The sequence below is a fragment of the Helianthus annuus genome, chromosome 12 (genome assembly GCF_002127325.2).
Source record: "Helianthus annuus cultivar XRQ/B chromosome 12, HanXRQr2.0-SUNRISE, whole genome shotgun sequence".
In the NCBI taxonomy this organism is placed as follows: Eukaryota; Viridiplantae; Streptophyta; class Magnoliopsida; order Asterales; family Asteraceae; genus Helianthus; species Helianthus annuus.
Genome location: NC_035444.2, coordinates 78,891,151 through 78,963,239, shown reverse-complemented (window position 1 = coordinate 78,963,239; position 72,089 = coordinate 78,891,151). Strand labels below are relative to the sequence as shown.

Sequence of the window (72,089 nt, the reverse complement as noted above, 5' to 3'; positions counted from 1 at the left end):
CTTCTTATGGCCATCGCTCCACCATTCAGGGTAGCCAACAAATTTGAAGCATTGGTCTTTGGTATGCCTCATCATTCCACAATGGTCACACTTAAGGTTAGTTTTATCGATCATGGGTTTGAAGGAGAAGGCTGAGCGGCACCCCTATCCCCTGGCCGCAAGCCCTAGGGCTTTGTCGCTGTGGTCCGCTCCGATTCCTGATTGAGTTCCGACGATGGTCCCAAAGATGTTTTGGTGTGTGGTTTCCTTCCGGTCCGCCGCATATGCTTCTTCTCCCAAGGGAAGAGGATCTACCCTAAGGATTTCTCTCTTGATAGTATCATATTGTCTGTCAATTGCGTTAAGGAACTGGAACAATTTCTGCTATGTTCTCAATTTATTGTAAGTAGTAATATCTGCTAGGAATGTCGTGGGATTTGGATCTCTTCGATCTATTTCTCCCCAGTTTCCATGCAATACGATCCATAATTCCTCAAGAGGGGTTCCATGTTGTGTAATTCCATTCGCTTTGACATGTAAATCAAAGGTTTGGAGCTTATCTTTACCACTGCTGTCTGTGGTAATGAGAGCGTCCCACAAGGATTTGGCAGTGGGAAACTTGGTCAGGTTGCTCGCAATTATTGGTTCAATATTTTGTATTAGCCATGAAAACACTACGAGGTCGTCTTGTTCCCATCGCTCATACCCGTCTTCGATCGGGTTGGGAGGTACCGGATTTCCTGACAAATGACCGAAAAGAGTATTTGATTTACCTCCAATTGCTACACGGATCATATGAGCCCATAGGGCATAATTTTGATTGTTAAGTTCAAGGCTGATCGTGAGGCTATCAGACAGATTGTGTTTGGTGTTTTAGTTTTAGGAAGATTGAAAACCATTGAGAAGGTATGCTAATTGGATTGAAAGGTCGGTATTATTTTGAACAGTTGGGCCGCCGTCAGAAGACATGGTGGCCTTGGCTCTGGTTGTTTGAAGCGGAAAGCGTATATGATGACAGAACTGCTCTGATACCATATTTCCTAGATCAGAGAAAAATACTTTTATTCTATTGCTTAAGTATTTAGAATAAATAAAACAACGTAAATAAATAGGAATACAAGGCATGATAAATACAGAAATATAAGTTGGATAAAGGATCCAAAAGATCCTAACGGATGCCAACATGATGAAGGAAATCTCAAAAAAAGGACATGATGAATCATTTCTGATCCTATAATTTTATTTTCTAGGATTATTGAATTTTATCACCCCAAACTATCAGCCTTTGACCGTTGCCACCCGCAACTAACACTTTAACACCCGGCACCCCCAACTTGACCTTTTGTTTATGCTGGCACCACCTAGCTCAATCTTCACTAACTGGGTTTGTTTTTTATTTAACGTGGCACAAATTTAATGAGTTGGAACTGATTACGTGACGATGATGTAGGCAAAATTATATCCACGTCAGCAGAACAGATAAACACCTTATATATACAAACTCTCAATTTTCTTAGTTAACCCCGAACAACACTCAAACAACTCAACAACCAGAAAACTTTTTCGAACAGAGTTTTATGCCGTCGCCGGGGACAATCTGACTGTAAAATTGTGTAATGATTTTGCCGGAGATGACTTTTCTGTCCGCCGTTCATCGCGGTGATGTGTTAATCTTCGTAGATTCCGTTCTCACCTAACCTAAAACCCTAGCGAAATTGGAACATTCCCAAAATTTTTATTTATATAAAATATATAAAAACTTATGTTATTAAAAGGATACATCATGGGTAAGTTGACCAATGGAAATATAAGGTATTTTGGGCAATCGTAGGAACCATTTAAAAATTAAATTATAAAAATACATTATATTTGAACCTACTCCATTTTTAATGAAACTTGGTTCAAAATGTAGATAAAATTATTCTCGTTCTAATGACATATTTATTATTTTATAAAACGTCATATTTTAGAAGTTATAAGTGCCAAAAGAGTGAAACAGTTAAACTAATTATAACAATAAAATATTAATAAAACCTAAACTTTATTGCATACGTTGCATATGATTTCAAAAGAAATCAATTAATTTAAAAATTTGACATATGTGTTCACAGAAGGAACCCACGTATGTTAGTAATCATGTCCACTTTTCTTAACCTACAAGACTCTTGAAACTCCTATAAATAGAAAAGGGATCACACTTTCAAAATTTGCTAGCACCTCTTTCTTTCTGTCGCCCTCTCCCCTTTATTGAGGGTTTTAAATTCTATACTTTTAAAATTCTATTTTCACAATAATAATAATAAAGCCCTGCCCCGTTTTAAGTATTTTAACCTTTGATCATTGATGCCCTGTCCGACTGACGTAGGGCCCCGTAACGTATGTAAAGGCTCTGCTAAATATGTTGGGGTTCTGTCTCGTGGCGTAGGGATAAAGTGAAATTGGATTACTATACTTAATGTGAGTGCCCTATATATTTTATTAAATAATCCAGGAGTTTTACCCAAAATATGACAACCCTCCTAAAACATCCCTAACACCCTACACTTCCTAAAATACACCCCGAAATACAATATAGCATTAACAATAAATGAAAAACCAGAAAAAGTAAGTTGAGGCGGGCCGCGTAGACCCACCCCAAACCTTTACGCGGGCGGTATAAGGGCTAGAACCTGATTTCGTTGATTCTTAAGTTCAAACGGGCCTCGTAAGATCCTCGCTTAATTAACGCGGGCCGCGAGAGGTTCAAAAGGTGGCGCCGCCCGGTGCGGCTACGTGGCCCAACACCCGGAAAACCTACTCGATGACTCAGCCCAGCTACGCGTTGACTAGAGTTAACGCGGGCCGCGTAAGGCCTTGCCTTATTTTACGCGGGCCGCGAGAGAGACAGAATTCAGCACTATATATAGAACGCATCGGATTTCATTCGGAATTCGCTCACAATCGTTTCTCCAATCTCAAATTCTGAATAGTAGTCATTATACACGGGTATAATACCCCCCTAATTAGCGAAGCTCTGCCTCGTTGTAAGTATCATAACCCCTGGATACGTATTAGATACTCTGCCCGATTGATCTAGGGTTCCGTAACGGCTGTCGTGGTTCTGCCCGACGTAGTCGTTGGAATGCCGTCTCGGGGAGGGTATTACTAATGTTAAAATGGGTTATTATACAAACGCGTGTGCATTTAATTAGATTATAACCAGGAAGTCACGAAGAAAAGCCCTATAATAGCAATGTGAGTAATCCTTCTTTTTGTATAAACCTTTTTGTGAGTTATCCTCTTTTTATAAACCTATTTTGTGAACTCTTTTACAAAACCTTAAATATTTTTCCATGCGAATAGTAGTTATTGAGTATTTGTAAGGATACAATTAACGATGGTAAATTTGGGGTTTTGTATACAAAATTTGTTACAACCTGGATAGGAGTAACATGACCATAAGTCGAGAACGACAGTACCATGTGGTGGTAATTGATATGACTTGGAAACAAATGTAATTGCGGATGTGCCCTCAATACTGTTCACTATGACTTTTGATTTAAACTTGATTAAACTAGGATTCACTCACCGGTATTTCCTGCTGATAAAATGTTTTAAACACGTGTTTCAGGTAACTTAGTGTGAAGCCAATAAAAGCCAGCTGGATAGCACTGAAGGCTTGGAAAAGTGGCTATAAAGTTACCTAAAATAAAATAGATGTTTTTATTAAATAAAATAGGATTTATTCCTATAAAAATGTGTGTACTGCAAACTTGGGTTTTATCCCATGTTTTTAATATTATGAAAATATGGTGGTTTTACTCTGATAAAATATTTCCTAACTACGGTCCTGATGAAAAATTCCGCTGCCAAATTAGACAATACACGATACCACCGAAACTGGCTCACGGCCGCCCGTTCCTGAGATTGTATAAGGGATCGGGGGTTGTGACAGAAGGTGGTATCAGAGCTATGCCACTGGTTCAAGCTAAAGAAGTGTTCTGCTGACACTTAAAGTTTTAAATTCTATGTTAGGAAATTAATATAACAATTTATGTGTTATTCTGTGTAGATAAATCTTAATATTTATATTATGATTTTTATGTTTTGAGTTCAGAGTATGAGTAACCAATATGACTAGACATACCCATAGGCTACCTAGGCAGATGTATTATACTACACTCTTATACAATTAGTAACTTAAGGTACCACCTTGAGTTAGAACTCTTCTTAAATAAATGAATGTACCGTAAAATATATATATATATATATATATATACTATGTGTATATCAACCTTACTAGGAAATATTAATACACGTTCATTTTGTAAAAATATTCATAGATCATGGGTATAAATTATAGATAATTATGGTAAACTTACAACATTATGTATCCACCTTAAATAAATATAAGTATGTTATTTTAGTTGATTCATAGATGATCTATACCATGATCTATCCTTATGAATGGTGGTATAGAATATGGTAAATTTCTGAATTAACCTTAAATCTAGAAATCGTGTTAATATACAATACTAATTGTATGTAAAATAATATACACGTTGTAGTATAATATACTTATAATAAACATACGTTATAATACACCATTAATAAAATGGGTCTAATGGTTTGTACAATCTGTATAAAAGAGAGTTAATAGTTAATGTTTTTAGAAATAAAAATAAGAGAACCTCATTTCAACCAAATCCCTTAGGATACTCAACAGATACCGAGAAGGGAATTTTTATTCGTAAGTCACAGTCTGAGAAACTATTTACCACTAAAAAGAGAAGTAGGATTATTAGAAAAAAAGTCAAGAGAAAATAAAAAAAAAATAAAGAAGTCATAACCAAAGGAAGTGATAATTAATAAGGAAACAAAGGCACAAACTCAGGAAACAGGCAATAACCTACCATGGGAAGATGAACAATGGGTAATCTCCATATGTTAGCCACTACAACAGTAAATATTAACTTATATTAAATAGTTGAACCACCAAACCAGTACCAGCACCCATACCACCTATGAGCCAGAAATTTTAAAGAAATTTTGCCCATTAAATAAACAACCTAGTAGAAGAAAGAGATAGAATAAAACCATACATAAAAGTATGTTGAGCTTAATACCCCTATAACCTAGATAGACTAAAATAAGTTATGGATGCATGATCACTAGTATATTTCGAACCCCAGTTGTAATTATAGTAAATACATATATATAAATATATATATATATATATATATATATATATATATATATATATATATATATATAAGTCGCAATGTTCGCCGTTTTTAATCAATCTATTTTTATGATTATACCCAAATGTTTGTACTAGAAATTTGTCTGTGATAATTAATACCACCTACTCAAGTAACATTATAATATACACTAAACTGAGTTAGTTATTAACAAAGCAGTCAAGTTTATGATTCTCTTTGAAACCAATCATTTACTTTGATTTAAAATACATATTGAAATATATGGTATAAGGCTTTAAACCTTCGTGGTTTTAACAATATTGTTTCAAAATAATTTATGTTTAAATAAATAAAACCGAAGCTATTAAATTAACCGAAAGGATTTTAAGAATTAATAAAAATTTAAAAATTGCTTTAGTGGATCGAGCCAAAGCAAGTTTTGAAACCTAGGTGTACCAATTTACCACTCCGTTTTATCCCTTCTGGTTTGTAACCAGTTGACCATAAGACTTCATACTTTCATAATTTTATGAAATAACTGATATTGGAATTACTTATTTCTATTAAAATACTTAGCGATAAAATAATTAAATGAATATGATGGATATTCATGATTAAATAAAATCATTTAAAATTCTTTGAGATTTGGGTTGGTTGGACTATGTAGAAAGGCCTAACTAAACGTTGAAAGCATTTTTACAAATCTTTAATATTAAGATATGTCCAGAATAGGTCTTACGCATGGAAATAATTAATATAAGATTACAAGATTAACCAGTCATATTAATTATAGGATTGTGTATCCTAAATTATAAAGAAAAAGTATTCAAATCAGCTGGTTGATGTATAATAGCTAAACAATAAAATATTAGTAAATAGGTTGAGTTGATGAATTGGATGTTAAATTTACTTTAAGTAGTCTCGAAGTTCTCATACTTTAAAAAGATTATAATAAAGATAAAAGCGATGAGATTGAATTGTGATTGGTCAAATAATAGAAAGGGAGATTCTCATAAAATAACTGTAGTAATAAAATACCAGTGATGTAACCATGACACAAATAAAGTCGGTTACGTGAATCTATAAAAGATCTATTTAATTGAATACTTGAATATAGATCTTGAATATATACAAAGTAAAATATTAATCTTAACATAAATCAAAACGCAAAACATATTTTGAATATAAAATAGATATACTTTGATGGTATGAGATAAAGTACGCTACATAAGGTTTGGAAAAAAAAATGTTATGTGTTTTAAGTTTATACTATATATTAATATTTAATCTCATATATATCCGCTATATTGTTATAACTAAAGTTTTCAATTACAGAAAGTAATTTATGTATAATATATATATATATATATATATATACATATATATATATATATATATCTTGGTAACCCATAAATACAATGTCATGGGTCACATATACACATATTCTTCTAAATAATGTCTGTCAATCTTAAATGTATATTATGATTGATTCAAAAGGGAAAAGGTTGGCATGTGATAATTGGAATAGATATATAGATGATTACTTGAGGAGAAATTATTAAGATAATATAAATAGTGAGTCTTGTATAGTTTAACTCATTAGTTAAAAATGAAATTGTTCTTATGAGTTCAGAAAATTTATATTTTGAGTAATTTATTTCCCTAAACTTTTAATTCCAAAATATTGTATTTGACATACTATTTTTATAAAAGCATAAAATAATGTCATGGAAATAAGCTTGATGATTGATACCATCGGATGTATAGTTATTGTTTTATATATGTGTGTATATATTTCGAAAGTTTAAATATTAAACTAGTGATTTGAAAATTTCGTTTGTTTCTAAATAATAAATATACACAAGTATATACAATCTCTTGATGGTATACACAATATAATAATAATATCTTCTGAAGAGAAAATAGCACTGATAATTCTTATAAAGACATGAAGCAATTATAAGAATAAATCATGAAACCTACTATAGTTTAAAATCCCATCTGTCTCAATAAAATAATCCTTGTGATGGAATCTAATAAAGTTAGCTGTAAGCATACTCTTCACATTTAACCAAACCATAGAGTCAATGGAGACAACGACATTTTTGTCAAAACTCCATTTTTCTAAGCAAAAGAAAGCCACAACCATCATAATATCTACTCTTAAATGAAAAAGTTAGGATATTGATATTCACTAGTAACAACCAGGGCAGTATTTAGACTTGAATCTAAGAAAAATGCCTTAGTATAAAGCTTTGAGATAAGCCAATTACTTGCGTAGATAAAGTGTGATGGTTATTGGTATCCCATGAGGATGATGACTAGAACAGTGCCTGTATGATAAATAAGCAATAACACTTGGCCACTGTTATTTCTTGTTTATTAGTACTACTCGGTTCTAGAATATGATCCATCATGAGAATACTAATTTCCTTGTTCCTTGATACAAGCTATGATAAATGATGTACTTTTGAAATCATTATTTGAGAAAATTCTATTTATGGGAAATACAATGATAACTACCTCTCCGGCAAGTCTGGGTATGACGTGGTATACACTCCAGCTTGTCCGGGTGAGATGGGGGTACCTCTCCGGCGAGACCGGGTGAGATGGGGTATATGTTATGATAATGAAATTCCCTAAATAGTAGTACTATGATTTGATGTCTAACCTGTTTTTGGAAATATGAATCTGTTAAATACACTGACCTGATGAATGGTGTGTATATTACAGTATGTGAAATATATGATTATATAGATATGTATATCTATGAGGAAATCCAAAGACCATATTAATTGACAATTAGGGATAAATCACGAACAAGTGTGTCAATGATAATTTGGTTTATTAAGAATCTCCCGTATACGTCTATAATTCCAATATCAAACACTATTTCGTTTGATCATCAGTCTCGAAACTCGTGCGACAAGATGAACGACGGGAACCCTATAAGTTGGGACACCATGGAAAGTATAAGATTTCCCTTTGCGATTATTAATGCATTAGGAAGCCTGTAACCAAAAGTTGTGCTAAGACACAAAACATCTAAAAACTTATAGAGAATCGTTTTACCTTTTGAGAAGATAAGAGTAACCACGACTAGATATACTTACAAGAACTCTTTTTCTCTATAATTCTACTAAGATTTACCATTCGGAACCCTTAAATTTATTTGAAATGACAGGAATACATACCTAACTGATAAATCTTTAGTTATACCTCTTCAAAGTTATAAAGGTAAATGAAGAATTTAAATCCATTTAAAGATCATACAAACTAAAGGTAAGAATCTCAAAGCATAGAGAATAGTTCTGGTCAAAGTAAAGTGGAATTCAAAATAAGGACCAAAATATACCTAGAAACTAAACTAACTAAAAATATTCATCTATATTTCAGGGAATCTCGAGGACGAGATTTAAAACAAGGTGGGGAGGATGTAACATTCCCAAAATTTTTATTTATATAAAATATATAAGAACTTATGTTATTAAAAGGATACATCATGGGTAAGTTGACTAATGGAAATACGAGGTATTTTGGGCAAGCATAGGAACCATTTAAAAATTAAATTATAAAAAATACATTATATTTGAACCTACTCCGTTTTTAATGAAACTTGGTTCAAAATGTAGATAAAATTATTCTCGTTCTAATGACATATTTATTATTTTATAAAACGTCATATTTTAGAAGTTATAAGTGCCAAAAGAGTGAAGCAGTTAAATTAATTATAATAATAAAATATTAATAAAACCTAAACTTTATTGCATACGTTGCATATGATTTCAAAAGAAATCAATTAATTTAAAAATTTTACGTATGTGTTCACAGAAGGAATCCACGTATGTTAGTAATCATGTCCACTTTTCTTAACCTACAAGACTCATGAAACTCCTATAAGTAGAAAGGGGATCACACTTTCAAAATTTGCTAGCAACTCTTTCTTTCTGTCGCCCTCTCCCCTTTATTGAGGGTTTTAAATTCTATACTTTTAAAATTCTATTTTCACAATAATAATAATAATAATAATAATAATAATAATAATAATAATAATAATAATAATAATAATAATAATAATAATAATAATAAAGCCCTGCCCCGTTTTAAGTATTTTAACCTTTGATCACTGATGCCCTGTCCGACTGACGTAGGGCCCCGTAACGTATGTCAAGGCTCTGCTTAAATATGTTGGGGTTCTGTCTCGTGACGTAGGGATAAAGTGAAATTGGATTACTATACTTAATGTGAGTGCACTATATATTTTATTAAATAATCCAGGAGTTTCACCCAAAATATAACAACCCTCTTAAAACATCCCTGACACCCTACACTTCCAAAAATACACCACGAAATACAATATAGCATTAACAATAAATGAAAAACAAGAAAAAGTAAGTTGAGGCGGGCCGCGTAGATTTCTCCAAACCTTTACGCGGGCGGTATAAGGGCTAGAACCTGATTTCGTTGATTCGTAAGTTCAAACGGGCCGCGTAAGATCCTCGCTTAATTAACGCGGGCCGCGAGAGGTTCAAAAGGTGGCGCAGCCCGGTGCGACTACGTGGCCCAACACCCGGCAAACCTACTCGATGACTCAGCCCAGCTACGCGTTGACTAGAGTTAACGCGGGCCGCGTAAGGCCTTGCCTTATTTTACGCGGGTAGCGAGAGAGACAGAATTCAACATTATATATAGAACGCATCGGATTTCATTCGGAATTCGCTCACAATCGTTTCTCAATCTCAAATTCTGAATAGTAGTCATTATACACGGGTATAATACCCCCCTAATTAGCGAAGCTCTGCCTCGTTGTAAGTATCATAACCGGATACGTATTAGATACTCTGCCCGATTTATCTAGGGTTCCGTAACGGCTGTCGTAGTTTTGCCCGACGTCGTCGTTGGAATACCATCTCAGGGAGGGTATTACTAATGTTAAAATGGGTTATTATACTAACGCGTTTGCATTTAATTAGATTATAACCAGGAAGTCACGAAGGAAAGCCCTATAATAGCAATGTGAGTAATCCTTCTTTTTGTATAAACCTTTTTGTGAGTTATCCTCTTTTTGTAAACCTATTTTGTGAACTGTTTTACAAAACCTTAAATATTTTTCCATGCAAATAGCAGTTATTGAGTATTTATAAGGATACAATTATCGATGGTAAATTTGGGGTTTTGTATACAAAATTTGTTACAACCTGGTTAGGAGTAACATGACCATAAGTCGAGAACGACAGTACCATGTGGTGGTCATTGATATGACTTGGAAACAAATGTAATTGTGGATGCGCCCTCAATACTGTTCACTGTGACTTTTGATTTAAACTTGATTAAACTGGGATTCACTCACCAGTATTTCCTGCTGATAAAATGTTTTAAACACGTGTTTCAGGTAACTTAGTGTGAAGCCAATAAAAGCCAGCTAGAGAGCACTGAAGGCTTGGAAAAGTGGCTATAAAGTTACCTAAAATAAAATAGATGTTTTTATTAAATAAAATAGGATTTATTCCTATAAAAATGTGTGTACTACAAACTTGGGTTTTATTCCATGTGTTTAATATTATGAAAATATGGTGGTTTTATTCTGATAAAATATTTCCTAACTACGGTCCTGATGAAAAATTCCGCTGCCAAATTAGACAATACACGATACCACCGAAACTGGCTCACGGCCGCCCGTTCCTGAGATTGTATAAGGGATCGGGGGTGTTGACAGAAATTGAACAAAATTAGCAGAAATTAGAAGTTATTTCATCAATTGTCACACAAATTGATGTTAAATGAACACAAAGAGTATGTTAATGGCTTCAATGACGGAATTAATGGCTGGTGACCATCTTTATTATTCTACAATAAACCTTTCTATATCCATTCAACTCACCACCAACTAAGACACAATCGGAACAGAATGTTTTCAATGCTTATCATGATGAAATTAATGAACTTCATTATGCATAGAATATAAAGGATGGATTGTCACCTCTTCTACCCGTCAACATTATGAAGAAACCCTATACCCCGCGGCACGCTCTTGTTCCAATACCGTTGTAGATGCCGTCGTCGCCGATACCTGGTGTAAACATCATCTCAGGGGTCATATATAACCATCTCGCCGTGCCGCTGAACCACTACTTGGCGTATAAGTAATTGTGGCGATAGTTCGGTTTGGAGAGGTGTACAGGAGGATGGAGAATAAGGCGTATAAGATATTAGTGAGGGCAATTGTTCGGTTTGGACAGATTTATGAGAGAATGGAAAATATGAAGCAATAGGAGATGGTGAAGTTGGAGAAGCAGACGATGGATATTTTTATGGAAACTTAGACTAAGCTTGAGAAGATAATCGCCTTGTCCACATAAGCTAGTCTGTGCCACGTAGGATAAAAAACAAATCCAGTTAGTGAAGATTTAACTGGGTGGTGACAGCACAAACAAAAAGTCAAGTTGAGGGTGTCGGGTGTCAAAGGGTTAGTTGCGGGTGGCAACGGCCAAATGCCGATAGTTGGGGGTGATAAAATCCAATAACCCTATTTTCTATTAGTATACTTACATGTGTGTGTGAGAAATTAGAGATATATATATGTATGTATATATATGTGCGTGAGAGAAACAAAAACAATAACCCTCTCTTCCTGTTATCGATATCGCGGCTGATCACATAACCACCCACATAACATCGGGCGGGGCGGTGTTTTAAGGCGTCATGGGATGTTATAGCTCAATGTGGCGCTATATAACTCCCCCACTATGGATGGCTTTACCAGGTATTCTTTACTGAATTCATAATTAGATTCATTATGTAAGGTCAACCCTAATTTTTTTAATACAGTTGTTAACCTTTTCTTTTCATTTGTTGTAGTAGGTAAGAAAATATAATTGTTAAAGATGTTTGATAGTGATATGTTAACTTAGTACATTAATATTCATCAGCACAGAAAAATAAGAGAAAAATGCTAGGATAGTCCTTGTGGTTTGCTCATTTTTCACCTTAATCCCCAACTTTCTAAAATTACTGCAATAGTCCCCAACTTTTGGAATTTCGTTCCCGGATAGTCCCTGGCGCAGATGAGATTAAGTTTTTGGTGTTAAGTGGATGTGAAATTACAAAATTACCCATACTGTTAAATCAATACCTAAAAAGTTAAAAATAAATATAATTAATATTAAATACTTCATGTGGGACCCGATACCAACCCTACCCACCTCATCTTCCTCACTCTTCACTATCACCACCATCTCCACCTTTCACCACCACCAACATCTACCACCAACATCGGTTTCTTTTTCTTGTGGAGCATGGTTTTGACTTTTGAAACATAAAGGTTACATATTCCTCTTTAATTAAATGATATAGCATCATAGGTGATCTACAGCTTCACATTATTGAAGCACGAAACTTACCTAACATGGATGTAGTCACCGGTCACATCCGCCGTTGCGTAAAGTTCAAGGCTTGCCGGAAGGATAACTCCTCCGGTGGAACCGTCAACACGAAGCTCCGGTCCGGTGGCCGGAAAATAATTACGAAGCTACAGTGGCGCGTACACGCGTGTTGAAGAACTCAAAACACCCTAGGTGGAACGAACAGTTTATTGTGCCATTAGCTCACGAGCTTGCTAACTTGGAGTTTCAAGTGAAGGATGATGACGTGTTCGGTGCTGATGTGTTAGGGACGGTTAAGATTCCAGCGGAGAAGATTGCCGCCGATGACGTGATTTCCAGTTGGTTTCCGATGGAGAATTCGCGTAGGAAGGAGTCGGACCTGCATATCGAATTGAAGTTTATTCCGTGTAAAAAGAATCCGCTTTACCGGCACGGTATTGCCGGTGATCCGGAACATAAAGGTGTTAGGAATACTTATTTTCCAGTGAGGAAAGTTTCTCAGGTGACGTTGTATCAGGATGCATATCGAACATGGTTTTCGACAAGAAAAAGAAACCCATGTTGGTGGTGGTGAAAGGTGGAGATCGTGGTGGTGGTGAAGAGTGGGAAGATGTCACACCCCGACTCGCAGTGAAGCGCACGCGGGGGGCAACAGACTGATGGAACAGACACATTGTTTACAAAGATGTTATATTATACATTTCAACATGTTTCGTTTACATTATTTATCAACACAACGACACGTAAGTGACAACTCGGTTTCTCACAAGTAAACTTGTGCTAGTAGTTATGCATCTATTCACGTACTATCCATTCTCATAACTTGGAACTCCTACAAGTCTATTCCTGCTTTGCTTTGCCTGAAAAACATGTTATAATTTGGAAAAATAAGCTAAACATAGCTTAGTGAGTTTCACTGTTTTAGTTTGTATTAAACAGATGTAATTGTAGTTCAAGTTGGCACATCTTATAGTATGTATATATATATATATATATATATATATATATATATATATATATATATATATATATATATATTCTGAGCCCACAAGTGAAGCCTTGACTGTCACCTCAACCACCGTGGTCCACCACCACGACACTGCCCCCATGTAGTTATGGCTAGTACCCCATAGCCTATGCTCAAACATGTACAATTGCATATGTATCATATGGCGTTCCTGGCCATCGCAATTGGGTTTGTCGGACCAATAGTATTATTTACACATTCACCGGCCTACGGTTAATCACTTGGGTCTGTGGGGACTTTTCATGTACTAGTGTTTACTCAGATAAGTCATGTTATATCATGTATATATGTGCACGTATAAACGTATGTAACATGCATTTCACCCCATGTAAAACAAGAAAATAGTTTGAAAAGGGGGAAGTAAAACTCACAGTGTATGCAGTAGTTTCACCCAGGATGTAAACAAGCAACTGGGTCAACTTCTAGAAGCATATATGCAAATATGGACTTACGTCAGTATCTAAGTCGGTAACACATATAACTTGAATCCTGTCAAGAGTTTTCACTCTAGATTGAGCCTATACAATACTGGTATGGTGATGGAGGTCAGGGTAGTATTAATTTTCAGTTTGGCTTCCGGGCACCGGTTCGTGTGCCAGGCAATGTCAGTAGTTTAACATGTTCAGACAATGGTACATGAATACCAATAATGCCAACATGTTGTTATTTAAGAATGATTAACTTTTCATTAAGGGAGTTTGGGTGTTTGGGAAGTCTAGGTTGCCCAATTTTTAGTTTCCATTCTCGTCGTCGGGGATCCTTTTGAATGGTGGTGGAACACACCCAGAGTGTCCCACTTACCCTGGAACGTCCCAATATACTCCGGGTGTCCCAATTATAGTCAAGATAGGTTTTGGTCCCTTCCCAATTTCGGCAGGTTCGTTGTCCTGTAAACTGTCGAATTTAATTAAAAGAAGCATTTTAAAAGCTGAAAATCCCATTTAATTTACATGTTTCATAAAATTCTGAGAATTTTTGTAGAGATCAGTAAAAATATATAGATTATGAGAAAAATAATTTGGGAATTTATTTCACCAATTTAACTTCTTAAATAAATCAATTGTAAAACAATATTTAACCAAATAATTCACTTTGCTTATCATCCGATGTCCAAAAATTCGCAAAATATTCCAGGAACTCCTTTACATGTGCAGAAACTCCCTGTAAAAATTTGGAATTTTTAAAATTTCGTTTCAGTGCGTTTCCGGCTACTGAAAACTCGTAAAAACACGGATTTTTAATCCGAATCAAAACCCAACCAATACTCTCCGAAACTTCTCAGAAACGTCCCCATATGTCCCTTAGTGTTCATGTAAATTTTGGTGATTTATTGGCTTCGTTGGGTATTTTTTCTGGATTTGTTTTGATAAAACAGTAAACAATTCACCAAAAAATGTAGAAAATTCCCAAAATTCTAAAATTTTACGTGGACCTTCCTTTCAATACCTTACATCACCACACCATATTTCAGCTCAATCCAATACCCACGAACCAAGTTATGGTCTAAACAATATTCTGCCTATGCTAGTTTCGAGTTTCGAGCGATATACCTAGCGATTTCTTCGAGTCCGAGTGTTTTTCTTGAGTCCAGAAGTATGTATGGACTATATTCAGTACCTATACATCAAGTACAATCCAAATATGCTAGAACTTAGATCAATCAAGCTTTGATTCATTGTATTTCGGTTAATCGAATAGTTATGCGATTTTTGTCGAATAAGTGTTGATTAGTGTATCAAAACCCAAAGATTTGTAACCATGGCTGCCATATAACACCAGGGAACTCCCATGGTGTTCTTATTCAGCCCTTAAACTTGTTTAAACCTTCAAAATTCATGGATTAAAAAGGATTTTCATAGCCTAAACCATGTTTAAATCAAGAAACCAAGCCTAAACACTTAAAGATTTGAGTTAATACCGTGAATTTGTGGAAGTATAAGGTGAAATCAGCTGAGTGTTCTTGAGAGAAACCAGAATTTTGAGAATATTTTTATGTGAAAATGAAAGAAAAATGAAAGTAAAAACAATATAAAAAGGAAAAAAAACATTAAAATAAGGGGGGTGCCCCTACCCCACCCTCACTTTGTCATGCTTCGTTTTACGTGTTAAAAGATGATGTTTATCTTCTGTTGAGTGTTTAGGTTCGTTTATGGGTCCCGCGCGCGTTCTCGATTTGCCTAATGGACTCCGTTTCGCGCGTAGTTAGTGTCAAAAGACTCGGTTTTAAAAGTTATGTATAGCCGTCTTGAAATCTGAACCCAGTTACGTTTTAATCATAAAAGACTTGTATTAGAGTTGTTCAAGTGTTTTTAAGCTTGATTGTTCGTTCCTTGCACTTTTGATTGCCTTATGTTATGCCTAAAACGAAGGGGTTTCCCTAACCGGGCAGCTGCTTCGATTTGCGTGCCCGATCTCTGACTGGCCTCAAACCTTATATCACAGTCTATGGCACACAATTAAGATGTTCCTGGAACTCGGAATCTTAAATAATGCTACGAATAACCTAATAATCAACGTCAAAGGTTAAGTGCGTTGTTAAACGGAAAGCTCCAGTTTAACACGTGTTTAAAGTCAAGGATACCAATTTCACATCATGGGTCCTTATTAGTGTCATGTCATTCCTAACATGTTCTCGGATTTATCATAACCGAAATTTGTATCGTTCCGTAAGTCTGTAAGTAGTATGTATAGTTAGGGTTCAAGCGGAATTAGGGTTTTGGGATTTAATTCATCGTAATTACTCAGGCATCACTACAAGCATTATAATTCCAATCTATCTACTAACGTACTTATGTCATACTCTATAATCCATGTATTAGGCCATTTGTATTCCTAGAGTCATCCATACACGCACAATTGCGTACTATTAAATCTATAACGCACTACATCAATTTAGGGTTTTCAGTGAACTTTTGTACATAACATAATTACTGTTTTGCATTGTATATTCTATCAAGCATATATTAACACATTTCCAGATTCAATTCCTCAAGAATCTAATTGTATGCACATCGTGTTCTGTCATCAAGGACTAACAACAATTAGGATATACCGGGATTTCACACTTGTCACAGTCTTCCGCGGTTAAAAGAATTTCGTCCTTGAAATTTATTTTATGTACTATTTGTACTTGCATAGAAAGCTCAATACTCAGGTTTGTAGCAGTCAGTAGACTGGCTAATAATTACAAATTTCTGTTTAGTTTTATCACAATACAGTGATTATATTTCTGATACAGAGTAGCTCTTTAATTTGTCCATCCACAATTCCTACAGTACCATCCCCTATTTTCGTTTGTTCAAGTATTCTCCAGTAACAATGACTGAATGTAAGAGTTCTGATACATAGGGCTGAGAACACAAACGAAAAAGGCATTAAGTCGCCCCAGTTTGTCATAATGGCCATTAGGCACGTATGAGTGATAGTGAATCTTTAACCCACACGAACCGTGTGACAAGATTGCATATCCGTCGGGGGATTATATAGCTATAAAACATGTGAATCTATCATATAGCAACCCGGGTTTGGGTTAAGTTCCTGAAGCTTGGATCAGGACACTATATTTCTAACATGTCTACATTGGTTTCTCTATCTATCCCTACCACCATAGGAAGGTGGGCAAAAAACGAATTCATAATACGAATTCTTATGTAATTGTTTCGAGATTTAGGGATGGCAGAAATCCTACAACCCTCAGCAATTAGTAAGAACAAAATGTGTAATCGGTGTGGTTAGCAATCGAGTAACATCACGAGTGGAAAGCTACCATGCCGTGTAGCCATACTATAACATGAGGTACTTCCGATTATCGTATCATGAGAATGACGTCCTTAATTATTGAATCCAAATGAATATAGAAGCGATAACAATTTTGTGAAAAATGACTAGCCACTGATTCATTTAACACCAATTACACCAATCAACTTGATACAACTCGCTCCATCAGAGGTCTAGAGACTCCTTACCAATGCATCATACAGGAAATTTGGTTGGGGAGAGAGGAATAATTCTTCTTTCGCTAGATTTATTATGGACTGACTTATATACAGGCGAAATCTTGTCTGTATTAGTCAAAGGATTACTTATCGTAAGTATGCTCCCAATCCACTGACTCACACCACTAGAGTCTTAATTCTGGCACCATTGGGATAACTTTACGGTTGTAAAGAAGGAAATGATATGATAATGGTTCTCCCTTTTTGAAATTGACATAGTTCCCAAAAGTACGATTGAAAGATTCATCTGACCCTTCATCGAAATGACAGGGGTCAACACCAAGGTTTGTTGTTCAGTTCTCAACTAAAATTAGTCAACGTACTTAGAGGATACTAATTCAGATTTACAACATGATTTCGAGGTTATCAATTTTCGAGGTTTGACTCCAGATTTCGTAAATAGACCTTATATACATACTTAATGACATAGTGAGTATTTGGATCGGACCTTCTTTTCCGTGAGGATGGAAAACTCCTAATATTGAATAGCAATGGCAGATAATATTCTCTAATGAAGCACCATTTAACACATAGAATCTCATAGGAATTACGATCAGGAGTATATGAATACGCAGATAAAATTGTAGGAAGAGAAATCATGGTTTAACAGGATTTCCCTGATTCAGAATGACTCAATTTAAATTAATCCTACAGAAGGCATCGGTATAGGGTACCGTATAAATCTTGGCGAACAAAGCCTAGATTACATCACTCACTACTGAATTATTCGAACAAATAATCGTAAGCATGAATTTCACAACTACTCTCCTACTCCGTTAGGCTAATAAGCCCTAACACAGGTTAGGCAAATAAGCCCTAAAACAGTGATATATCATCACTAATTGGGGTGACATGATAATTATCCTGACGGATGGCCATTCGATCGGATAATTATCCTGACGGATGGCTATTCGATTGAAAGTGTGATATTCTTTGAAGTTTTGATCAAACTGTTTAATTGTTGAAGGTTGTAAAGATCATGTCACCTGGTCGAATAGCCATCCGATCGGATAATCATTCGATCGGATGGTCATCCGATCGGATGGCTATTCGATCGACGATCTGATGTTTTGAAAAATTCCACAAGTTTTCTAAGTTAAAAGTTGAAGTTTTACGGAGACGGCGTGACGACGTGTCAAACAACGGGAAACCACACCAAGTCCAGCTCAGTCGATCCCCCATTCTGTAACATCCGCCAAAAACGGATATCCAAAATCCGACCCGTTTTGAATTTTGGATCCTAACCTTTGAAACCTCATAATTTTTTTTTACGAATTAAATAATCATCGAAAGATTTTATCCTAATTTAATTTGTTTATATATATAGTTCTAGTTAATTAATTTAAATAATCATGTCATTTCAAACTTTTATTATAAACTAGTTAGATTTAACTTATAACTTGGTTAGCACCGTTAGTTCAGTTAGTTTAACCTCAGGAGCTGAACTGTAACATTTCAAAATTTATTTCAATTAAATAAAACAAAAAGTTATTTATTTTCTTAATTAATTAATAAATATTAACATAATTAATTTAAAGATTTATAAATATTAACCAAGTTAGTATAACTTAACTAAGTTAACCCTTCTAGTTAACTAAGTCTTTAAAGTTAAAGGGCCTTTGTGTAATAATAGAAACTTGAAATCAATTAAAGTGTAAAAAAGAAATATCAACGGCATGAAACAGAACTCGAACCCGGGTCTGGGCGGACAACAAACAAGTCACGAACAACTACACTACAGCTTCTTTTGACACAAATCCATAAATCATTTCCTTATTAATACGCGACAAAGTCGGCCATTGAAACCTTCATTTTGCCGCCAAAGATGACAGCGAGACACCGGCTGTTCTTTCCTTTTTTCGTTGATTATCTTTCCTTTTGGGCTTGATATTGATTTTCGATAATTGATTCACGCGTTTCCATTTTGTTATCAATCACAATCATTGCCATAACGTACGAGAAGGCTATATAAACGAGACCTCGATCACCGTTTTCACCCACACAACTCGACACCCACAAACCCCCTCTACTCTCATTCGAACAGGGTCACATTCATCGGAGAGTTACGATACCTTTGCCGGAGAAAACCAAAGCCGCCGGAGTTCGGAGGAAGCCGTTTCGAAGTCACCGGAGACATACGGAGTTCACGACGAGAACGTCCTTTATTTCGGTAGGTATATTCTAGTCGATCTATTATTTCTCTCCAATAATAACTAGCTTATGTAAACTTTAACAGTGAGTTTTCGTTTGGGTTGTTGACGAAGAAGGTGATATAGTTGGTTACGTCGTTCCTTCCGTTCGGTATACACTTACCTTCAACTCATTTTGTTCCTATCATCCTTTACATATATACTTACACCACTTATAAGGCTATAGGGTGTGGTCATAACCCTCATGATCACCATGAGCCTCTACATCAGCGCCATGTCACCTACTTCTAATCCATCATCCAAATCCACTACCCTAAGGGTGTGGTCATGACTCAAACCACTATTATTTTACTTTAATTTATTTTTGTGAAAAGGAAAAAAAATATTAAATATGGAAAGTAGGCTCATGGTTGCCATGGTTTAATCCATGGGAATCATGGTGGATGATATACGGGGGTGGTGTAGCAATCCATTAATAGTCCTACGTGGCGATTAATGACCCAACCATGTCCCTCATACCCTATAGCCTAACGGAAACAAGTAAGATAAAGGGTTTTATTTTTTATATATGCACGTACTGTGTGCATGTTAAAAAGGAGAATGTGAATCTGGTGAAACAATCATAAATGAAATTGAAATCATCTTTTAGCAAATCTGTAATTGTAGTCCAATGGTTTGGAGGTTGTTTGGGAATGTTAAGGTTTCTGTGTATATTTTATTCATATTTATTTATCTATTGACCTTTTTTTTTTCTTTTTCTTTCATAACAATAAAACTCGTAATATAATAATAACAAAAATAACTAACAGATTTATTTTTTTTAAACCTTTTTATATCTTGAATGAAATAATATAATAAAATAAGATATCTAATTAACTATATTATAAACTTAAAATATTAGGATTATTACCCAACTTGTAGAAATTAACTAGATCATGTTATGATATTTTACTATCTAGGCTAATCGCTCTCGTTCGTCCTTTTGGATTTCTTTACTCGTGTGTTATTTTACAAGAAGCGCAACGCAATCTTAGGTGAGTATACATGATCCATTTTCTATTTTCCACTTTTGGGTGCAATATGTATTCTATATCAAACATCACAATAACATCAAACATTTTACGCACACTCTATCCTTACCCTATGTGATACATTTTAATCATGTTAGACATGTTATGCTAATGTAAACATTCATGACTATGTGTTCATTAACTTCGTACAAGCCTCCCCTGACAATGGTAGCGCTATAGGTTGAGAAACGCCCCTCTCGTTATATTAACGGGTATTGTTAGGTTAATCTATGTTAAAACCACCCATACTCTTCTGGGTAGGCACTTTAATTGCGTTAAACTTTGGTTTGGACACGTAGAGTAACATCGTTTCGAATATACTGTCAATATGATATTGTATTTCACATTTGGATATGAGCAACATTTTAAACACGTATTATGCTATGTATGAAAACTTGTATACTCGCCAACATGCTTTTGTTGATTTTATTTTAATACATATTGCAGGTTGATTAGTACAAGACTCAAGAAACAAGCTTGGATGGCTTTAGATACCCATTTTAGCAATTAAACAATGTTTGAATTTATGTTTACTATTTGAAACAATGTATTTTTCTTTAGCTTTAATAAAATGACTTTAATTCATATTGTCACAATAGTGTTATGTTGTTTTGAGCAATTTGTTCGTCTCATCCCGATGTTTCCGCCATCGGTTGGGGTGTGACACATTCGACCAGGATAACTGTTCCTGATGAAATTTCATGTTCAACCCGTGAATCGGGCGTCTCTCCGATAGACTCCGTTCTCAGACTGTGTCACACCCCGACCACGTAAAACATCAAATCGTGGCGGAAACGTCGGGGAGTGTTGTAACAGAATTATTGTTCCACAACCATGGTAATTAAAATAATATTTTATTCATAACCAAATCGTGGAATACATCGTTTAAAATAAGAACCAACATGTTACATTGTCTTAAAATAGAAGAAAACAAAAGTACATCACATAATTAAACTAAGTCTAGCTCCATTTTATATCACCAAGGACCAAGTCCACCCTAGCGTGTCACGATCTTCCTATGCATTAGCTCCTGAAACACATGTGAAAATAGGTACGTCAGCATAAAAATGCCTGTGAGTAACATAGGTTTTGTGAAAATTGGATTCATGACTTAGGTTTTAGAAAGATGTTTAACAAAAACTTGTCATGGATCTGGTTTAAGAGTTTGCTTGTATATAAAAAAAATATTTGAAAAGCGATAACAAATCAGCTAATATGTATGTATAAAAGAATAGTGTATGGTTAAAAGAATAACCAAGTGAAAATAGGTTGTATAAAATAAATTGTTTTGTAAAACAAAGTCTTATGAAAAATATGTTATTTGCAAAAAATGTATAAGTCCAAAATTGAATGATTTAAATAACGGTATGTCATGTAATACGATACAAGCACTTATATATAGGAAGTACCAGCGGCGTATCCACCATGCTTGTAGCATACTACACATATATCGTTACTTATGTCACTTAAACAAACCACCAAAGTATATAGTTCATGTTCAAACCAACCATCAAATGTTCTTGTCTAAACCATTGTAAATGTTTAAAACCCAAAATGTAGTCATGTAGTTATGTATGTGTAAACAAAAGTTATGTATGGTAAGTAAAAATGAGACTGTTGGGATTGAACCCTATCAGAGGAACAGATAATTAAAGCCAAAACTGGATCAGAGCAGTGGATCTAGAATAAGCAGATGATTACATACAAGTCTCTCCCCTTGAAAGTGATTTCAACATCTGCTGACCTCCTATCTGCTGATCTTGCAAACTGCTGACCTACAACTACTGCTCAAGTAAAGACCTGATGAAAGACTAAAGCCCTGCTGATTCAATCTACTGCTTTGAGTCAAGCACTGCTGATCCGGACAAGTACTGCTGGGTTCACAGTAGTGGAAGGTTGCATCAGCTGATCAATAGTCTGTTTTGTTTGTAATAGCAGTAGTTAACATAGCAGTGTTTGTATAGATCAGAGGTTAGAGTTTATTAGGAGGTTAGATGTCACTTTCATGGTGATGTCAGCTAAGATGCTCAGTGGTTTGCAAGTGCCTATAAATAGTTCAGTACTTTGTACTGTTCTATTAGCTCTTTTGCACCATCGTCTTCTTTGCACGAACAAACAACTGATCTCTGGCTGAGGGGGAGTTTGCATTCACTCATCAAGCATTGTAATCATTATTGAAATAAATTCAATCTTCCGATTCATTGTGTAAAGATGTTTGATCAAAGTATTACTCTCGTTTGATTGTATGCAAATTTTGTTTCCATCTTAATTCCGCTTCACACACTTCCATTTTCACTTTAATTACAAACACAAAATACAATCAGAATCAAACTCAGATCCAACAATTGGTATCAGAGCCTGGACAGTCAAATTTGATTTAACAATCATTTTGACGTAAATAGTTCAGCTCATAACAGTTAATACTGATCGTTTGTTCGTTTGTTGAAAAACAGAGCAAGGATTAATCACCATTAAAGTTGATTTCTCAGTGTCTGTAAAACAACAAGAATGACGTCACAATCTCAGGATGATAAAAACGACATCGGCTCGCTTTTTAAACCACCTATGCTAAAAAGAAATGAGTACAACATCTGGCAGAGGAGGATGGTTCACATCCTCGCTCAACAAAGCACAGGTTGTTGGAGGTCTGTCATCTTTGGTCCCCATGTTCCCACAGTGCCAAGCGCTGAAGATGCTAAAAAGTTCGTTCCAAAACCAATTGAAAATTATACCGAAACCGACTTTCAAAAGATCGAACTAGATGCTAAAGCTTTTAGTATCATAGCATCAGCGCTGCCCAATGAAATATATGCTGGACTGTTACGCTGTAACAGTGCCAAAGAGTTATGGGACGCGCTTAAGGAACAGTTTGGGGGAACCGAAGAAGTCATAGAAAACAATAGGGAAATCCTAAACCAACAGTATGAAACATTTTGTCATGTTAAAGGTGAATCACTGACGCAACAATTTGAGCGTTTCAATTGTCTCATCAGTGAACTGAGGCTTGTTAACACCACTTTTACAAACTCAACTCAAAATAGCAGGTTCCTCAGGTCACTGCCAGAAAAATGGGACACCATAGCTTTTGTCACCCGCAATTCACCTGAGTTCAAGGATCTGACCTTGACCCAACTCCACGGTCGACTCCTGACCTATGAAAGGGAGTTGAACCAAAAAAAGAAGTTACAAGAGTCAGGAAAAAACGTTGATGATTATACATTCGGTAATACTGCTCTTCTGGGTCAAGAAGAATCTGGGAGTAGTGGTAAGGATCAGGGTTATGATCACTTCATTGACATAACTGCTGGTGCAAATTTTAACAACCCTGATCCTCACTCTACAAGTTTTGCATTCACTGCAAACGATAACCAGATGTCAGACAATCTAAGCTTTTAACTCAATGATTTACAACATTTTGATCCCACTGACTTAGAGGAGATGGACATTCTGCACCAACTGGCCTTGCTAAGTGTTAGAACTAGCAAATTTTATAAAAGAACAGGGCGAAAATTCCCAGGTTTGCATTGGAATCTAAGGTTTGGGTTGGATAAATCGAAAATCAAGTGCTACAAGTGTAATAGGTTAGGACACTTCGCTAGGGAATGTAGGAGTCAAACTACTGGTCCCATAATCACTCATCCTAGCTCAAATCCTAGACCTCAAAATCAAAACACTGTGCACTATGCCTAATATGCCCCAGCAGCTCAAGTGAACACTGCTCACTATGCTGCTGCCCCTGTGCCAGTGCACTATGTCCAAACTACTGTTCCACAGATCCAATATGTTCAAGCCCCTGTCCCTCAGGCACAAGTGCAGCCTGCACCTCAAACCACTGCTCCAGCAGCAGTACAACCAGATCAACAAAGTTTTTTCACTCAAGGGTTTGTTGAATGGAGCAGTATGCCTGAGGACCTCAGTGATGAAAATTTTGCACTCTATGCTTCCAATGTTTCTTCTCATAATGAATTTTGTTTGATGGCATTAGAGTCAATACAGGAGGGGGTTGAAACTGAAGAGGAACAGCTGAGTATTGAAACAGTGGATGAGGTGACTGAAGCAGTGGTTACTGCTGTGGCTGGTGAAATACTGTTGGGAGAAAGTTCAGGCACCCTGATTGAACCACTGGCAGACCCATGGTCCGAAGAGAACAAGGAAGAAAAGAAAGAAGAAAAAACAGGTGAGAAAGAAGAAGGAGCTGAAGATGAAGAAAGTCCTCAATGTGATTGTGCAATGATGGCTGCTGCCAAGGTATCACCTCAAGTTCTTGAAAAACTGTGTTCTGACAATTGCATTATTGCTTTTGCTAACATTAAAGAGGTGAACGAAAACCTTCGGGATAAAATCTTAACTGATGAAGTCAAATTTGAAAGATCTTTAAAAGAACTTAAAAACAAATTGGCTGAAAAAGACAAAGAGATTAGCAGCATGAAAGAAGAGCAGAGCATAACCAAAACCCAACTCCAAACTTTGGTAGAAAAATACCAAGTTTGCAAAAAGGAGTTAGAGTCCACCCAGATCACATGTGAGAGATGGGTGGAATCATGCAAAGGGTATGAAGTTATGCTTGAAAAACAGATAAAAAGCAATGTGAAATTTGGGGTTGGTTATAGAAAACATGATGATGAAAACACTGCTTTTGAAAAATCTGTTCAAACCACTGATGTAACCACTGAGTTCATCCCCACAAACAAGAAGGGCCAAGAAGTGAAAATCACTGACAAACTTGGTAACAAAATCACACTTGACAGACCATTGGGATCCTCTACTTTTGAGGAGCTTGAAAATCATCAGTTTGAACCAAAATGGTCTGATGAGTGTGATATTCTTGAAAATTTCAAGCCAATGGAATTTACATCAGCTGATGGTGTTAAAGCTCCAAAAGCTAAAGTCATACCTCTCAAGGACATCCCAGTAGTGGTTAAAACTTCTGCTGCAAAGGAGTCTGAAAAGAGAAAGAAGAAAGAAAAAATTGATAACTTGTTTTGTGAATTCTGTGAGAAAATGAATCATCTAACAAAAGACTGTTTCCACTTAAAAGCTTATGATATAAACAGAACAAGTGTCATTGTTCCATCTGAAAGTTGCATTGTCTGTGGTAAAACAAACCACAAAACTCAAGCATGTGTGTATCTCAAAAACTTTGATGTGAAAAAGAATGAGTACATTGCTAAAACATCCTTGAGTCCACCACCATCATCATCATCATCATCATCTGTCAAATTCACCAAGAAACAACCACTGTTTGGGCCAGTTGAAACAGCTGTCACAAAACAGCTGAACCAAACATCTTTCAAAAGAGATGTTCAGGTTACTGATGCACCCCCTGCAAATCAGTTCAGAAAAGGCAGGGAAAAACAGTCCTACCAAAGGATTCCACACGTTTATGAGGCCTACAAAAGGCCTTCTAAACCTAGAGTGAATAGGCATCCTTTTGGTTATCAGCAGGTGATTGGTCAAGACCCCCAACAGTGGTTAGCAAGAAACAGTACTAAAACTGTCCAAACCCCTGACCTAACCACTGTCCATCACTCTGCATCCATACCAAGCACTGCTGAAACCCCATCCAAAGCCCTGTTGGCTTTGGAGACCTTAATGAACTAATCCTTTTACTTCATGTGCAGGGAGCTTCTGCATGCTTTGATATTCTTTGGTATGTAGATAGTGGAGGCTCCAGGCACATGACAGGATGTAAAGCCCTCCTCAAAGACTTTAAAATCCATGGAGGGGGTGATATATCCTTTGGGAATAATAGTAAAGGGAAAGTTCTGGGGTCTGGTACAGTGCAATCTGGTAATGTAAAATTTGAAAATGTCAATCTGATAGACAATCTAAAATTCAACCTTCTGAGTGTATCACAAATGAGTGACAAAGGGTTTGGGTCATTCTTCACAAAAGATTGTTGTAGGATTGTTGGACCAGAAATGGTCAAAAGGATTGAAGCAATAATCAAAACTGGTCAAACTAAACTTGTTGCTCAAAGAAGTGGCAATGTTTATGTTGTTGATATGTCAAAAGAATGTCCCAGAGCTGATGCCTGTCTGTTCTCAGCTGCCTCTAATAAAGAGACAAAACTTTGGCACAGAAGGCTGGGGCACACAAATCTTAAGACAATCACTGAAATTTCAAAAAATGGTTTGGTGAGAGGCCTACCACAAAAATTGTTTTCATGTCCTGAACATTGCATTTCCTGTTTAAAAGGAAAACAGCATAAAAGTTCTCACAAGTCCATTAAAGAGTCCAAAACAACCCAGTGTTTGCAAATGCTACACATGGATTTGTTTGGCCCAGTTCAAGTCATGAGCCTCAAGAAGAAAAGATATTGTTTGGTTATTGTTGATGACTTTTCTAGGTTTACATGGACTTTCTTTTTACACTCAAAAGATGAGACTGCAGGCATTTTGCAAGACTTTGTGACACAGGTTGAAAAGCATTTTGACCTTCCAATGAAAAGCTTCAGAAGTGACAATGGCACAGAATTTAAAAATAAGGAGTTGGATGCCTTCTGTGTGAAGAAAGGGATTGTAAGGCAGTACAGCATCCCTAGAACACCAGAGCAAAATGGGGTTGTTGAAAGAAAGAACATAACTTTGATTGAGGCTGCCAGAACTATGCTTGCAGATTCAGGTTTGCCATTAACTTTCTGGGCAAAGGCAGTAAACACTGCTTGCTATGTCCAGAACATAGTTTTAATAAACCCTAGGCACAAAAAGACTGCTTATGAAATTCTGTATAAAATCAAACCACTGATCTCATATTTCAAGGTGTTTTGCTGCCCATGCTTTATTTTGAACTTAAAAGATTCCATTTCAAAATTTGCAGCCAAAATTGATTGTGGTTGTCATCTGGGATACTCAACCACTGCCAAGGCCTACAAAGTGTTCAATACACGGACCAAGGCAGTGGAGGAGACTTTGAATGTAAAGTTCAATGAACTTTCATCAATGAAAATCCCAGCAAATCCTGCTGATCTGTTTAATCTTGAAAAATTTACTTTTGAAAATACTGCTGTCAAGACTAACAGTGCAGGTCCATCAGAGGATACAACACCAGATTATGGGTATGAAATCATCATCCCTCAAAGGTCTGCCACAAAGGGAAAAGCACCAGCTGCTCAAAACAGTTGTCAAAGCTCAACCATTGCTACCTCAACAGTTGTTGACCAAAGTAGCCCATTCACCACTGCTTCCACATCCTCAAACACTGCTGACAAAAGTCCTCAAACAGTGGATAAAAGTCAGCAGTTGTCCACTTCATTACCTCCTATTCCACCACCTTTTGAAGCCACTGCTGGGTCATCAAAGTCACCAGCAGTGGTTAGCTCAGATGATACACATTTGCAGCCTTCACCAACAAATGCCATCATACCATACCAAGGAGATTTAATCTTCTTGAGATCTCATCCACCTGATTAAATCATTGGCAACATCAATGAAGGGGTGCTCACAAGAAGCCAAACCCAAAACATTTGTCTTTTTGCTTGTTTTCTATCACTCCATCAGCCAGTCAAGTACCAAGAGGCACTGAAAGACAACAGCTGGGTAGAAGCCATGCAAGAGGAGCTCCAACAGTTTAAAAGACAACAAGTATGGGAGCTTATACCACTGCCAGAAGAGGTTAGTCCCATTGGCACAAAGTGTGTCTTCAAGAACAAAACTGATGAAAGGGGCATTGTTGTCAAGAATAAAGCCAGGCTTGTGGTTCAAGGTTACAGACAGGAAGAGGGGATTGATATGATGTAACATTCGCCCCTGTTGCAAGATTGGAAGCCATTAGATTGTTCCTGGCCTTTGCTGTCAACCACAACATGAAGGTGTTTCAAATGGATATCAAAAGTGCTTTCCTCTATGGTACAATTCAAGAAGAGGTGTATGTATGTCAACCTCCAGGTTTTGAGGATCCATTTTATCCTGATCATGTCTACAGGCTAAACAAAGCCTTGTATGGCCTGAAACAAGCACCAAGGGCCTAGTATGAAACTCTTTCCAACTTTCTACTCTCAAATGGTTTCAAAAGAGGTACCATTGATAAAACATTGTTTCTTAAATGGAGAGGGAAGGATTTAATGATTGTCCAAATTTATGTAGATGACATTATTTTTGGAAGCACATGTAACAAAATGTGTGAAGAGTTTAGAGAACTCATGACAGCTGAGTTTGAAATGAGTGCAATGGGTGAGCTGCAATGCTTTCTTGGTCTCCAAGTATAGCAAATGCAAAATGGAACTTTCATTCATCAAAGCAAATATGCTAAAGAACTTTTGACCAAATTTGATATGAATGATTGTAAACCATGCAGCACACCCATGGCAACAAATAAGCTGGTCATGTCTGATGAAAAGGATGAGCTGATTGACCAAACACTCTATAGAAGCATGATTGGGTCTTTATTGTACCTAACTGCATCTAGACCAGACATCATGTTTGCAACATGTGTCTGTGCAAGAAGTCAATCAGCTCCCAGAAAATCAAATCTCATTGCTGTAAAAAGGATCTTCAGATACATAAAAGGTGCTCCCACACTTGGTATCTGGTATCCAGCTAATGGGAACATTAAGCTTTCAGGTTTTTAAGACAGTGACTTTGCTGGATGTCACACCACAAGGAAGTCCACTTCAAGAGGGTGCCAGTTTCTAGGTGATTGTCTAGTTTCTTGGCAAAGCAAAAAGCAAGCAGCAGTTTCAACATCCACTGCTGAGGCTGAATACATTGCTGCTGCAAGCTGTACAGCCCAACTTTTGTGGCTTCAAAATCAGTTACTGGATTTTGGTATCACTGCCTTAAAAACACCACTCATGTTGGACAGCCAGGCAGCAGAAAATATCATTAAAAATACAGTTTCCCACTCTACCACCAAACATATCGACATCAGACATCACTTTGTGAGGGATTGCTATGAAAAAGGTTTGATTTCTCTGCATCATGTCCCAACTAAAGACCAACTGGCAGATGTGCTCACAAAAGCACTTGATACAGCCACTTTTGAAAGCTTGGTCTCTAGGATTGGGATGCTGAACATGGAATAACAAGCAACATCTTGTTTTTCTTTGAATAAAAGCAACAAAATGTTTTCAGAAAATCAAAAATCCATCCTTAAAAATAGCTAAAAATGAAAATTTTCATTAAAACCCTTAAAAGTCTGCCATAACCACTGACTGTTCAAAAGTCTGCTCTACTTCTAAAGTCTATCCACTACTGAAAGTCAACCCCTGTTCTCTCATTCCCTTGAAAATATCTGTTGATCAAAAGCAGTGTCTTATCCACTGATATGCTATCCACTGATAGTGAAAATCATCCACTGCTTCATAACCACTTCCTTCATCAGTCACTTTCATCAAAGTACTGTCCTTCACTTCCACCAGGGGTTGTCACGTGGTCAGTACATAGTGGTCAGACGTTTTGTAACGGCTGCCACGTCAGCACTCACCTTCTTCCCTATAAAATCCCTCACTCACCACCAAAACAAGGTTTTACTGTCGAATTGAATTCTTAAAAATTCTCTTCTCAAAGCAGTTTTTCATTTCATCTTCCACAAAGTTCTTCGATCATTCTACTCAAAATGACAAAATCGAAGCCATCTGCAAAACCCACATCCAAATCATCATCAAAAACAGCCTCTCAAAAGGCAATCTCCACTGAAATTCCATACAAATCATCTCACAATCTCCTGGGTCTTCTCACAAAACCAGGAACCACCGAAGTCTTCAATTCCATCATTAACATCATGGCAAAATCAAAGTACAAAACTTTGTTCACAGCCGATGCACCAATCTATTTGGCGACCCAAAGGGAGTTCTGGAAGAATGCAACCCTTGAAAAACAAGGAGACACTGCAACCACCATACACTCTTCTATAAAGGGTAAAAAGGTCCAAATCACGCCACAATCCATTTCAGAGGTCTTTCAACTTGATGATCAGAAAGGTAAAACTTCTTTCACTAAAAACGAGTTACAAACTGACTTCATTGAAAGAGGGTATGAAGCCACAATGATGACGAACCTTACCTTACAAAAAGGTTATTTTCCGTCTGCAACCAGGTTTTTATTTCATACCCTCCTACTATGTGTTTCAAACAAAACCACTTCTTTCAACGAAATCCCTTTAAAGATTCAAAATCTGGGATATGCAATTCTTCAAGAAGAAAATTTTAACTATTCTCGGGAAATCTTTAAAGATTTGGTTAATAATGTTGAAACAAAATCATTCTTACTGTTTCCAAGGTTCTTAAGTTACTATTTTCAAAAGAAATTCAGTAAGGATGATTTAGCTGTAATAAATCAAGGTGAAATTACTCAAATAAACAGTTTAACAACTGAAACTTTTTCAAGAATGTTAGCACCTTGCAAAACACAAGCAGAGGTGCCTAAGCAGATTTTAGCAGCTACCACTGCTCCTCAGGTATCTGCTGCTGAGCCCACTGCTCTAGGTGATCAAAGCAGCAGACCAACTGTTTTGAAACCCACACCTACAAATCCCAAAAAGCCAAACAAAAAGAAAAATCAAAAACCCCCCAAACCAATCAAAATGGCAACTCTGGAGGATGAGATACCAGAGCTACTGCCTGTGACAACACAAATGTCACAAGAAACCACTGCTGCTTCTTCCTCACAGCAGTTGGTACAAATATCTCAACCCATAAACATAACTCCTCCTGCTTCTTCACAAAAAGAACAAGTTGTACATAAAGGGCCACCACATTATGATGCTCTGGAAACACTCGTTTCCACCATCCACAGCCCAATGCCCGGGGCAAATCCTCTTTCTACACCCAACTTCACATCCACAATTCCACCAAAAACACAACTTTTGTTGGATGCAATTGATTTGAACCAGGCATTACTCAGTCCTTCTCAATCACCTGTCAATGAGAATATACCTCAACAACTGACTGAGCCTGATGTATCATTCCTTGCTAACCCACCAACACAACCTGAGGAGGTTACACCCCTTGAGTTACAAGTAACTCTTGGTGGTTATCCAAGTGAAGCAGCCACTACAACTGTTAAACCCACTGCTTTGCAGTTGGACAGTGGTTACATCAATAAGACTTCCTTGGAGGCAATTCCTTTTATAGAACCTCTGCCAACCACCAGTGGATTTATTTATCCTACTGGCACCATCAAAAGGTTGTCAAGTGTTGAAGGGAGAAGACCCCAGTACCAAGAAAAAGGGGCATCAGTGGTAAATATTTGGAGTATGCTTCCTACCTCTACCACTGATAAAACCACTGTTAGTGGGAAATCAGATGATCCCATTAAATTGGGTGATGATTTAAAAAATCAGGATTTGACGGAACGAATTGAAAAGTTGGATACATCTGTTGCAAATCTTAAAAACATGCTACAGCAGGTGTTGAAAACTCAAAAGATGCAATCCACTGCTGTTCCACCTCAAGCACCTGCTCCACCACAGGCATCTGCTACAAATGAGCTCTGGAATCTATTTCAACCTTTTCTCCATCATCAAGCACAACTAGCAGATCAGCAACATGAAAAACATGTTCAACAGCTGCGAAATGCAATGGAGTCAAGGTTCAAGAACACCCAGGCTGATCTAAAGGCACTCAAAACTCAGATCCTGCATACTACTGGCACTGCTCCTCCACCAGTTCTCTTCATTGATCAACTTCCCCCAGATAATGCCAAAAAGGGGGAGAAAATTAAGGAGTGGAAAAAGAAGGGAATAGAGGATGGTCTCTACCTTGCACCAGAAAATGCAAACAAGACCAAACAGATCCCTTTGCTAGATGGAAGCAAGAAAATAGATGTGACCACAAATGCACTGGAAGAAGCAATTGCAAGTGTAAAAAGGGACAGAGAGGCCAAAAGGAAAGCCAGGGTGGATCATCCGGATCAGGGTACTTCAGGGTCAAAAGATGATGAAAATCTTGTTGATGAAAAGAAGAAGCCTACAAGAAGAGTAAGGCTACCCAAATCCATTCCAATCAGACGTTCAAAGTCTGCTCCAAAACCACCATCTAAAACAGCTGTTGTAACTCCTGTTGTACCCACTACTGTTGGTACTTCAGTGGTTTCAACATCTGCTCCCATTTCAACACACACCACTACAACAGACACTACATCCACTGCCTTACCACCATCACCACCAAAAACAAAATCACCTCCTGCCAAAAGGCAGAAGACAACAGTTGTTAGAACATTTGCTGTAAAGACAACAGTGGTTGGAACACCAGTTGTTTCAACAACTGTTAGTCTATCACAAATCACTGCCACTACATCCACCACCACTGTTCCATAAAAAACATCATCAGCCCCTTCTCAAATAAAGAGGAGAAGGTTAATTCTCAAAGATGATGTCACTTCACCATCTCAACCATCTTCAAAATCTTTAGCTCTTGTCACAAAACCAAATCCAGTTGCTCTCTCTACAGTTCAAAAGCACAAGCCCTTACCTCCTGCAGGTGTTCAATTTCCTCTTGAACTAGAAGCTGTTAGAGAAGAAATAAAGTCTTTTTACTATGAGGATGACCCTGCCAAAAGGAGTTTGCCATCAATAAAAGGATATCCCTGGCCTAAAAATGTGGATGAATATTTGAAGATCAAGGCCAAGCAAGCAGAGGATATCTCAAAGAGAAACACACAAGGGAAATATGACAAAGAAATTTCTAGAAACTATCAATATCTGCTCACACAAGTCAGCTCCCTTGAACGATTTGCAAAAAATGTCAGTCAACAAATTTCAGAAAGAGCAGCTGAAACTTTAATGAAAGACTACATTGAAAGCATTATGGCTCACAAGAGGTACAAAGGAGAGAGATACATGTACAAAGAGTGGACTGTTCCTGAGCTTGAAAATGAAGCAGCAAGAATTCAAGACATGATAAAAAGGAAAGTCTCTCACACTCCTCCTAACTGGGCAAAGTTTAGAAAGAATGTACCTGACAAACAGGTAGAACTGAAAAGAATGAGAGAAGAACTGGTTGCTGCTGAATATGGAAACAAAAGACAAATTGCTAGATGGAAAGAAGATGTGGTCAGGGCAACCTACAAAAGGTTGGAGGAATTAAGAAAGAAAGATCCAAAAGTTCCTCAAAAGCCTGACTATCCTGAAGCAGAGGTTTCAAAAAGACTATCAAAACTGCAAAACAGAAGAGCCACTACTCCAACTGGTACTTCCATCTATAAAAGAAGGAGACAAAACCAGTTAGGTTCAGAAACAGTTTAAGAAATTCTTACTGAAAAAGCCATTGTACAAACAGGTGCATTGGTAATGTTGAAAGAAGAATTTAAACTAGAAACATCTTCACATACTGCTCAGCCAGTTATGAACAGGCCAGTCTCACCAAATACCTCTGCAAATAAACATCTCCCAAGAAACCCACCAGGCTCAAAAATACGAAAGTGGGAAACTGACAAACAGACCTGCGTATTGACTTTGCTCAGGTCTGGTGGAGAAGTGGAGAAAATATCAAGGGAACAAGCTCTTGGCCTGAGGCTTGAAGATTTGCAGGATCTCCCTGATCTTCCACTTAGCAGGGATGATGAAGACACAGATGCCCTTAACTTTGAACTACAGTTTAAAGGTCAAATAAGGGAACTGTTGATGAGGCAATAAATGTCCACAATAATGAAGAGTTTTGGCATTATCTGTTCCAGGGGGAGATTGTTGGGATTGAACCCTATCAGAGGAACAGATAATTAAAGCCAAAACTGGATCAGAGCAGTGGATCCAGAATAAGCAGAGGATTACATACAAGTCTCTCCCCTTGAAAATGATTTCAACATCTGTTGACCTCCTATCTGCTGATCTTGCAAACTGCTGACCTACAACTACTGCTCAAGTAAAGACCTGATGAAAGACTAAAGCCCTGCTGATTCAATCTACTGCTTTGAGTCAAGCACTGCTAATCCGGACAAGTACTGTTGGGTTCACAGCAGTGGAAGGTTGCAGCAGCTGATCAATAGTCTATTTTGTTATGTAATGTAATAGCAGTAGTTAACATAGCAGTGTTTGTATAGATCAGAGGTTAGAGTTTGTTAGGAGGTTAGATGTCACTTTCATGGTGACGTCAGCTAAGATGCTCAGTGGTTTGCAAGTGCCTATAAATAGTTCAGTACTTTGTATTGTTCTATTAGCTCTTTTGCACCATCGTCTTCTTTGCACGAACAAACAACTGAGCTCTGGCTGAGGGGGAGTTTGCATTCACTCATCAAGCATTGTAATCGTTATTGAAATAAATTCAATCTTCCGATTCATTGTGTAAAGATGTTTGATCAAAGTATTACTCTCGTTTGATTGTATGCAAAGTTTGTTTCCATCTTAATTCCGCTGCACACACTTCCATTTTCACTTTAATTACAAACACAAAATACAATCAGAATCAAACTCAGAACCAACAGAGACTACTTAAACCATAAGTGAAAAGGAACAAAACAAAGTATTTTGAATAAATCAAAAAGTTATGTTTCGCCAAGTAAAAGCATGTTTTATTGATACAAACATTTATGTGGTAAGTTAACGCATTACATTCAAGCCTTGAGACAACAGGATAACCTTAGAGTAAAGGTTATCAAAGTAAAATGTTTTCGGATTCAGTCATTCCTTACACCCAAACAAACCTAGGGTGTCAGGAACGGGATTTGTCAAGTCCTATGGTACCATTACTTACTACCGAGCGGCGTAGCTAATGTTAATGAATGTAGTAAAGAAGTTATGTGAAAACAATGTACTAAGTATGCTAAGTAAACATACAAAGCAGAAAAGTCATGTAAAACAATGTGCTAATATGCCATGTAAACATATATAGCAAAGTAATGTAATGTAAAACAATGTGCTAATATGCCAAGTAAACATATGTAGCAAGACAATGTAATGTAAATCAATGTGCTAGCATGCTAAGTTAAACATACATAGCAAAACAATGTAATGAAATCATGCACTATAAGTGTACTAAAGAACATAGCAACATATGATATGAAAACAAGAAAGCATGAAAGTAACAAGTAGGCACATGTGTTTCACCCCAAAATGTTTGGAAAACAGTAAAACAGGGGTCTATGTACTCACTTGAGATTGCTTAGGAGTCGTAGGATAACCACCAAGCAATGCTAGAAGATCACGGAATCAAACGACACCTATATAGGTATCTACATTAATAAACGGACCTATCGGAGGATCGGGTAGTACGAGGGTTCGTAAACCAAATAAGTATGGGAACTTATGTAATATGGTTTAACAAAGCCTACATACTAAGGGCTTGTTTGGCTAAGCTTTTCAAAATGACTTATTTGCTTATTTGCTTTTCTGAAAAGCAAATAAGTCAATAAGCTGTTTTGAAAAGCTTTAAAATGGAGCTTTTCAAAATGACTTATATTCTTATTTGCTTTTCAGAAGACAAATAAGCAAATAAGTCATTTTGAAAAGCTTAGCCAAACAGCCCCTAAAACGAAACCTATCCTAAGTGCTTTTGACCCGTTACGACCCGTTTAGGTAGCTTATGCCACTTTAACGCGTCGTTCGCGTAAAACGCATTCGGAAAGCCTAACTAGTCCTATGACAAGCAAGATATGCCTTAACATGCTTAATATTGTTGCCAAAACAGGTTATATGTCAAAAGTTATGTTACATAGGCTTAAAATGAATTTTAGTGCAAAAAGGGTATTTTGGTAATTTACCTAAAGCACATACGTTACCTATCATACAACTACTTAAACGATGCGACCATAAGGTATAACCTCGGAAGGTTATTCCTATACAACTATGGTCACCTAAAGTGTTTGGTCGGATCATAATGATCGACCAAATGGTCGGGTTCGTAAGCATAGGCGATTGTTTAGATCGCTTACCTTTACGACCCTAAACAAGCACAAATCTAAAAGCGACGAGATAAACATGCTAGAACATGTTTAGTAAAGTTAGAAAACAAGTTTTGGTATTCAAACAAACGGTTTTAATACCCTAGAGTAGTTTTGTTACAAAATACGCAAGAAAACACATTTTGGCCAAAACTACGACTCGTCACTGAGCCTAGATAACGTGGAAATCAGTAGGTATAGTCACTAGGGACTATAACCATCGTGATTACGCTCAAGATAGGAAGTTCAAACGAACTTTGCGTTGACCATAAACTGGTCAATGCAGAAAGTCAAACACAGTTTGACTTTAACGCTAAAACGAATGAAAAACGTGAAAGAATACTTACAGAAGGTCCCCGCAAGGTTTGATTCCAAGTAATCTCAGGTAGGTAGTGCACAAACACAACCACTTAGAGAAAACTCAGATCAAATGTGGGAAATGAGTGAAGTGGGGTTGGGTATTTATAGGTGAAGCACTACCGTTAGGATCGTTTCTTGGAGAAGGGGGCACGATCTAGGCCGTACACTTGTCGAATTCTGATTTGGCACCTTGATGGGCACACAAACCAGCCCATAGAAACCCAAAAACCATGTGCACAAGTGGGTAATAGTTGTAACAAGCTAGAAAGCACTTTCTACTGTTCTGGGGGTTGCTTACGGACCGTAAGCAGGTCCATACGGTCCGTAAGGACCTTGCAGACCAGCAATGTTTCAGTTTAAGCAGTTTTAGCCCCTGTGCGCGTATGGTCGTGTTTTGGCACTTCTAACACCCGTCAAACCCATTTTAAGGCTCTAATATGAAGTTAAAGTATAGGGAACTTGAAACATGCTCAAAAATATGCCGGATGTCGGTTCGTTTGGCCGTACGATTGCGTTGTTCGGTTAATTATGACGGAAGTCGTAACGGACGCAAAAAATGGTCCAAATTGCGCGACGAATGGATTTTTAACAAGCCAATCACTAAAACATAATTTTTTAATGCTTGCATAAATTTTTGGACGTCCGGATGTATTCTGAGCGTAAGTTATGCGCGAAAATGCAAACTTATGCACTTTTTGACGCTTTTAGTCCCTGAATGAGCATAAAGTTTATTTTAGCACACCGAACCCCTCAAAGCCTATTTCTAAGCTATGTAAAGGATATTTAAGGTGTGTTTAACTTATGATCATGTTCCGGAATGTTCGTTACAGTTCAGATTGGCATACTTTCGCAGTTTGTCAATTTTAGTCCCTGTAAGCGAATAAACTGGATTTTGCCATACCAAAGCCATCAAAACTTATTTCTAAGTTATGTAAAGGTTATTTAAGGTATTTTAAGCATGATTTGATGTTCCGGAGTATTTTTCACGTTTTAACTGATTACGTTTACGCACCAGTTTGCGTATATTTATCCAGAAAGCGATATAGAGTTTGAAATCGAATAAAAGTCAAAACATGAAAAACATCAAACATAAACAAACAAACATAGGGATCAAATAACTTTATTTCATTGATAACTGAACCCTTTACAATGATTACAAGCACAGATGTCACAGTCTCCCCTACTTGTGGAAATTTCGTCCCGAAATTTGTTTAGAGGAAACTCGTGGGAAAAGATGTGGATACTTCGCCTTCATTTGATCTTCACGTTCCCAAGTAAACTCAGGTCCACGTTTAGATTCCCAGTGAACTTTAACCAATGGAATGCGCTTACGTTTAAGCCATTTGACTTCACGATCCATAATTTCCATAGGTTTCTCAACAAAATGTAGTGTTTTATCAACACGAATTTCGTCAAGTGGTATGTGGAGGTTCTCATCAGCTAAACACTTCTTGAGATTGGATACGTGGAAGGTTGGATGAACATTTCCAAGTTCAGGAGGTAATTGAAGTCTGTAGGCTACCTTACCGATTCTTTCGACGATCTTGAATGGTCCAACGTATCTAGGTGCAAGTTTTCCTTTCTTTCCAAATCTGATCACACCATTCCAAGGTGAGACCTTAAGTAATACACGATCACCGACTTGAAATTCCAAGGGCTTACGTCGTCGGTCCGCGTAACTCTTTTGACGGCTTCGAGCTGTCTGTAGGTTATCACGAACTTTCTTAACCTTGTCAGTTGTCTTTAGAATGAGGTCAGGTCCAGTAAGCTGAGCCTCACCTATTTCATTCCAACAGACTGGTGAACGACATTTTCGACCATAGAGAGCCTCGAAGGGAGCCATGTTGATGCTGGAGTGATAACTATTGTTGTAGGAGAATTCAATCAATGGAAGATGTGAATCTCAACTACCACCAAAATCGATCACACAAGCTCTAAGCATATCCTCCAAAGTCTGGATTGTTCTTTCAGTTTGGCCATCTGTTTGTGGATGATATGTTGTGCTCAGATTAAGTTGGGTCCCCATAGCAGATTGCATGGTTCTCCAAAAACGAGACGAGAAGCGAGCATCTCTGTCAGAAATAATGTTCAAAGGAACACCATATCGAGATACAATTTCATCCACATAGATTTTAGCCAGATCTTCAACAGAAAAATCCTCACGGATTGGCAAGAAATGCGCTGATTTAGTAAGACGATCAACAACTACCCAGATGGCATCATGACCTTTCTTTGTGCGCGGAAGTTTGGTAATGAGATCCATAGCAATGTTTTCCCATTTCCAAATTGGGATCTCTGGTTGCTCCAAAAGACCATAAGGATGTTGGTGTTCAGCCTTAACCTTGAGACAAGTAAGGCACTTTGAAACGTACAAGGCAATGTCTTTCTTCATACCAGGCCACCAATACTGAGTACGAAGATCCTTATACATTTTGTCTGAGCCAGGATGAATAGAATAACGAGACTTATGGGCCTCATCCATAAGCAAAGTGTGAAGTTCATCTTGGCTTGGGACCCACAAACGGTCCATGAAGTAATACGATCCATCTTCCTTTAGAACAAGATCAGGCTTAATGTGATAGGGTAATTCCTTACCCATCAAGTCTTGTGAAACACAAGCCTGTTGAGCCTGAGTAATGCGTGCCTGGATATCAGATCGAGCTTGGATAGTAGATTGAACACGAACACAATGAAGCATAGTACGTTCCTTACGACTTAATGCGTCAGCCACAACATTCGCTTTACCAGGATCGTAGCGAATTTCGCAATCATAGTCGTTTAGGAGTTCGACCAAACGTCTTTGCCTCATGTTGAGTTCTTTCTGATTGAAGATGTGCTGAAGACTTTTGTGGTCAGTAAAAACCACGCATTTTGTGCCGTACAAATAGTGTCTCCAGATTTTGAGAGCGAAGACAACTGCACCCAACTCAAGATCATGAGTGGTGTAGTTTCTCTCATGCACCTTCAACTGTCTTGATGCGTAGGCTATGACTTTGTTCCTTTGCATCAGAACACAGCCAAGGCCCAATTTCGATGCATCACAGTAAACAACAAAATCGTCATTGCCCTCAGGCAAGGTCAGAATAGGCGCATCACAAAGCTTCTGTTTCAAGGTCTGAGATGCTTCTTCTTGCTTAGAACCCCATTCAAAAGGTTTGTTCTTCTGAGTTAGAGCAGTTAGAGGAACTGCAATCTTCGAGAAGTTCTCGATAAAGCGGCGGTAATAACCCGCAAGACCAAGAAAAGAACGAACCTCAGCAGGAGTAGTAGGCGTATCCCAATCCTTAATCGCACTGATCTTGGAGGGATCTACATGTATACCTTGTTCGTTGACAATATGTCCTAAAATTTGAACTTCCTTAAGCCAGAATTCACACTTGGAGAATTTGGCAAAAAGTTGTTCTTTCTTTAAGAGTTCCAGAGTAAGACGAAGATGTTGTTCGTGATCAGCTTGCGTCTTAGAATAAATCAAGATGTCATCAATGAAAACGATGATGAACTTATCCAAATAAGGCTTGCAGACCCTATTCATCAAGTCCATGAAAACAGCAGGAGCATTGGTCAAACCGAATGGCATGACTGTGAACTCATAATGCCCATATCGAGTGCGGAATGCTGTCTTGGGATTATCCTCTTCATGCACACGAAGTTGATGATACCCAGAATGAAGATCGACCTTCGAAAAGCAAGTAGCACCCTGTAACTGGTCAAAGAGGTCATCAATGCGAGGTAGGGGATATCGATTCTTGATGGTAAGCTTATTCAGCTCACGATAATCGATACACATTCTGAAGGATCCATCCTTCTTCTTGACAAAAAGAACGGGAGCACCCCAAGGTGAAAAGCTAGGACGGATAAAACCTTTGTCAGAAAGCTCCTGAAGCTGCTTAGACAACTCTTGCATCTCAGACGGTGCAAGACGATATGGAGCTCTGGCAATGGGATTTGCACCAGGTACAAGATCAATACGGATCTCGACTTGGCGTGCTGGGGGTAAACCAGGTAACTCTTCAGGAAACAGCTCCGGATAATCCCGAACAACAGGGATATCTTGAATAGACTTACCTTTGACCTTATCTGCTGTAACGTGTGCCAAGAAGGCCACATAGTTCTTTCGCAGATACTTCTGAGCTTGAAAACAAGACATAAGCTTGAGGCTACTAGCAGGTTTCTCACCACGAACCTGTAGTATCTCATCTGACGAAAGCGGCGCACGAACGATCTTCTCAAAACAAACTACCTCTGCGCGATGCTTGGCTAACCAATCCATACCCACAATAATGTTGAAGCTCCCAAGTTGCATAGGCGTGAGGTCAATAGGAAAAAGATGGTCGTTAAGGTTCAATTGGCAGTTGCGAAGAACAGAATCAAGAACAACGGGTTCACCACTCGCAACTTCAACTGTCAGAGGCCTACCTAGTTTCGTTCTAGACACGCGAAGCAAGGGCTCAAATGACAATGACACAAAACTCTTATTGGCCCCCGAATCAACAAGTACAGATGCAGGTTGATTATTAACAAAGAACGTACCGTTCACCACTTCGTTGTCTGCTTGCGCCTCAGCAGCATTCATGTTGAAAGCTTGTCCACGAGCCTGAGCTTGAACCGGGTTTGCATTCACCAATCTTGGACATTGGTTACGGTAGTGGGTTAGATCCCCACAGTTGTAACAAGAACCTGGCGGGAAGTGAGGTCGTGCTGCTTGACCTTGTTGCTGAGCAAGAGGCTGAGCAACTTGTTGAGCCGGGTTCTGAGCTGCCCGATTCTGATTGACAGGAATGCGGCATGTAGCAGCAAGATGACCAGAGCTTCCGCAGTTGGTGCACTGACGGCACTGGTGGTGTGGTTGATGATGTCCGTTACACTTATTGCACAAAGGTGCATTGCCAAAGTATGGTTTCTTGGCAAGAGGTTGCGCAGGCTGATTCGTCTGAGTAATAACGGCAAAATTTTGGGAAGCCTTCTACTTCCTAGAACCCTTTGAGGAACCTGCATCACTCCCCTTCTTGTTTTCACCTTTCTTGTTATCCCTCTTGTCGGAATCCTGCTTCTTACCCTTCTTGTCACCCTTCCTGTGCAACTTACCCTTTCGAATCTGTGATTCAGTCAACGTCGCAGATAACTCGATCGCCTGACGGACAGTGGTAGGATTACTACCAGTAACGATGTCTTGTATGGAGTCAGGTAGACCATCAATGTATCTCTCGATAGCCTTGTCGAGTGGGGTGACCATTGTTGGGCATAACAAGCTCAGCTCCTCATACCTATCAGTATACGCCCGGTGCTCACCACTTACTTGTTTCAGATCATCGAACTCCCTTTCTAGAGCTCGCAGCTCATGACGAGGACAAAACTCCCTCATCATAAAAGTTCTCAGTTCAGCCCATGACTGTGCTAAAGCAACTTCAGCACCACGATCTCTCATAACCCCATTCCACCATGTAAGCGCCCTCTTTTGAAAAACACTAGAAGCAAACTCGACTTTGCGATTATCAGGACACTGAACATGACGGAAAGTATTCTCAATGCTCTCAAACCATTGAAGGAGCCCAGTTTCCCCCTCAGTACCACTGAACTTGAGTGGTTTAGCCGAATTGAAGCTCTTGAAGTTACAAGGAGCGTTCGGATTGTTGTTGGCTTGGTTCAACTGAGCAATAAGATTTGGGAACGCAGCAGCCATTTACTGTGCGATGATTTCTGCCAGTTCGGCATTTGGTAGCTGATTTTCGCGTCGAGGAGGCATGCTAAAAAAAGAGGAAAACATGAGAGGAAACGAGTGAGATGATTAGATGAAAAGAACGAGATGAAACAAAATCAACAAAGCAAGGATGGTGGTCATTTGTCCGTATCACAAAGCAAACAAATGACACACAGTGACTAATCAAAGTAAATGGGTTGGCTTGAATGTATGCGATTAACATTACTGCATAAATGTTTGTAATCATAAAGCATTGTTTTTCTGCAAAACATAACATTTGATTTAAACTTCGGTTTATTCAAAAACATTGTTTTGTACATTTTCTATGGGGTTGAGTAGCTTCTAGTTATTCACCATACATGACATTTGTTTTCACATGGACATTATTACATATTCTAAGCAGATGATTTCCTACTTGCTATGCACTTCATTGGTTATACATGATACACGTTACACATGGCATATAACATGGTTTTCACATGAACATTTTGACATTGAACATGACATTTTGGTTGGTTATTGATATGTGACTTATGCAACGGGGCTATGTATTATATGATAAAAGCATGGTGGATACCCCGCTGGTACTTCCTATATATAAGTGCTTTTATTGTATTATACATTGTTGCGTTATTTAAATCACTTGGGCAAGGCATGAAACATTTTATACAAAAACAAGACATCGTTTTACAAAGTACACATTTTATCCAAATTCACTTTTACTTGGTTACTTATTTAACATGCATTATCATTTCATCATCATTTGATTTTCATTGATTTTCACATGGTTTTACAAAGGAAAACATTTTACAAGGTTCATGACTACATTTTATTAAACACTTCTTTCAAATACAAGTCATGAATCTGCATAAACAAAACCTATGTATCTCATAGGCATTTTTATGCTGACGTACCTATTTTTACATGTGTTTTCAGGTGCTAATGCATGATGATGTTTGTGCTTCACTTAGGCGGACTCGGGCCTTAGTGACTTAAAAAGACAGATATTATGTTACTTTAGTTTGAACTCAAAGACGATGTAACTTTAATTTCAATAATACATAACTTTAATTGCCATGGTTGTTGAAACAATAATTCTGTCGCAACTCACCTCCCGGCGTTTCCGTCGTGGTTTCGTTGTTTTGACGCGGCCGGGGTGTGACATAAAGCCTCTTAACCGGTGAACTCAGACTTTGACTCTTCATCCATATCCAACACCTGATCGACAACTTTCTTAACTAACTCAGACTCATGATCAGTGTCAGACGCTGTGAATGTGACATCAATATTGTCTGGTAAATCAATGGTTTCAGACTTTAACTTGATGTTTAGAGCCTTGTTTACTTGTTCTTCATTTGGTTTCCTGGGGGAATAACTCTCAAAGATAGGAGGCGGACATCTGTTATACATGACACTTTGTGTCTTACCAGTATCATCTTCTTTTTCTTTCTTCTTGAAAGCTTCAAGACCTGCAACAGTAGGATAAACACGATCAATCAGATAATCACAAGTAGTATAACTCAAAAGTAATCGGTTAATCCTTTCACTCTCAATTTTCTCAAGTTCCAGCTCCTTCAGCTTAGCACAATCTTCAATGTAATCATTGATGACACTTTGCTTTGTCATTAAAGTTGCACTCATTTTGTCATTTGCTTTCTCAATTTCTGCATTCGTTCTTTTCAAACTATCAACTTTCCTGTTCAGCACATCGTATGATTCCTTCATATACTTTACATCGGACAGTAGATCTTCTTTAAACTTTTCTAATTCAACAATCTTCTTATCTTTTTCTTCACAAGCCTTGCACGGTTCTGAACATTTCAAACATGGTTTTTCAACTTCAACCATTTTTTCAACTATCTTCTCAACTTCAACAATCTTTTCAACTTCAACAAGTTTCTCGATTTCAACAATCTTTTCTATTTCGACCATTTTCTCAACAATTTTCTCAACTTCGACGTTTTTTTCTACCACTTTCTCCACTTCAACAATCTTTTCTGTCGCATTCTCAGTAACTGCTTCAACTTTTGTTTATCCAGCTTCTGTCTTTGCCTTTTCATTAGCAAGTAACTTTGATGTTTCTAGCTCTCTCTTCAAACGGGCAATCTTCTTCTGATTTAGCATCTCAACTTTATCTGCAAAGAAAAAAATTAAAACTATCAGGATCAATGCTTTTTCTACATTTGTTAAGATACTCTTCCTCATCATCTGTATCAACATCACTTCCAAGATCTGGAAATATTGGAATTCTTTTTTTACTAGCTTCTTCTTCACCCAAAACTCTAGCCATTCCTCGAAACCAAGTGGAGAGGTAGCCATTCCTCGAAACTCATCTCTACCAGTAATTTGTTGAAATTTTTCAGCTCTCCTGCAGGCACTAGCCAAACACCACTTCACATCCATCAACTCAAGTTCTTCAGCATCTATTTGGTCGTAATCTTCTTTCGTGAGCATCGGATTACCAATTCGTCCTGCAATCAAGCTTTCATACGACTCTAACATGGCGACAAGAGATGCCATGTGTTGCTTAGCCACTTCAGGAGATAGATTTTGGCCATTCTGAATAGTTAAAGTAACATTGCACTGCAGATCAGTAGGATTTTGCTTTTGAGGGCTAGGTGTGTTGCTGTTTGGATCAAAGCTTGAGAATGATGAAGTGTATCCACCACTTTGTGTTGTAGTGCTAGCATTTGGACTTGCAGAACCATCAGCACTGAATGCAGTACTAGTCTTTGGACTTTGACTAGGAGTAACCTTAAACTTGTTCCCACGATAGTACAAACTGACATCCTGTTTTGCATTTGGATTTGTCATGATAGCAGTCTTCTGAATATCCAATTCTTGCTCTTCAATTTTCTGAATAAACTGAGCCAAATTCATACTCTCAGTCTTCCTCATGAGTTTCACAACCATTAAATAAGTTCCCCACTTATGCTGTGGCAAGGCTTCAGCTAGCTTATCAACCCACTCATCATCCTCTTTCTGAATGTCTAATCTTCCCATTTCCAGAACCAGATGACAGTATCTATCAATGGTCTGCTTGGTTATTTCATGATCAAATGCAGTAAACATGTCAAACGATTTCTTCAATAATGCCTTTTTGTTTTTGATCATATCAGCACTCCCTCTGAATTGAATTTCTGAATCAAAGCCTCCCAGATTGATCTAGCTATTCCGTTATGTTGAAGTAACACAAAAATATCTTCTTTAACAGCTTGCTGAAGAATGCTGATCATCATCTTTTCACTAGTATATTTCAACTTGTCAGCAGCTTCTGTAAAATCATTAAAACCTTTTTCTAGCCCACGCTCATTCTTTGGTATCTCGTAGTCTTTCATCAGTGAACACCATGCATCAAATTTGTATGCCTGAACCTAGTTTTCAAATCGACTTTTCCACACTTGAAAATATTCAATATACATGAGTTTTGGTGGTTTCTGATGAGACCCGTCTTGTTCTCACTGTATAAAGTCTCAGCAGCAGTAATAGGTGCAACGGGTGTCGCAAATGCATTGTAGAACTCTTCAGCCATGTTTTGATAACACGTTTTTTAATAAGAGTCAATTTCGAGCGAAATTACAGATTTCTTGTTTCGAGCGGAATCCCAATTGCGGTTTGGAGCAAAATCTGATTGTTTGTTTGCCTGGAGCGAAATCACAAACTATCTCTTCAGCAGAATCTCAAAGTTTGTATCTAGGAGCGGAATTAGTTTGGACGTTGAAGCGGAATCACTCAGAATCTGTAATTTGGAGCGGAATCAGCTGATACTTTGAAGCGAAATCAGCAATGTGGCAGCTTGGAGCGGAATTAGCCCTGAATTTTGAGCGAAATCAGAAATTACCCAGTTCGAGCGGAATCAACTCGGGGGTCCATTTTGTCTGTTTTTACTTTGAATATTAGTGTCAAACTTTCAGGGATTTATTATTATGAACTTTTCACAGTTTGCGAAAATTTGAGCCGATTTTAACCGTTAAATCTTGTTCAGATTCAAAAAGAAGGTGTAGAAGTCAGAAAATGAAGCTGTTTTAGCAAGAACTCCTCGTTCTGAGCTCTGATACCACTTGTAGGTTCGCGTGCTGACCCAAACAAGTCAATCCGATAAGCTCTTATCCGTTTCAGATGCGGAAAATAAGAAACGAACTAGTAAAACAGCTTGATATACTTAAATCTGCCTTGTATTAATGATTTCACACTGATTACAGTCAAACAGCACTTCGGCAGCAGTTCGGTACCGGAAAACAAGAACAACTCTACTGATTTCGCTCATAAGGGACTATATATACTGTTCTGATTTCGCTCGAAAGAACACCAGAATCACATTTGGAGCGAGAAATCGTTTTGGGCAGAATCACATGCATGTGCTGCTTGGAGCGAAATCAGCATCTATGCAACCTAAACTTTGACATTTTCTCATACAACGTGCCCTGATCTAACAATTCTAGTCTAAGACTCGATACAAGACGAATTCGACAGATGTATGCACCAACAAACATATTTATTGGGAATCGTCAGAGTTTATAGGTTATCGGATCAGGCAATGGCTACCACAAAGCACCCACTCACACCTTTCGCCCAAATAATAAACTTTTAGCACCATACATTGTCAAAAAAAACTTTTATCTATACGACGTGGAAATTTAGTTTTCATGGAGTTTGACGTGTTTGGCTTTACCTTGAAGGATGCCAAGACTGGAAGGGCCCTTGCTAGACATGATAATTCGGGCGACTTATATCCGTTCACATGGAGTTCAATTGTATTTTCTTGCATCTTCACCAACTAATTGGCATGGTCATCATGGAGCTCAAGTTAAATTTGTTATCTTCTTGTTACTTTATTTCGTGTAACAAACAAAACTCTAGTGGTCTTTGTCATTCTTGTTTGATTTCTAGTAGCAAAGCCTACCCTTTTTTTATTCAGATTTTGTGACTGCACCATTTTATATTATACATTGCGGTTTATAGAAATCCCTGTTGAATATCATTAACATGTGCAGCAGAAGTTGTTTGAGTGTGTGGTTCATGATGTTCATAATGTGAAAGTGCTAGAAACAAGGAAATACAGATGAATGATTTAGAGGACAAATCGAGTATGAGATGTTTTGGTGCCGGTTACATTTGCCGGCAATCCTTATTTATACATGACGGTTATTTGCGGTTGGTTTTTGGAGGGAATAACTACCATTTGAAACGGTGCCAACCAAAACCGACATAACCGTTCGATAATGTCATTATTACATATACATATAAACATAATGTTCGAATATCTAATACATACATAATATAAATTAAGTTTATATACTTTAATACACTCCCCATAAACTTAATTATTCCTTTGAGAGTGCATCAAGACGCTTTTATTAGCTTCATTAACGGCTTTTTCAGCTTGCTTGAAATCAAATTTCTTCCTTCTTTGCAGCTTGTTAAGCCCGTACCAGTCATTCCCAGTGAAGAAGGCATAATGTTGTTCGTCTGCTCCAGTTTGCCTGCTGGTTCCTCCATTATTATCCAGACTTTTGCTTCGTCTTGTTTCTTGTTTCTGCAACATCCTCCATGATTTCTTTCTCGGCTACTGCTTGTTGTGTTGCTTTGAATTTATAATAATAAACTAGTACATCTAAGTACATGGCATACATAAGCCTCATAAACTCTCCTTCATTATAATCGAAACCCATATCTTTGGCAACCATAGCCCACATGTTGTTTTCTGTTATTCTTCGGTGACCACCCACTCTTTTAACAACCATGTATAGATCCAACAAACTTACTTTTCGATTGTCTGCAGCATATGCAAGGAGAGGTCTTGTTGTGGTCTCTAATTTTTCTTTGAGAAATCAATCAACCATATCATCAAACTTATTTTCTAGACAATACTTGTATTTCCTAACATACCCTTCATCGTCCAGCATATCAAGGAGTGCTTTGCAGTCTTGAAACTCCTTAAATGACATGGGTTGAAGTATCAAGACATTCCAATCCGGTTCATTTGATGATATATTCAGATTTTCGAAATATTGGTTTAAATATTCTGTTTTGAATGCTTCATAATCAAGTTCAGACTTAAGCATTAAGCATGGATTCTTCTTCTCTTAATCTGATCTCATCTTCCCTTGTGAGACCGGAAATCACACTCCTTCTATTAATAACAGGGACGCTAAACGTAGCGAAGATCTTGCATTTATCTCCTGCAAACTTTACTGTGTATCCTTGGGTGATCAATTGATCTAAACTAAGTACATTTCTATCGATATCAGGTGTATAGAAAACACTTTGTATTCGGATTCTTTCAGACCCAGTCATCACTTCCACAACCCCTATTCCTTTTATAAAATAGAAAATGTTTTCTCCAGTTTTTGTTTCCACACCGAACATACTTTTAATCCGTTTAAACATGTCTAAATTTCCGGAGAAATGCCTTTTAAAGGTTCTACTTACGTACCATATTTCAAACCAGAGTCCTCCATCAGTGCCGGTAATAATAAACTCCTCTCGATGTTCTTTTCCTTCTTCTTGTTGTTGTTGGATTCCTGTGTTGATCGCCAGCCGTAAAAGTTGTGTTGCCTCATCGCTTTCTTTCGTTTTGCATGATGAAATTTGATGTCCCGGTTTGTTGCAATAATAACATCTTCTTTGCAACCATCTTGGTTTTTTTTTCTCGTCGGAATAGTGTTTACACGACAGCGTGGTCGACGTTGGCTTGAGATCTTCATTGCTTTCAGCAGCAGTAGCAGTGGCTCTCGCTCTGATACCACTTTGTTGAATATCATTAACATGTGAAGCGGAAGTTGTTTGAGTGTGTGGATTCATGATGTTCGTAATGTGAAAGTGCAGGAAACAAGGAAATACAGATGAATGATTTAGAGGACAAATCGAGTATGAGATGTCTTGGTGCCGGTTACATTTGCCGGCAATCCTTATTTATACATGACGGTTATTTGCGGTTGGTTTTTGGAGGGAATTACTACTGTTTGAAACGGTGCCAACCAAAACCGACATAACCGTTCGATAATGTCATTATTACATATACATATAAACATAATGTTTGAATATCTAATACATACCTAATATAAATTAAGTTTATATACTTTAATAATCCCTAGTACCTAGTAAAACCAGTTATAAATATCATATGGTCATCGATGACTTTACACAATATGCTTGGGCATATCCATTAAATTAAATATCTAAGACGCTTACTAACTTCATCATGTTCCACAAATTAATTCAAACTCAATAAAAATACGAGAGTCTTCAATGTGACTTAAGGGACAAGTTTGACAATCAAGCATTTAAAACCTTTGTCGAGACTCATGGCTTTGTCTTTCGTGACTCATGTACCCAAACCTCTTCTCGGAAGGCAAAGCCAAGAGGATGATCCGAGTTCTAAATGACATCATATGAGCCTGTAATCGTTGACCAGTGCACCCCTAAATCATAGTTGCCGCAAAAACAACCTACAAATGGAGCCCTAGGTGTGGTCATCCCAATGCGAAGTTATCGTCATATGCCGCTATACAACAGCGAAACGACGGTGAAGGAAATAGAGGGAATGGAACTGGTACAAGGTGGCAGTGAAACATTTCACTTGGGCTGCGAGTAACATTTGCCAGTTGTCACTGGAAATAGAAACAAAATAGAAAAGAAGGAAACAACATAAGGTTTTTCCAATGGAAACTACACTAAAGTTTTTTTGGATGATTTGTTCTTTTGGTGGAGAAGGGAACTTTGCAAAAGCCTTTTTTGTTTTCACATGGAAAGAAGAAAGGTCAATACACAAAGAACAAGTCAAACAAATTTAATTACAATTTGAAGTCCTGGTAATGTGGGGAAGAATGAAATGATGTGGGTTGGAGCTTAATTGTTCTAAGAGTGGAACTCAATTAGATAGAATTGTTAATAGGAGAGCTGGATCAGGTTTAATTTAGTATTCTTTGGTTTTTATATTTCCAAGTTTGAATCGCTTTCGCCCTTAGCTTGTGGGAGAGTTTTATTAGACCATTAGTTATATTAGTGCTACTTTAGGGACTAGTATTGTCATATTTACATCTATATAACCACATCACATGTGTAATCCTGATTACAATATAGAAAGTGCAATTCTCAAATATAAAAAATAAAATAAAACATCTAGAGTAACAATCACATTCAGAACATAAATAAATATTAAATATGCTGAATATTTACATGCTTTTGTTATTTAAACAAAAACCTGGAAATCATCTTATTGAGGTGAAAAACCCTATAACATTCATCTTAAATTCATAATTTCCCATAGCGTGCTGCTCTTCTTGAATTTTATTAGCAGATTTGACAACAGAGTGGTTCCTTTTATCAACATCAATTGTCTCAAGGGTGTGGATGTCCCCCACTTCATCTGGAATACCCTTAAGATAGTGGCATTCTAGCAACACCAATCGTTTAAGGCATGGAAAATTAGTACTGTAGGCATTCCACTGTTGAATATCCAGGTTCTGCAATTTTAAGAACTTTAATTGGCGAAACTGTCCCTCCCCTGTGTCCCATAAGGGTCCTTCAAAAGCATAATTTAGCAACTTGAGAACTTCAAGGTTTGGCAACCATTGGATATTCGACATATCAAACCAAGGAAAACGGCATCCTGATAACGTAAGTTTTCTCAAGGTTGCAGGGAAACTAATACGCTTATTCGACAACAATGATTTCACTTCCGGTTGTATCACCTTTAAAGTTTCAAGGTGATTTAATAAACCAAAACTCGGGAATGGATCTTCCTTTTTATCCTCATAGACAGCACACCCAAGCTTCCTGATATTAGGAATCCTTTTCAACAAACTTTCGGCTCTACCATGTAATCTTAGCATAGAAACAGTTTGCAAGTTAAAAAATACACCAGAGTTGGTTGGGTTGCGAGTTTCCGGAATAGAAATGATCATTTCAATCCACAAATGCCTCAAGTTTACCATGTTGGCTATGTTTTCTGGTAACTTCATGAAACCGGAGTAATTTTCTTTAAGAATAAGGGTTTGAAGGTTCCATAAATTACACACTGAGGAGGGGAGCCTTGTGACCTCAGACCAAAGTGCTAAGTGCCAAAGATGAACCAGCAGTTCTAAGGCAAGGGGGACTGTGGGTGTGTGAATAGTTTGTAGATCTAGTACCCTAACAAGTAGAAAGGGATGGAAACACCTCTGGACCCCTAGGCTGAAGTACCATTCCTTGTTAAAGCACACAAACGAGCGAATATGTGGGGCAGAATGGGCTGAAGAGATCTCAGAAAAAAAGTTTGAGTCTGCAAAAAGACGCCGTTGCTTATCTGTACATGAAATGAACTTGGATGATGTAAGGTAACCTGACCTGGATGTTTTCATGAAGAAATTCTCTTCTCTAGCTTTCTTCAAACATAGCTCCCTTAATAGATCATAGATACGGCATGCTTTAATCCCACCATTTGACCTTCGTTTGGCGACAATCAATAGACTTCTGTCTACTAGATCCAACAAGTAATCTTCAGCCACTTCTTCCAAGGGTTTTTGACCATCTTCAAGTATAAATCCCTCTGCGATCCATAACCAGATCAACCTTCGCACAGGAATTGTACAGTCTTCTGGGAAACCTCCAACGTAGAGAAAACAATCTCTTAAGTGACGAGGTAAATGGACTAAACTCAAAGCCAATGTATCCAGATATCCTTTCGGGCCGCCAACAATGTATGAAATTACACTTTCAGCAACCTTTTTCCCACAACTCTGGGCTCCTCTCCTCCTTCATTAGAAGTCCTGCTATGACAACCAATGCTAGTGGTAGTCCCTGACATTTTTTAGCAATTTGTATTCCAGGCTTGATCAATCTTTTAGGACAGCCATCTTCTCGAAATACTTTCCTGCACAATAACTCCCAACTCTCCTCATTGGTTAGAAATTGTAGATTGTAAGTGAAACCTCCTGGTTTTGCATAGAAAGCAATTTCAGAGAGGCGAGTGGTAAGCAGAATTCTACTGCGGATGTTATCATTTGGGAAGTGCATCTTCAAATCATCCCATGCTTTAGCACTCCATAAATCATCAATTACAATTAAATATCGCTTGCCCTTCAAGCTCTTATACAACAATTCTGAGATTTTCTCTCCCCTCAACTTCTTGATATTTTCAAGTGCTAGTTTAGAGATGGATGTTAGCAGGGAGATTAAAAGATCCTTCTTAGTATACACTTGGGACACTGAAACCCACGCGCGGACATGAAAATGATATACAATAAACGGATCATTGAATACTCTTGTTGCCAAAGTTGTCTTCCCTAGTCCTCCCATACCAACAATGGATATGATATCTAATTGCTTTTGATTTCCGGTAAGCCTGTCCATCAAAACCATTGAGTCGTCATCAAGGCCTACAATGACTTCTTCTTTAAGTACTGCACTACATGAACTTTTGCTTGGCAAAGTTCCAGCAGTGGGATGTAGGACTTCACTCTGAGACTGTGTCTTGGTATCCATAAGTTCTTTTTTAACGGATTTGATATTTTCGATAGCACTATCAACGTTCGGGAGGTGACAGCTGACATCAGAACCACAAATCGTCATGCTTGTGTTATTTCTGATGAAAGCTCTAGTCAGAAATAGATCAACAATGTCTTCAGCTTCCTCCACAACATCTCGAAGCCTTCTCTCTAAATTTCTAGTTTTCACCTGATCATGGGGTCCCTTTGTGATCTCCATATTAAGAACAAAGGACCTTAGGGATTCAAGTTCCTGATACAGAAACTGGAACCGAGGCCTTTCGTCTTGAACACACGGATTATTATTGATCAATGGAGTGCTGTCATAGCATATTAGCTTCTTTAAGCTGACCATTAACAAGTCAAGACCAGCGTTTGCCATTTTAGTTACCTTATTTCTTTCTCTCTCTCTCTCTCTCTCTAAACATAATTCTTATGTTCGGAGTATTCAAAACTAATGATTTTAAACCAGGCCGGCCATTTTCCTTGAAATAGCTTATTGATGTGAACATGTTAGAAATAAATTAGTGTATTATATTGGAGCTTTGTATATTTTCATATAATTTGACGTGGGTCTGAGTCAGATTAGAATAATCAAATTAAAATATGGAAATTTCTGTTGATTGAAAGTTGCAGATCACGTAAACTATGAATTAGGGTTTCGAATCTTTGAGAGAAAATGATATACTTGTATTCGAAATTGGTAATCAATAATGTTAATACATGAGATATATATACAAGGCATAATAAAAGAGTAACTGCCAAAACTTATAATAACCAATAATAACATAATAATTATATCCTAATAATAAAACTTATACTATCTAATATATAAATTTATCTAGCTTATATTCTAATACCCTCCCGTAAGCTAGATAACTGCAACATGAAGGAGTTCTTTGAAGTGGTAGAAATCTTTGGGTTGCAAGGCTTTGGTGAGAATGTCGGCCACTTGATCTTTTGTTGAGCAAAAACAGACTTCTATCTCATCATTCTTTATAAGATCTCTAATGAAGTGATACTTGACTCTTATATGCTTGCTCTTACCATGATAAACAGGATCTTTAGCCAAACATATGGTAGATTTATTATCACAATAAACAGTAGGTGGACAATCCATATTAAAACATAGATCACTTAGTATCCCCTTCATCCAAAGAGCTTGACAACCGGCCATAGATAAAGCGATGTATTCAGCTTCTGTAGAAGAGAGTGCCACAACCTTTTGTTTCTTTGATTGCCATGCTATAGCCCCAGATCCTAGATTGAAAATATATCCTGAAGTGCTCTTACTGTCATCCACATTTCCTGTGTAGTCACTATCGCTAAAGCCGACTAATTTTCCTTTGCTTCCTTTTGAGTATGTGATACCTTCATTTACTGTTCCTTTTATGTATCGTAGTATTCGTTTTGCCGCTTCCCAGTGACTTCTTTTGGGCCTCTCCATAAACTGACTAACTTTACTGACAGCAAACATAATATCTGGTCGTGTATTGGTTAAGTACATTAAACTTCCGACCAAACTTCGATATATATTTTCATTTATTTCTTCTTCTGGATCTTCTTTGGATAATCGCTGACCATATTCCATAGGGGTAGAAATTGCATTGCATTGTTTCATATTGAACTTATCTAATAAGTTATTTGCATATCTCTGTTGTGATATGAAAATATTTCCATTTTTTTGTTGCACCTCCATACCCTAGAAGTAATGTAAATTCCCGAGATCGGTCATTTCAAATTCCCTTTTCATAGAGTTCTTAAACTGATCTATCATGCCTAGTGAGTCACTTGCAATGATTAAGTCGTCAACATATAAGCATATCACCATTCTCGAGTTATTTGATATTTTTATAAACAACGTATGCTCGTATATACTCCTTTTAAAACCATTGGATCTGAAATACTCATCAATCCTGCTGTACCAAGCCCTAGGAGCCTGTTTGAGTCCGTATAAAGCCTTTTTAAGAAGACAAACCTTTCGTTCTTCTCCTTTCTTGACATATCCCTCTGGTTGTTCTTTGTAAACTTGCTCATTTAATTTTCCATTAAGAAATGCTGTTTTAACGTCCATCTGATGTAGATACCAACCGTGACGAGCAGCCAAGGCAAGAACAAGTCTTATAGTGTCAAATCTGATTACTGGGGCGAAAACTTCTTGATAGTCCACTCCATATTTCTGGTTATAGCCTTTCACTACCAAACGAGCCTTATACTTGTCAACTCTTCCGTGTTCATTGTATTTTGTTTTAAATATCCATTTGACTCCAATTGCCTTTTGATTGTCTTTTGGTTCCACCAGTTCCCAAGTACCATTTTTATGTATAGATTCTATTTCTTTATCCATTGCCTCCTGCCATTTGATATCTTTTACGGCTTCTGCATAAGTGGTCGGATCAGTGTCTGTGTAGAGAGCAAAGTCGGCGACATTAGTTGACATTGTTTGATTCTGTTCGTATAGTTGCTTCACTTGGGCATCAGTCAATTGTGATGAATGCTGATGTATGTCTCTGATATCACGTGTCCTTAATTCTTCATTTTCTGATGTAGTAGAAGACGTGTCATCTTCCATGGCATCATCCTGTTCATTGTTTATTTCATTATGTGGATGTATCTCCGGTTGACTTTGACCTTGAGGAGCGATATCTTGTGGCATGTTTGCAGCAGTTGATTCTTGAGTTATATGTTCCATTTCAGGATCCAAATCATGTTCTTGATTCACTTGAATGATGTTAGAATCCACATTTGTAGTTACAGACCCCCAATCTTGACTTTCATCAAATGTAACATCTCTACTAATGATAGTCTTATTTGTGATTGGATTGTAAAGTCTATAAGCTTTACTATTTTCGCTATACCCGACAAAAATGGTTCTTTCTACTTTGTCATCCAACTTCCCTCGCTGTTGCTTCGGTATATGAGCATATGCTATACTCCCAAAGATTCTGAGATGATCCACACTGGGTTTCGTTCCGCTCCATGCTTCCTGAGGAGTTATATCTTGAACACTTTTCGTTGTGGTTCGATTTAATATATATGTTGCACAAGCTACAGCTTCAGTCCAAAACGAGTGAGGCAGTTGTTTCATTTTTATCATGCTTCGGCTAAGCTCCATCAGCGTTCTATTTTTACGCTCAGCAACCCCATTTTGCTGGGGTGTATAACTTGTTGTTAGTTGATGATGGATTCCGCTTTCTTTGAGAAAGTTCTGAAAATCATAGCTACAAAATTCTCCACCTCTATCGGTTCGAAGCGAGTTTATTTTGTACTCTATTTGATTTTCAACTAATCTTTTAAAAAATCTTGAACTGTGTAAGAGCCTCAGACTTTAGTTTCAAGAAATATACCCAAGTCCTCCTCGTGTAATAATCTATAAATGTGATAAAATATCTACAGCCGCCTATCGAATGTGTTCTCATGGGCCCACATATGTCTGAATGTACCAGCTGTAGAGGTTTTGTGGCATGCCATCTTGCTGTCTTGGGAAATGACTTCCTTGTGTGTTTTCCAAATAGACATCCTTCGCATATATTACTTGAGAAGTTCGATATCTTTGGTAAACCCTTTACAGTATTGCATTTACTCATCATATGTAAGGTTTCGAAGTTAACATGACCATATCTCCGGTGCCATAATACAGAGGTATCTTGTATCATCATGCTATAGGCCCTTGGTGTTTCATCATATTCTAAATTTAACGGAAACATTTTGTTTCCGGTCATTTGAACTTTCCCTATACTCATGCCCTTTTGATCCTTTATAGTGCATTGAAGGTTATGAAATTTAACTTCATATCCTTTTTGCACTAACTGGCCAACGCTTAGAAGATTATGTTTCAAACCTTCAACAAAAAATACATTCGGTACCCTTTTTTCTACTCCCTTGAATCTGATCGAAACATCTCCATAACCCAACACTTCTAATTTTTTGTTGTCCCTAGTCCTAACTTCTCTTCTCTCCGACTCGTCTAGTGTGACGAATAAACTTTTGTCGCCAGTCATATGGTTGCTACATCCACTATCTAAATACCAGCAACCGTCCTTCGTTGTTTCTTCTATGTTAAAGATCATAAACATAGTTTCCTCATCCTCCTCCTTTTCATGCATAAGTGCATTGTTGATCTTTTCCGTATCGTCTCTCCTTTGACAGAATTTCGCTATATGTCCTAACCGTTGACAGTTAAAACATCTAATATGTCCATTGTATCTGCCTCTTCCTCTACCCCTTCCTCTTCCTGTATTCTCAGATCTAAGTGATCTTGAACGTTCCAGTCCTTGACTTTGAACTTGAAACGCTTGTTCCATTGGTGAATCATCATATTGCTTTAATCTTAATTCATGAGACTGCAGAATTCCTAATAATTCTTCTGTTGTGATGGTATTCAGATCTTTAGATTCTTCGATTGCGACCACAACTGATTCATATTTTCGAGTAAGACTTCTAAGTATTTTCTCTATTATTCGTTGTTCTGGGACTTCCTCTTCATTTAGTCTTAATTGATTTACTATAATTGTGGTCCGATTGATATATTCTTCTATTGACTCACTATCTTTCATCCGTAATGCATCAAATTCACATCGTAAAGTTTGAAGCCTTACCGTTTTAACCCTGCGTTCTCCTCTATATGCCTTATGAAGAATGTTCCACGCTTCTTTGGATGTTTTACTTGTTGCCACACGTTCGAACACAGTTTCGTTTACTGCCTGAAAAATTACATGTAACGCCTTCTTATCCTTCCTGACTTTCTCTCTATATGTGTTCTGATCGTTTTCTGAAGCATTGGCAGGGATTTCACTATATCCAACTTCGATGATTGACCAGAGATCTTGTGATTCTAGTAAAACTTTCATTTGGATATGCCAATGATAGTAATTTTGCCCTAGCAACTTTGGAATTTGAGATTGAATTCCTCCATTGGATGTTGTCATGATGACGGTGGTTTAATGGGATGAAGACAGACAAAGAATAAATAAGAACAAATCGAAAAAGAAGAAATCTTATGTTTGAATCTTTGTGGCTCTGATACCACTTTGTTGATTGAAAGTTGCAGATCACGTAAACTATGAATTAGGGTTTCGAATCTTTGAGAGAAAATGATATACTTGTATTCGAAATTGGTAATCAATAATGTTAATACATGAGATATATATACAAGGCATAATAAAAGAGTAAGTGCCAAAACTTATAATAACCAATAATAACATAATAATTATATCCTAATAATAAAACTTATACTATCTAATATATATATTTATCTAGCTTATATTCTAATAATTTCTTGGTAGGATTCCTGTTTGACGTTTTGTTTTCTTACACTATATCTTTCTTAGGATGTTAAATGGATTCAAATTAGGATATCCCAGGTATCTAAAAGTTGTATGACTTTCCAAAGTTAGAATAATATTTATTGAATACACATGCTAAATTGCTAATTGAGTATGAATTAGGGTGCAAACGACTCGAGTCGAGTTCAAGTTATAGCCTAAGCTCATATGGGGATATGTATCTAAAGAACTAGCTCTGCACATAAGTACCTTTTCACACTCGAATTTGGCTTATAAGGCTTGGCTCGCTTATTATGGATGGATATGAACTGTTAAAATCACAAAACAATAGAAAAATTGTATTAAGAACTAAGCATACTAATAAAAATTTCCTAATTGAAGTTCAAAGGTAATAAGACAAATCTTATAACAGGAGCTTAATCATGACCAAAAGCAAAGATCGATGGGAACTTGTTAAATATAAATTCGTGTATGATAATTGTGGTTATCGCATATTGGAATTTTGTGGATTTTCAGATAATTAGTTGATGTGGGTCTGAGTCACAAATAGACTAACACAAATATTTTAACTAATATCATTAGTTACGTTTTTCTCTTTTGAACATCAAAAAATCAGCAAGTAGCTGAATACACAAGATATCTACCAAGATAACATACAAAACATGAGAAAATGCACCAAGAAACAACAAAAGAGACTAAACCAAATATGTCAACATGGAGAAAAAAAATACGTAAAACCCCCAAAAGAGATCACGCTGGATAGGTTGGAGAGAAAGTAAATTTCGGACGGGAGGGAACAATGCCCGGAGCAGACCCATCCTTCATCCTCGTCATGCTTGGACCTTTTTGTTGTTGGCAGGGAGACCGAACGATGTGGTTACACCCATGAATTTTGGATTTATCAATTCCAGTCGACACAAATGACCCCTTTGAGTTTGGCAACTCCAACACATCAACAGGCTTGACGAATTCATCAAGTTGTTTTTCCACCCTCTGACCTGGAAACTTCTTTGGCTATTATGAGGTTAAGACACAAAGATGTTGTTTGTTTTTTCTGAGGTAAAATGTCTGCAGTCTGCGGACCACATCAGCAGACATGTATAGAAGAAGAGGTGGACCAAACCTCTGCAATCTACAAGAAGAAGACCGTTTGTTTTTAACTTCCGCAAGCTACACATCAAACAACAATTATAATCAAACAAGATGAACAACAAAATTCAGAATTTAAACAACAAAATTCAGAACATAAACAACATAAATCAGAATTCAAACAACAAAAATTAGAATTTAAACAACAATTATATTTAATTGAAGGATAAATTGATGATCATGTCTTCTAACATTTTCTAGAATCCGCTTCCCAGCTTAATCTACCTGCTTCTCTGTTTCACCATTTTCTCACCATCGTCACACACATTTATCTGAATAATAATAATAATAATAATAATAATAATAATAATAATAATAATAATAATAATAATAATAATAATAATAATAATAATAATAATAATAATAATAATAATAATAATAATCTGAATCGGTGATCAATCATGGCGATTTACTGATAGAAAACCTTCGTAGAGGAGGACGAAGACTGATGGAAAACCTCGGCGGCGGTGGCTGTGGAGGTGGGGGATGTGAGTGCATAATGTCTATCACTTTCGTCAATCGAGCATCATAGCAAGAAATGGAACAAGATAAGGTTTTTATAATATTAGATAAAGGGGAAGTCCATTCGGACGGATGGAGGATTGCCCATCCGGACGGATGGAGGCTTGAGTCCAAGGAGTCCTTCATTTAAATGTTCCCTATACATAGGTCTTGTTATGTTTCATTTACAACATTTGTCACTTTTACATCTTGGAGCTTTGAAGGTCTAGAGAGAGAAAGTTGTGATCAAGGTGATTCAAGGTGTAAACATTGTCAGATCATTGAATAGAAACATTGTTAATTACGTTCTTGTGTTCGATCCACACACGTACACGGATTCCGCATGTCGTACGTGTTCTTCGCAATCGTCGGGAGTTCGTATTCGATCCTAAATCGCTTTCACAGGGGAGGTGTTGGCAGTGGTTGTGGAGGTAGGGAAGATGTTGGCAGTGGCTGTGGAGTTGGGGAAGTCTGGGCGTTGGCTGTAGAGGTGGGGGAGGTGTTGCCGGTGGCTGTGGAGGAGGAGGAGGTGGTGACTGGCGACGTAGGAGGAGGAGCATGGAGAAGGAACTAGGGTTAGGGAAAAATAGAATGGAAAAGATGTGTCTGTGTTTTGAGATTAGGAGGAGAGGGGTGGAGAGAGGGTTGGAAGACATTGGACCATGTCTGCGTAGGGAAGAGGACGCGCAGAGGTTTGAAGACATTTTTTAATGAATATCTTCTAAAAAACAAACGGTCTGCAGAGCTAAACGTCTACTCGTGGTCTGTGCGGCGTAGCCATAAGAGGTCAGAAGAGATTTTTCTGAAAAAACATACACCCTCTAAGTGAATTTTATGAGGTTAAGAGACTAATTTAAAAAGTTAGGTAATATAGGATCCGAAGGAGAGGGATAAATACACGGCACCATATTGGGTCGGGTTATGCATTTGGTTGGATAAACCTAAAAGATCATCAAGACCTATAGGATGCAAATTACGACTTGAGCCCAAGCTCGAGTATGCTCGAGATGGAGCTTGTTTAACTTATAAAAGCTCGAGCTCGGCTTGATTTGAGATTTCTTTCTAAAGCTCGAGCGTGGCTCTTAGGTGGTTTTCCAGCTCTAACTCGGCTCATGTATTATTTATTAATTTATTTATACTAATTATAACTATTATTTTATATCTATCTATAAATAGTAATTGTTATATATCCATATATATATAGAGAGAGAGAGAGAAAAAATGTATTGTACAAAATGGCTTAACGTACGCTACGTACGCGATGTGAAATCGCATGTTATAAAATAGCATGGATGAAATCGCATGTGATAATTTTGATGAAATCGCATGTTGTTTTTTTGTAACAATTTCACATGTGATAATTTTGATGAAATTGCATGTTGTTTTTTTTTTTTTTTGTAACAATTTCGCTTGTGGTAATTTTGATGAAATCGCATGTTAAAAAACCAACATGCGAAATTGTTACAAAAAACCAACATGCGATTTCAATATGGGATGAAGATCTGACGGCTAAGATGATCGCGTACGTAATGTAGGATAAGGGCTCTTGTATATTAACCTAACTCTCTCTCTCTCTCTCTCTCTATATATATATATATATATATATATATATATATATATATATATATATATATATATATATGGGTCGAGAACCGCGAGAACCACTCTCCACCAATCAGATTATGTCACTTATACACTAACATTTTAAAACCAAAAGGGTATTTATGTAATTTACTTTAAATTTTAAATCCATCTCCATGTGTGTCTCTTTTTTAAAGTCATTCCAATTTCTATCTTTTCACACATTTTTGAAACACTCAACCTCTCATCTCTCTCTTTACCCGATGAAGAAAATCATCATCTTCATCATCTTCAGCTTATGAACAATCTCTGTTACCGGCACTACACCCACCCCGGCGACCGTGAAACCCCACACCCGCACCTGCAACCCCCGTTTTCTCCGGCGACCCACAAACACCACCGTCAAAGACTCGCAACTCCCTAGATCATTGAGAAACTGATGTCTCCGGCTACCCACAACTTTTCAACCGGTGAGTTTCTCCGATCCATCACCATAATCAGATTTTTCAACCGGTGGTGGCTGTGTGAGCGGTGGTGGCGGCGAGCGGTGGTGAGGGGTGGGTGAAGGGGGTGGGTGAACGATGGTGAGCGGGGGTGCCGGTGGTACCGTCGATTGCTGGTGGTGCCAGTGGTGCCGGTGGTTGGCGGTGGTGTCGTCGATGTCAGTGGTGCGGGTGGTGTTTATGTTCTTGATTCTGGTTAGCTTTTTTAATCGTGAACCATCTTTGATTTTGTTTTATTTTGGATCTTGGATTGATTTGTTTTATCTGGATCTTGGATTGATTCTGCAAGTGATGTTATAGATTGATGGCGATGGTGAGGTAGTGGGTTTTAATCTTGATTGTGTAAGTTGTTGATGTTATAAATTCTATTTAATATTTTGATTCCCCTTGTTTTTGTATATTTGATATTTTGTGTTTAAATTAAAGATATGGGGATTTTGAGTTGGCAGTGAGACAGGGCGATTTTTTTTTCAACAATTTGATGATGATGGCGCGGCAAGGACGGTGGAGGGTAGGTTTTTGACCTGCAACCCCATTTTTGCAACCATGATTATTGGAAACTTTGAGCCAAACCCCATTTTTTCAAGATCCCACACATGATTTTATGTTTTGTTGTTTTTTTTTTATATTTTTTGCGCAGTCGATGATGATAAGTTCAATCTATCTGAGACACCTACTGAGTTGTGATTTTTGGGTGAGTTCGTTTTGGGGTAAAAAAGTTTTTGTAAAAAAAGGTTAAAACCGTAAAAAAGTTTTTGTATAAACTTTGGTTATTTTGTAAAAAAGTTTTTGTAAAAAAAACTTAAAACCGTAAAAAAAGTTTTTGTAAAAAACGTAAAAAAGTTTAAAAACGTGTGAGACAAAAAAGGTTTTTTGTAAAAACCAGGCTAAACCGTAAAAAATTTTCGCATAAATTTTTGTCTTTTGTAAAAAAAAGTTTATACTTATTTTTTGTAAAAAAAATTTGGTAAAAAAGTTTAAGTAAAAAAAAGTTTAAAACCGTAAAAAAAGTTTTCGTAAAAAACCGTAAAAAAGTTTAAAAACATGTGTGTAAAAAAGATTTGTAAAAAAGTTTAAAACCGTAAAAAAGTTTTTGTATAAATTTTTGTTCTTTGTTAAAAAGTTTTTGTAAAAAAAATCTATAAAAACGTTTTTTTGTATAAAAAAAGTTTAAAACCGTAAAGAAAGTGATGCGGGCCCAAGTGTGGATGAGCGGGCCATCTTGTATTTAGAGGCACAAGAACGCGTAAAAAAAGAGGCTTCACTAAAATGGCTCTAACTTGGCTACGGGGGTCCGTTTTGGGGGTGTGAACAAGCGAAACGAACGTGAGAACGAGCTCCATCTTGCTGCAAACGGCCTATGGCGGGTTGGGTCATCGTCCGGGCAAAAAAAAAACGCTTATTTCTACATTAGAAAGTTTTCGCAAAAAAAAGTTTAAAACCGTAAAAAACGGGGCGTAAAAAAGGCGTGTAAGAACATGGCGTAAAAACGGCTCGTAAAAAACTGGGTGATAAAACGGCGCGTAAAACTAGGCATAAAAACGGCGCATAAAACCTGGCGTAAAAACGGCGCGTAAATACGGGGCGTAAAAAACGGCGCATAAAAAACAGCGCGTAAAGAACGGCTCGTAAAAAAACTGGCTCGTAAAAACGTTTTTTTTTTAAATCCTGAAAAAGTTGTTTTTTGTAAAAAAAAAATCAGATTTTAAAATGTTTTCTAATTAAAAAAATCTGATTTTAATAAAAAACAATTAATTTTAAGATAAAAAAAGTAATAAAACACAATATATACAATAAGGCAAAACAAGCAAAATTACTAAACTACCCTTTTGACATTAAAATATTAAAAACATAATAAGACAAAAAGAATTTAACATTGTTTTTATAACTTTTAATCTTATTCATCTATCTCCAAAGATCATGATGTGTGTCATGTGTTATAGATTTTTATATATATTTTAAGCCCTTTTACACTTTTTTTTCAAGTTTTAAATTTATAAAACACGATATTTACTAACATAAACACACATATGGGCAAGTGCACCCATGGTGGACGTAGTATAACATCAACATTTGCAATTTATACGGTTCGATACCAAAGGTATTACATGTCAGTTTTTGTTGTTTAAAAAAATTGTAATCCATTATATGTTATGTACATTTGCATTATATTATATTCGCACATTTGCACCATGTTCATAGTTATAATATGTTATAAATAATATTGCAAAAACAATATATGCAAATGTACATTATGATATTTACATTATGTTTGTACATGATTCTGAATTAACATATATGCACATGTGCATCATGTTCACCAAAACATTATATAATTATATGTTAACTTGTAATGCAGATGTGCACTTTGTTTACAAATACATTATAAATACATATATTGACAATCAGTAAGCATCACAAAGTAATCATCATATATAAACTTTCATCCAACTGTACATAACCATATATATGTTAAAAAAATAATAAACATCATACAATTAAATTGTTGTTTTGTAAGTATATTATATATACTTGTCATACATACGTGCATCCCATAATTTAGCTAAACATTATTTCGTATTTTAATCACACGGGAACAATCACAGCTGCTCTTCATTCTACGCCCAATGGCACCCCATATTGGATACCTGAAGTTGATGTTGAGTTCATTCCTACTATAAAACAAAAAAACTATAAACATCAGTGATATATTAAACATACCTGCGGTTTTAAGCACAAGTGTTCATCCTCCCCAAGGTATTATAAACAAAGGGTGTGGTGCCAAAAAACACCAGATTGGTCCCGGTAGTCAGAAAATTAAAGATAAGCGAAAGAAATCCGATAAGCGAAAGAAGGCTGGACGTTTATGCAACAAATGTAACCAATATGTTTTCGACCATGATTCATGCAACTGCGAAAAAATCAAGGCTGCCAAACTTGCTGCACGAGCAGCTAAACGTGCTGTTGCTATTGCTGTTGTACTACATGCTCCGTCTGAATCCGGTTCTGATGATGTTGATCTTGATGACACCGATGTGTACTCTGATGAGAATTCTTCTTCTTCTGATGATAACCCTGATAATACCCCTGAAGTCCCTACATATGTGCAAGAACCCGAGCAAACTCTTAGGCGTTCAACCAGACGTCGTAAATCAACCAACCCAACTCGTGATTCTTGATTGATCTATTATCTATTACAACTTATGATTATCGAACTTAACTACTTATGACTATCAATGTTTGTTTTGATTATGCTTCTCAGTGGACTATTTATTCGTTTTTTTAATATATTCATCATTGCCATCATCCTAATTTGTTATCAATTATGTATTACATGTAATTATTTGTGATTTTATTATTACCCACTTAACATAATGGAATTTTATTACTACCCATTTAACTTACAATATTAATATTAATGCGTAACATACAATATGCACATGTGCATACGTGTCTACCAGTTGTATCTAACAGTTGAATCCACTTGTTTATTGATATACCATTGTTTATTATTATACCTGTTACTAATATTAATATAAAACCATTTGTTGTACCTTATATATAAATATACCCATTTGTATTACATTACATACTACACTGTACGTTATATAACTTTATGCGCATGTGCATACCCATCATTTAATTTATTAACCAACATACTATAACATATTTTAACAATCGTGTACATCTATAACACATTATATATTAATAACACGCATTTAGTCATTACTAACATTCAATACCAACCATCTTGTTAGTTTAACCATTTTAATGCACATGTGCATAAACAACAACAACCAATAGGAACTCCCCTATATCAGCTAAAATACCAACTGATTACTATATCAACTATTATACCAGCTGTTGTCAACCAAAAGTATTAGTGTCACAATAGACCACTTCCAACCACATTTAACCAAAACTATAAACGACATCATAACAAAGTACCATCTAAAGTATTAAAACAAACAAAATAAAACAAAGTACTAGTTTCATTAACATAAATCACCAACAAAACAGAAATACTATATGTTGCTAAAATTAATAACCTGTTGTGTTAACTCATACCCTCAAACTTATCCTCATTCTTCCATTTGTCAAGCATATTCCAACATTTTTCTTGTTTCATCGCCTCTTTGTGTAACATTTTTCGCATTTTTTCATCTCTCAAACCGCGTGTTGTCTCTTTTGCAAGTTCCATAACAGTTTCCTTGTACACGTTTGCCTCTGATAATAACAGTTTTGTTGCTATCTTCATCATCAAGTTTTTCAGTTGCATGTCTTGAATATCTTTCTGCGTACTAAAACCGCATTCAAACTTGACATCGCTCCATTTGTACATCTCCATGTGTCGCATAGCGAACACACCGCAATCGTTGAAATTATCACTCGTTGCCCATCCAATTTTTTCTGTTTAAATATGTGCAACATTAATACATGTATGAAATGTTTGTCCACACTAATGCACATGTGCATTTTAAATATTGATTAAAAATTCTAAATGACACATACCATTAACAACATTGTCATCTTTATCACCAACTTTAGATGTTGATAACCTTCTGTTCTTTGCCATGCGCACCTCACCGACACCTTTGTTTGGAATTTCCACCTGTTTTCGTTTATTATTCCTCACCTTCATGTCCTTTTCCACAACCTTTTTCACATCTGCATTCATAAACTCAATATGTTTATACAAATTATATTAATAAAAACAACATTAATGTAATGATGCACATGTGCATGAAATAACTTTTAATTAATGAACATCGAAAATATTAATTATAAATAATCAAATATTCTAACCTTTTTGTTTACCATGCATATACTTTTCCGTTGTGACTGCGTCTTACAATGATGACCCTTCGTCCCTCGACTTTAATACAAATATAACTTTTTTTCATTTTCCTTTCCAACTTGCTTTCCATTGCAATTCTACAATGAACATGTGCATATACGTTAAATGCCTTAATAACCTAGTATGACAAATTATGCGCATATGCATAGTAACTTATTTTGTCAGTTTATGCACATGTGCATATATGTATATATCACACCACAATATCTTGTTACCACATTCTAACATAAAATACATTTGTGCATAACTATTCACATGTTATTACAAAATATGCACACGTGCATATTAAATTAATATAACAATCTATGCACATGTTCATAACTATATATCACACAAACTTACCTTAATAACATATTCTGTTAAACATCTGATGTAAACATATGCACATGTGCATGACAATATTTCTGATAATACACACAAAAGTTTGAATTAACAAATTATATATAATATAAAGAAGTACGAACGAATTGTATAAACTTACAAAATGTCACACGAACTATGCACATGTGCATATTGAACTATTATGACAATATATGCATATGTGCATAACTATATATCACACAAACTTACCTTAATAACATATTTTATTAAACCTAGTTAAATCTATGATGTAAATATAAGCACATATGCATAATAAAATATATCACAATACAGAATGAAGTTTGAATCACCAAATTGCACAATATATATGTTAAACCTGACGGCGATTTCCGACTATATTGCCATATTGACTATTATTATAATCACGTTGCCCTAATTACGAACGAAATATGGATCCACGATGTTTTTAATCACGTTACTGTAATTACAAATGGATGAAGAATATACGATCGATGGTATGTTCCTAATATAAATTATACGACTCATTATGGAGGAATTTTAGGAACTAACCTCAATTATATGACAAAATCTGAAATATATTCTCGTAAAATATCAAATCTCCGAGAAAATGTCACTCCAAATGCTTCGAAATGGTGAAATGGTGAACTGATGTCACACCCCGATATTTCCACGTATTACCGGTGGGGAGTATCGTGACGTAGTTGATATCATCATAGTCAAGTAATCACAGTTCAATGCACAACATAAGTCAAAAGTGAATATATTACAAACTTATTCAAAAGTAACATTAATGTTACAAACATATTGTAAGGTGGATCCACATGCAGATCTTAAAACAGAAAGATAAACATTGTTCAACAGACTTTAGGCCTCTAGAACTTGCAAGATTCCCTATTAACGCCCTGAGCTCCCAGCCAATTACGTACAGTACCTATCACTTAATCTTTTTTGGAAAAATACGTCAGTTTACACTGGTAAATACAATTAACTGACTCATTTTGAAAATGTTTTAGAAAATTGATTTGAATGCTCAAGGCACAAAAATTCTTTTATAACTTGGGACAATTATATAAAAATAATCTTGTATACAGATTTACATGTTCGCTATACATTTAGGGCCCGATGTTAGAAACCGGGTCAAGATTAACAGACACACCACAAGTATAGGCCCACACGAGAGTGGGATACCGTTTCCCTTAAGCAACTATCAGGTGTATGCCTACACCCCATGCTTAGGACGTGGCCATTTGTTAATAATGATGCCAAGGATATCCGGGACATGGTCATTAACCCCCAAAGGCTTTTATTTCAAACAATACAGATTAAAACGGGTTACCTCAATAATTTAACCGCTATTTGATTAAACATTCAATACCGACCAAGCGGTATTATTATAATACCGTATCCCAAGCCCATATAAGGAAAAATAAGTTAAAAGTATTTACCTGAGCTAAAATGCAATTTATACTCAGCCGTATATTCTAATCAGCAAGCACAAGTACCTCTACTGGGGCTCTCAATCTGGAACCAAGGTTTTACTAACCTATTAGATTCCTAAAGGGTCTTATTTAAGTCGAAACTTAGACCGGTTAGTTTTCAGGAAAAGTTTACGGTTCAAAACGCAAGATTAAGCAAAGACCAGATTAGAATGTGATTTAGACCCGACAAGTATGGAGACTTGTATAATATGGGTAAACTAAACACATTCTAGATTTTTGAAGTGGAAATGATAAGGTTTGACCCGTTTCGGTTAATTCATGTAAACTAGTTACATAAACCGTACCGAACGCGTAAATTGCATAACGGGTGATGACTGTCGTAAGGGTCAATCAAAAACCTAATTAAACTACGTAGATAGCGTAAGTAGGGTATCGTATCCACGGGGAATTTGTGGTTAGCGTAAAAGAAATTAATTAAAACTAAACTGTCTAAATTGGCAGTTTGTTTGTTTAATTGTAAAGAAAACACAATTTGTCACGAAAAGTGTTATCAAGATGAGAAGAAGTAACCTCCACCCGGAATCCCGAATACCCGTTTTAATATAAAAATCCGTTTTCTGATTCAAAACACCACATAGACATGGCCTCGGAATTAATGAATTTGATTAGTTAGTAGGGATAGTTTTTAAGATTCACTATGCAACCTAATAACCCGTTTGATTGTATCAATTACCCACCAATTTACCAACCCGCTAACAACGCAAGAAAGTTGCCAATACGCTTAATAAACGACAAGTAATTCAAACACAAGAAACGTTTACCAATAATCCAACACAAGTGGTCAAGCTGTACCAGTTTACAAGAATCAGAAAAACAAATAATTATGTCAAACCGCGTAAACGTTCATCCAGGCGGAAGTCACCGAAAGATTTAGCCGCGCATACTTGTCTCTACCGCATCAGTTGTCATCCCGAGTTGGTTGGACATCATAAAACAACCTTGAGAGATATGAAGTATGTTGCCGATTCGTCCCTCTTCGTTTCGTAATGTGACGGTTGTCAACGATAATTCCCAAAACTCCCACCCTTTTCTTGTTGCCCGGTCGCATAGGGTTTAATTAAAAATCATACAATGTAGAAAATAAAATATTCCAAGGCCCACTCCATCTATTTCACGTTTGCATGGCAGCCAATAATGTATTTCGTTTTGGCAGCCCCTTTTTTTCATGTACATCCAATCTAATTCACATCCAAATATGATGCATGTGCAGATGATTCAAAATTGATTCCTTAGGGTTTCAATGCCATGTTTTATTAATTAATTCATATGGCCCAATCATCATTGACCAACATGAAATTTTGCTTGGCTTTAATTCCTTTGCGGTCCATTAGATTTTATCCAGATTCAGTCAACGGGTCAATGGCAGCCTCTACGACACGCGACACTGATCAACGAACCCGTAAGGTATCGTGGCCATATCAGGTGAGTATTTTTCTATTTCAATCCATGCATTGACTTTTCAAACACGTTTTCCGAATCGTTTCTCTCGTGCACCCTCGTTAACAGCTGTTAAGCCACAGATAACAACACATTATAAGTATATAAACGATAACTACTTAACGTGTTTAACTAACTAATAACTAACACTACTTAATATAAAATACACTTAATTTAACCCGACATCACATCCCCACACTTATCTTTTTTCGTCCCAAAAAAAATTATATGCAATGGAATCACAATCAGAAGCATCGACATTCAATATAGCGGTTATTTTATTAACCGGTCTAACCATATGCTAACCAAGATTGCGGGTATACGATCCACTTAAACCCAATCCCCAGCTTCCGAGCACTTATTCATGATTCATTTAAGTTTAAGTAATTTATAGTCATCTATGGATCTCACACTCAAAAGATTACAACGCCACCTAATCCCGTTTCAAGCTTATAAGGTTAAAAGATTTATAATCTACCGCCTTATATAAAAAACTCTTATATTATTCCGATTAAACTTTATGATGGATAGATGGATGAAGTTCCGAGCTTTACATGCTTTTGTATACGATCAGTTCAGTGGACATACGCCACACGAGTCACCATCCCCATGGTTAATGCCATAAACTTCACGTTTTTTTTTACATGTGCTCAGATGAATGGATGGAATATTTCTTTTTTTTTTGTGGGCGCCACACTGTTTTGGATTTATTTTCACAAAAAGAAACAGGTGTGCTAGTTTAATCGGAAAAACTTATAAGTTTTTTACTTATGACGTAGCCCTTATACTTTCCACAGTTTCAGTTTTGCCATAGCTCCTAAGGTGAGAACCCACAAGACTCCTATTTTAAGTTATTTTATATCGATCTTAAGAAACCTTTCAACCGGCTGGGCCTACCCACATATCCTAAATTAGATGCGTGACCGACCGTTCATTATCTCATATATATAGTAATCAAATGCCAATGATCCAATTATATCTATCATTTTCCATTTATTGCAGAAACTTTCTCGAAATAGTTTCTATTTTTTTCAATTTTTTTTTAAATTTTTGATTTTTTATTTTTTTCAGATTTTTTTATTTTTTTACGACACGACACTAAGATACAACTAAACGCTAGTTTCCCCTCCCCACACTTATTTCCTTCATTGTCCTCAATGGAGTGAGAAACTATTTACGACATAATAAAAATATAAATACAATACAAAGAGAAATGGAACAGACTCCCCTGATTTGACGCGGTTGAATCCATGAGCTTTGTTCCACTGCAACCGTATAGCATTTCATTCGCGGCTGCTTCAACACGGGACACTTGACTTGAAATTATTTGAATCACTTTCGTCTAAATGGAGATTGAGTATGGACAAAAGTGATCGTCACCTCCTCAGACTTCCCCACACTTGGGTAAACGCATCCGTGAAGATAATTAAAACCTGCAAGAACACACACGCAACACAAAACACAACAAAAATACAATACTCTACATCCTCGGGCTGCCTTCCGAGAGCGCTAAGTTTTAGATCTTCAGCCAGATTATACCTGATATGCGCTACAGTGGTTTCAATGCACATTTACCCCTTGTATTTCCAATGAATGCCCAGAATTTATATGCCATCTCCATAAGCTCGTCATTATAATTGGCATGTTTAGAAAGCACCTGCGGGTTTGGCTGATCCACTTCACGAGATATACACCGATATCTTGTAGCTTCGCCCTTTTAATCTTCTTCCTCGAACCCTCTTCCCCACACTTATTTATTTGAATGATTGATATGGGAAGATGTTCGGTACACATATTCATCTCCTCAGACTG

General features: G+C 36.9%; 1 protein-coding gene across 1 annotated transcript; it reads right to left on the bottom strand.

Moving 5' to 3' along the window:
* Nucleotides 1-50,866: 50,866 nt before the first annotated feature.
* LOC110907065 (putative late blight resistance protein homolog R1A-3) lies at nucleotides 50,867-53,504 on the bottom strand. Its single transcript, XM_035981310.1, has 2 exons — nucleotides 52,361-53,504; nucleotides 50,867-52,242 (listed from the first exon to the last, which is right to left on the bottom strand). The coding sequence occupies exons 1-2, from the start codon at nucleotides 53,502-53,504 to the stop codon at nucleotides 50,867-50,869; spliced, it is 2,520 nt and encodes an 839-aa protein (XP_035837203.1).
* Between the last annotated feature and the right edge of the window lie 18,585 nt (nucleotides 53,505-72,089).

Bases quoted from the DNA above. Each gene is read 5' to 3' on its own strand.
- LOC110907065 (XM_035981310.1), bottom strand. From the start codon at position 53,504: ATGGCAAACGCTGGTCTTGACTTGTTAATGGTCAGCTTAAAGAAGCTA. The intron at 52,243-52,360 runs GTTGCTGAAAGT...TCTACGTTGGAG, and splicing joins CCCAGAGTTGTGGGAAAAAG to GTTTCCCAGAAGACTGTACA.